Source organism: Stylophora pistillata, chromosome 5 (genome assembly GCF_964205215.1).
Source record: "Stylophora pistillata chromosome 5, jaStyPist1.2, whole genome shotgun sequence".
Lineage (NCBI taxonomy): Eukaryota > Metazoa > Cnidaria > Anthozoa > Scleractinia > Pocilloporidae > Stylophora > Stylophora pistillata.
The window spans coordinates 24,531,081-24,602,876 of record NC_142523.1 but is presented as its reverse complement, the minus strand read 5'-3'; the positions used below and the strand labels follow the sequence as shown (position 1 = coordinate 24,602,876).

Here is a 71,796-nt window from a genome sequence, read left to right as displayed (position 1 = left end):
ATTTCCTCAAAGAAAAGTGATCAGAATCAAATCGTGCCAACCAACGCCTCATGATTGTTGACACTTAGCCCAGCGTAGACTGAGAGTTCTACGTTACGCTTAGCCATTCCTCTGTCAGACCCTTGTGATGTTGCTTTTGGTGTGCCGCAAGGTTCAATTCTTGGACCATTGTAGTTAGTGCTGTTCATCAATGATTTACCTACTGCTATCCGCAAATGTAATACATTATTATACGCCGATGATGCTATTGTTTTTGCAGCCCGCAAGAACATTAAAATCTTGGAGGAAATTTTGAATGCAGAACTAGATGAAGTGAATAAGTGGATTCTCAGTAATTTTCTTTTTATCAACGAAAGAAACACAGAATTTGTAAGTTTTGGAACTGATGCTAAGCTTTCTAAAGCTACTGACGCAGTAGTTGTCAAAATAGGTGATTATGAATTAAATAGAGTTTATGATTTTAAGTATTTAGGCATCGTTCTTGACGATAGTCTTACGTGGAAAGACCATGTTCGTTATGTTATTTCTAAGGTCGGTAAAAGAGCTGGTGCCTTAGGGCGCCTCAGAAGGAATATCACTATACATGCAGCTCTTGAGATGTTTAATTCATTAATTTTGCCCATTTTAGATTATTGCGATTTTGTTTGGACCAGCTGCAATGAAGCAGATATGGAAAGTCTTGAATCTTTGCAAAGGCGGGCCTCGAAAATTATAGTTAAATCTAAATGGGGTACAACATCCACCGACTATCTTAATTTTCAGAGTTTAGAAGATCGCCGTAACGCTCATATTTTAGGTTTAGTGAAGAAGTGTTTAAATAATAATGTACCACAGTTTTTAAAAAAAATTATTTTAAGTTGAATAAGGAAGTCATTTTAAGAGAAACAAGAAGAAGCAATTTTATATACGTACCTTCAGTAAGAACTGAGACCGCCAAGAAAATTTTTTATTATAATGGCTCAGTTGTGTATAATAATTATTTATCAAATAAGAATCAGTTTTAATTGTAATACTGTACTATTTTAACTTAGTTACTCAGTTTCTTATTATTCGTTTTTAAAACTTTTTGTTAGCTTTTAACTTAGGGCTCCTATTGATAACAAATATACCTTTAAGTATTCTGAAGGGACTACCCTAGTTAAATAAAGGTTTACAACAACAATATGTAATAGTTTGAATTATATGGGTTGTCTCAGTTTTTTAAACTTTTAGTCATTTTGGTAACATCAATCATCTCCAATTACCATGTACGTTATCGCATTGGCGTTACGCTGTATTTCTCCGTAAATTTTTCATCGGTCGCGCTCTACAAATGACGAGAATAGGACATATTTCGACATTTCTTCACAATTCTGTACAGAAATATCAACATTCTGTTAACGTTCTGTTAACATTCTTTACCTCTTGAGGTAATTGTTTGTACTGTTCCCAAGAAGTGTTTCATAAATTAGGCTTTCCTCAAAGTGCCAGAGTGTGGCAGTCAAAATCAATTAACAAAATTCTTAACAATTGAGCTAACAAGCAAACAGGGAGCAGGCCGTAAAGTTGATTCGTAATAAACCCGTGATGATAAATCAGATACAATGAATATATGAGGTTTATATATTTTGAGCTGCGGTATTAGGTACGTATATGAACACGGGTTTATTACGAATCAACTTAACGGCCTGCTCCCAGTTTGCTTGTTAGCTCAATTGGTAGAGCGGTGCACTAGTATCGCAAAGGTCAGTGTTTCGAATCCCGTACAGGCCTGATTTTCGCTATTGCATAAATGGCGCTCTCTACTGCGAGGATCGTGCATCATACGTATCTAATACCGCAGTTCAAACTATATGAACTTCATATATTCATTGTATCTGATTTATCATCACGGGTTTATTACGAATCAACTTAACGGCCCGCTCCCAGTTTGCTTGTTAGCTCAATTGGTGGAGCGCTGCACTAATATCGCAGAGGTCAGTGGTTCGAATCCCGTACAGGCCTGATTTTTTTCAGGCCTGATTTTCGCTATTGCATAAATGGCGCTGTCTACTGCGAGGATCGTGCATCATACGTAAAATTCTTAACCTAATTAACAGAAATCATTGATAAGAGTGCAGTGTTAACTCATTTACTCTCTGAATGATTGACACGCGAATTCTTCATATAATTTCAAACCATTCACAAAAGCTCACGAGTAATGAAATTGCAACATACGAAAATGGGTAAACTAGCTATGGGGGTTCAGTTGTGATTAGACATCGACATGGCAGAAAGTAACATATCACAATTATTTGCCTTGAATAGCACTTTTAAGGTGCGTGTGCTCTCTTATTCAAAATGCAGATGTATCTACTCTGTTGAGAAAGGTTTTTTCGACTCTAAATCCTTGTGGCTCCGAACAGCTTCGACTATTTTTCCTGGGTTATGTATACGGAATCAGTTAAAAGCTTGAAAAGATTGTTGTTGGGATCATGGACAGGATTTAGAAGTTAAAGGAAAACTTTTGACCCCTCTCTTTATTGTCTGCTAAAGGATCTCAACATTATGACAGATGACCTGTCTTATACCTCCCCTCAGAACCGTTGAAAATGAGGTTCGAACAAAATGTTATTTTTAGAAATAAAATGTTAAGGGCACCTAAACCCAAAATTTTTTTTCGCTTAACAAAATACGGAAAATCGGCCGCCATCTTGCCCCACGACCGAGTTTAAAGGGGAATGGCTCTAGCGGGTAGTGTGACGTCAAATCGAGAACACGAAAGTCTGCATTTCAAACATTTTCACTTGTTTGAGAAGGTTGTGGTCGATATTGTCCGAAATATGCCGACTAGGTGTGTTTTATGAGGAATGTATGAAGCGCGATACCTTCTTGCAAATTTCGCACGATTATTAAGAGGCTGTCTCTCTTATTTCCACTCGGTCAATTTCGCGTCAAAAATAATTTTGCCTGAAACTCTGTCAACAGAAAGACTTAACTTAAGAAAGAGCTAAATTAGATTTGGTTTGACTGCGTTAGGGGCCCTAATTATTTCCCAGTTCGTATGGACCGTCGCATACGACCATCGCATAGTTTTCCAAGAAAGTTAGAATTCGCACTCAATATATTTGAAAAGGCGAATTTTAATATATTCTGACCACTATAAGTCGCCATCGGCCGATGGCCGTAAATAACCTTTATTTAGACGTTACGTTTTGGGATTTGGGACCAGGTTGATAACTCTATCCTGCACAGCCGTTAAGTTTAGACCTTTATAGGCAAAAGAATGCAAAAATCCTTGTACGTTTTCGATTTTTCAAAAGTTATGACCGTTTGAATCATCACATGTACGGGCATTCACGATTTTTTCACCTACACTAAAGTCAAACTACTGGAGCAGATTTAGTCATAAATACAGCTTACAAGCTTTGCAGCCCGGCTTCATGGCTAACTTCAGTATTTTTCAAATAACCAAATTGCTGGAGTAAAGACTCAATCAATAAGTGCATAATGATTATTAATAGTTATGTGAATATTCACATCAGCATAACTGTTTTGACTCTTGCAGCTTGCTTGTGTTCTGTCGTTCGTTTGTGGAAAGTTTTACCAATCTGGCTTATAATGAAGTAAGACGATTGAAGATGTGATATCGTGAACAAGTTATGCATAGGGCTTGATTTTCATTGGCTCTAATGGTTCGAATCAGGAATCATTTTTGTATTGTCATCGGTTTCTGCGCCACGTTGATATTACTTAAGGGCTATGGGGTGTGCTAGGAGAGTAAATAGGCATTGGTGCGAGAGGGCAGAGATATGTCTATTTCTGCACAGGAAAAGAGCGAAACGAGGAACTAGCAAAAAATATATCTCCTAGCGCGGAACTGAATACTGTAATACATCTAAACATCATTTTAAAAGTTTTATGAAGTCCCTTAATGCGGCTAGAGCTGCATAGAGCTGCAGCTGGGACAATCCATCAAATATTAACTTATGAATGTGTTACTTACAGGTGATATAACTTGGAGTTGTAGTTGAAGACTCCAGGTGGCAGCTCCTTAATTTGGTTATTATTCAAATACCTAAGAAAGGGAGATAGCTTAATTTAAGATCAATCCTTAATTCCAGGCGTTAGTCGATGTCATTGAGTCCTTTTCACCACTTTTTGTCAAAACTGAGTTAGATAAGTTAAACTGGGTATGTGTCATAGTACCATTTGAAGAGTGTTGCGAATTCTCTTTCTTTGGGCTGACTAGCTGCTGAATGAACGAATTGCGAACTGGTATTGATTAGGTCACGTGACTCAGTAGCACATGGCTGTGGTTTAAGTAGTTTCGTGACGGGGACCGTAAATGCTACGCTTGTTGCAGTTTTTGTTTTTTCCTACCGTCATTTGCACAAAAAATGTAAGTATCAGGTTTATAATTTCCTTTCTCTCGATCAGTTATAATTCAAGTTTTTCTTTCGTTCAGCTTTTACTGTAGGCGTAGATAATTCAAGACAACACAAAATGTTACAAATGGTGGAAATATTTTACTTGGAGATTGTCGGGCCCGAGGATGTCAACAATCATGAGAGGATCTTTATTAAAGCGTTTATATTATTCTGCAACTACGCTTCAGAAAATCTCTCGGCAAATTGTCCCCAACACTCTTAATGAACAAATATGTTGCAAATTAGTAAACTCCTAGCATTTTTAACACATTTAAAGTGTTTCATAAAAAACATTCCTTCAGAATAGAAAATAATCGCAAATTTGTTTCAAGATTCTTCATCATGTGGCACGTTGGGAGCGAGGCAAAGTTTAAAGGCTGTTTCGGATTAATGATTAACTGACGCGTTGTCAGCCGATACGCATGCTGAAAATTTTGCATCTGAAGTTTCATAGGCAAAATATTACAAAGGTGTGGGAGCGAAAAATTTCAGTGGATAACACGTCGTTAAATAGCTACAGCTGTAGGCTGAAGTACTAATTGGAACCCAAATCCCAATAGCAAGAATAATAATTTAGGTGCGCGTTGAACGTTTTGTTTCCTTTTTGCGTTTTATTTTTCATTCTCCGTTTTGTGTTCTTTGTTTTTGTTTTCGTTTTTGTTTTTGTTTTTGTTTTTTGTTTTCTGTTTTTGTTTTGTTTTTTTATCGCTTTTGTTATGTTTGTTTTTCCATCAGGAAAAAAATTAAGTTGTGTTTTTTCTCCTTGAATGGCTATCCTTTTTTTTGTGCTGAAGATGTCTGACTGAGCATTCCTTGAACCTTGCAAAATATCTGCACCCCTGATACCTTTTGGTCTGGTGCATTTATTCTAGAGTATTTGACAGTGAAAAACCGATTCCGAGTTATACCGCACGGTGAAAATGATACTTGAAAATGTGGTACAAATGCGATATTTGGATTTTGAAATATCGGTAATTTTTAAAAGCGTTCCGTGATGTCAAAATGAAACGAATCGGTCCCGTTTTAGACTTAAGCCATACCTCAATCCCTCCTATACAAATATGTCAAACTGATACGAGCTTGCTCTCTTTTGTGCTTTTCATGTGCAAAGTTCATTTGCCTCTACTCGAGGCACTGATTTACGCAAGTTTACGGCTACCGACGCTCATTTATCGATTTGTGTCCATTTTCTATCTGAAGGTCAATTTATTTAGTCCTATAACATGAATATACCCAAAGTGAATAACCGATTCTGAATGGTCCAAACGAGTTAATTTTTAGAGCAAAATGACCACATTTTCTAACAGTTTACTGGCGCGAAAACCCACGCGGTGCGTAAGAAGTCGTAATGGAGTTTACGTCAGCGGTCAAAATTAAAGAAACCTTACGCTCTCTGACTTTTTAGATTCTCTCGGTCTTTGCCAGTCTTCAAAAGTGAAACAGTCAAGATGGACAAAGTCCTAGAATCAGCGAGTCTTTTTTTCACGGGATTGCTTATTTCAGCAAATAAGAGACTCGGTAAGGACGGGTGTCAATGAGGCCTTCATAGATTATGGTAGTAAAAGTAGTATATTATGCTAGTAGCATTGCTTTTTTTTTTTTCGCTAAATTATGCTAAAATTATGCTCCTTTTTTCCAAATTATGCCCCTTCTTTTAAAAATTATGCTCATTGAAAAAACTGCAAATAAGCCAAAAAATAATTTTTTTTTAATTAGAAGCCGTTGGTCTACAATGAAACTCAAATAAACTTGTGGTTCATGTTAACGTGCACACTAGTACTAGACCATACTCTCATGTAGCTTATCTTGGAGCTGCCTGATGAGAGGTACTGGGACCAACATGGCCTACAATGTAACTTCCGGTTCTGGTGCACCCCAGACCCGGGCTCAGACCGTTTCAGACGCCGCTCAGTGATTCACAGTGAACTACAAATGCTGCTACCTAGACTAACATTGAAAACATCGAATAAGAAGTGCATGGGAGTAGAGATAAACAATGATCAAATTGTAGCATCAAAAATGATCCCATAATTATCAAAATATGCGATTTATGCTAGCATTGCTACTTAGCAGAAATTATGCCAGTTTGCTCAAATTATGCCAAAAATTATGCTAGCATAATCTATAAAGGCCTAGTGTCAATCAGCCACAATTTCAAAAAAAAAACTACCGACAATGAAGTTGCGGCGATTTAGTCGATTTTTTTCAACCGATTTCTCTTGCGTTCAAGTAAGTAGTTAACTATTATTTCATCTCTCATCTGAGAAAAATAACATTGGTCGATTAGCTTTGAAGGAAGGTTTTTCGATGAATGTGAACAAGGACTCCATACAACTAGCTAAGATAGAACTCTTTGATAAGAGTATTATTCAGACCGTTTTATGAATTCTGAGATTTATTAAAAAAAACAACAAACAAACAAAAACTCTATGTCAGCGTAAAGAGTGGTATGTCACTCGCATCAATCAATTGCAGCAGTTTGGTGTGTCACAAAACAATGAGATTGCCTCATAAGGGTATATATCACGTGCCAATCAGATTGCCGCAGTTTTGGTGTATCACAAACCAGTTAGATTGCCGCATTAGAGTATGAATCACGCACCAACCAGATCAGAATATTGGGTTATGCTTGCGCAAATCAGAATGCCGTCCCTCATGCCAATCATGTTAGGAAATAAGAGTACCACGGTACGTTGCGAAGGAATCAACCCAATTTTCACACACATCAAAAATGACATTAACAAGACTCGTGAACTCCGTGTAAGATTCATGTCCTTTGTGAGAAATTTTTCGCTATGATCGGTCGGGATTAGAAAGGTCGTCACGCCGAAATGTTTCTACCATTTTCAAGTTAAAACCTGTTTTGTGAACCCGCCCGTCAATTACATTGCACGCAACATTTTGGAAGGCTATTTTTGTTAACCCAGATAAAAATTGCGAAAATCATCTGCATAAATCATATTTGATTGTTAATTTTCTTTTTGCCTCGTGGTTGCTTTTTTTGCAAAGATTGAAAAGACTACCAAGTTATATTGAATTGCTTCGTCGACTGCATTAGTAAATATCCGTTTCTTTGCCTCTAAAAACTCTCCATGAACTAAACATTGTACTATCCAGCTACAATTATGTGTTTACTTTTTACTCACCACTATGGACTAGACTTTTTCGGATAAAATGCCATTTTCCAGTAAACATCGTAACTTTTATGACACAGTTTTCTTTTGATTTGTGTAATGGGCTCCTGCTTGTGTCCATTTTTCTCTAATGAAGGTCACTTTATTTATAAAATGAATATACCCAACGTAAACAACTAGTTCTGCACTCGACCGTTTAGTCCAAGGTTCTAGTCAAGAGATAAAAAGATCCGTTTGTTTGTTTGTTTGTTTTATTTTTTTTTTTTCACCTTTTATTTTATTTGGCGAAGTGTCACCTTTTGTTCCGACCCATAACATTACTTTACTCATTTCACCTTCTTACCCCATTCCAGGGAGGTGGTCCATACTGAGGGTGGCGTCCTTTAAAGTGCCTATGACACCAATTACTTTGCATCAAATCGTAAAAATAGAAGCATATAGAGGATGCCTGGTAAGATTTGTGAGTGATTCTGATGCGTCTGTTATTGAGGCGATAAAAGTCTGAAATTGTAGCGAACTTAGGCTCCCCGTATCTCTTTCGCCGCGCGAAAGAGTACCGGTACCCAAATATTCGTGACGTCAAGGTAGTAAGACCAAGTTTATTAAGTCAGAGAAGCAAAGTGTGTGTGGAATCTATTGTTTACGATCTTTTAAGCAAAAAAATGCCCTTTTCATGTGTAGTTTGGGGTTTTTCGAATACCCCTGACTCGAAAAAGAATATTTCGCTGCACGAGATTCCTTTCGAGGGCGATCAAAGGCCAGAGGCTATGAAAAGGAGAAAGAGTTGGATTCAGTTTGTGAGCGCAGTGCGCTAACGGGACACCGACTGTGAACTCACGCATATGTTCAATACCGTGATTGTTTATTTATAGGCCCATCCTGGCTATAAGTCAAGACCCTAAACTTTTAGCTTTCAGAAGCTATTAGATTTTTATGAAAAATAAGCCACAAGTAGACACCGACTTCAAACTCACGCATATGTTCAATACTGCAATTCTTGGCTTTTAAGCCGATCCCGTCCATAAGCCGAGACCAAAACGTTTGTTGAAATATTGTAAAAAAGGTTCACACGAGTTGTTAACTGAGGCGAATAATGAACTTAAAATGTCAGCAAAACGAGCTGTATTCAAGGTATCCTGTATTAAATCAAACACTTCTGAAGTGATTTTCGCCTTTTCGGGCAGAGTAGTCAGGATAAAATGAAATGTTGGGAAGCAAAGCCTCAGCTGATTTCTGTCAGATCGTGTTACTCGTATTCATTCTTTACGGTTAAATTCTGCGGCTAAAGGTGAAAGAATTGCGCGGCGATTCAAAGTGAAACGGGCTTAAGAGGAATTTCCAGAGGAGATGATGGAGAAATCATCTATAACATGCGGGATTTCGAACGCGCTCAACGGCACAGAAGATGATGATATTCACACGGATGAAATTTCCCGAACTAGCGGACGATATGATAGCCTTGAGGCCGACAGTAAAGAAGACGACAAATTAACACTCATTCTTGAGGTTATCACTTAAAAAAACGGCTCCATTCAAATAAAAGTCATAGGGTAACTACAATTTTGCGTCAGACTAGTAATTTGTGTAAGTTGATGATCGCGCAGCTCTTAGCCGAATATGCATTAGATTTACGATATACGAATTTTGTTTTTTAAAGAAATCCTCGGCCGTAAGGCGAAGCCCTAGTCTTGTTAACGTTTGATTCCTTCTCAGTGTATTTTCGTGCAAAAATCGCTCAGCCTCTAGGCAAATAAATATGTTACATTTCAGGCCGGAGGATTTCTCCACCGATCGGCTCTCTCGAATCTTCCATTACAGCCGGCGATTTGAGAGAATTATTGCAGCCTTTGCTCTTTTGACAACAATGGCCCTCTTTAAAATTTAACAAGAACTCGGTGCAACAATGGCCAGAACAACACCTAATATCATTCGCAAAATAAACTAGAAGACTGATTACAGTTTTGTAAATTCCCGCTCGAAATTTTTGAAGACGATGCGCTGATTTCAAAATGTATGTTTCTGCTAGTGTTCAACCATATCAAACAGATTTACAAGTTGTTTGCTTCAAACCTAGGTCTTACATAAGATGCGAGAACCCGGCTTGAGAAGACGACGGTGTCCAACTTAAACTTGCGGTCCCTAAAGTCGGCAAAAATACATGTAACGCACCACTTTCTGTAGATTCGAGACCTTTCAAACGACTTGTTAACATTCTGTCCCTTTTCTAATTTTTTCCATACGCCAATGGCTCGTTTGAATTTAGCCCTTCTATGTTATCCTCCCTGTCCTCCATCTCACCCCTTTTAGTTGCAATTTTGGATTCAATCGCCACGTTTTCCGGAATATAATTTAACTCCGAGTCATCGGAGAAGAAACTTTCGTCAGAAAACAGGAATTATCGGACATAATGGCACGAACCTATCACCAAATAGCTAGGGAAATTACTAACTACAAAGCCCATTTGTTTGCATGATGAGAGCATATGCTTACTACAGTGACGTAACGGCGCCCAGTCCCCTCTTGCTCGGCCATACATTTTATCTACGGATCATAAAGCTTGATAAAAAATTCAGAAAGCGGTAAAATACCTCGAATGTTCTCAAAACATGTTCTAGAGTCATTACATTTTGAAGTAAAATAATAAAAAATGAAGTGTCATAAGCACTTTAAGTTATTTTTTAGTATTTAGAATGACTTGAGCGCCATGTTATCACCTTATGCATCTGATCAAGATTTTTCTCTGCATTTTCCCGCGCCAAGTCAAGGTTTTTCAAACTTCTGAACGATAATATTAACAGAACCCTTCTTTACTTAGTAGGAAATTGCCAGACTCAATTCTAAAAGAAACGTTTCACTGCAAACGCATCTCTTAGAATTTCGAAATAAAACAACAACGGGGAAGCGAAATCAGTGAAACATTCTTCCTTTTCAGGATTGAGTCTGGCAATTTCCAACTGAGTAAAGCCGGGACTAGAGGAGTGCGATGCAAGTTATCCACGCCTGAAATAATTTTATCACATCCATCATCCGGCGCCGCCCGTTTCATCTGTCGCTTGCTTATAAACATACGTTTCAGCTTCGCAAAGGGCTGCTATTGGGAGGCATTTGTCGTAATTTGACCTATTTGGCTGTTTGTTTGTAGTTGTGTTCAGTTAAACTTCATTCTATTTAAACCCAATCCGAATTGACGTATTTACTTGAATTCTCATGTAGAGAAGAAACGTTAGTCAACTCTCTCTCACGATACCGAAGGCCCGCGCTGAACTTCGTCCAAGAGCGAAAGAAAAGAAAAACCTCGTTGGTAAACACAGTTTTTAAATAGAAATGAAGTTCACTGAGAACTGAAATCCGAGAAGACTTCAAATAGGTGACATTTTATGCTTAATTGAAAAGCCATGTGCGAAGAAATACTGAGTTTTTGATCATAATGGTGGCCGTCCGCAAAAAGTTCTGCTTGAACTTTGTTTGGAGAAGAGTATGATAATAAGAACATTTGCTGTCAGATGCGATTATTAAGCAAACGATGCACGATTCCTATATCTGGAGACGGACTGCAAATTCATTGTTCACTCTCAGTAAAACTCAAGAAAAGCACGATGCTCATCGCATGTTATCCAGCACCAGGAAAATACCTATGAATAGTCTGTTTTCCTGAGTGTTTTTCTATAGGTTTCCCGTGCGCGCGAACGCAGCGCTTCCCAAGTGTCTTCCCGCAGAATAACTAAGGATATATGCCATGAAAACATGATGTTTGTGATTGTTTTCCTGCTCCACGAAAACAGTAGTGTATAGCTTGTTTTCCTGAACGTTTAACTATAGTTTTCCCGAGCGCACGAAAGCAGGATTTCAGTTTCCTAGCGTTTTACCGCAGAATTACCAACAGCGAATGCTTTGAAAACATGATGTTTTTTATTGTTTTACTGCTCCAAGAAAACACTAGTGTATGACTTATTTTCCTGAACTTTTTTCTATAGTTTTCCCAAACGCGCGAACGCTGCATTTGCTAAGCGTTTTCTCATGATCACAGAAGTTTTCCAAGAAAGTTAGAATTCGCACTCAATATATTTGAAAAGGCGAATTTTAATATATTCTGACCACTATAAGTCGCCATCGGCCGATGGCCGTAAATAACCTTTATTTAGACGTTACGTTTTGGGATTTGGGACCAGGTTGACAACTCTATCCTACACAGCCGTTAAGTTTAGACCTTTATAGGCAAAAGAATGCAAAAATCCTTGTACGTTTTCGATTTTTCAAAAGTTATGACCGTTTGAATCATCACATGTACGGGCATTCGCAATTTTTTCACCTACACTAAGGTCGAACTACTGGAGCAGATTTAGTCATAAATACAGCTTACAAGCTTTGCAGCCCGGCTTCATGGCTAACTTCAGTATTTTTCAAATAACCAAATTGCTGGAGTAAAGACTCAATCAATAAGTGCATAATGATTATTAATAGTTATGTGAATATTCACATCAGCATAACTGTTTTGACTCTTGCAGCTTGCTTGTGTTCTGTCGTTCGTTTGTGGAAAGTTTTACCAGTCTGGCTTATAATGAAGTAAGACGATTGAAGATGTGATATCGTGAACAAGTTATGCATAGGGCTTGATTTTCATTGGCTCTAATGGTTCGAATCAGGAATCATTTTTGTATTGTCATCGGTTTCTGCGCCACGTTGATATTACTTAAGGGCTATGGGGTGTGCTAGGAGAGTAAATAGGCATTGATGCGAGAGGGCAGAGATATGTCTATTTCTGCACAGGAAAAGAGCGAAACGAGGAACTAGCAAAAAATATATCTCCTAGCGCGGAACTGAATACTGTAATACATCTAAACATCATTTTAAAAGTTTTATGAAGTCCCTTAATGCGGCTAGAGCTGCATAGAACAGAGAACTTGATCGTGATGGAGGGCGGACGTGTGATTCTGAGCTCCCTAGTTATTGGACTTGTACTCCTCTTGTGTCTTGTTCATACCTCGAGGAAAGATAAACATGACTACTCTTTTACCAATGAGTACTTTGGTCTACGTTTCCCGCACTCTACGTCGGTTAAAGTGGCAAACTGGGACTCGAGACTCTGTACAAAATGGCGGGCACACGTGCATGTCACTATTAGAGTGAAACGAGCAAAGGTTACTACAGCCTATTATGCCAATTCAACCTCGACTTTTAGACCTGTTATACAACTGTTACATGATGTTGAACTTAACCCTGGACCAGCAAACAGCTCTATTAGAAACAAGTCTGAAAAGTCAAATGGCAATGTGAAGATTGCACATCTTAACGTTCGCTCGCTTAAATGCCGTAAGCATTTCGTTCTTGTAAAGGAAGCGGTACTGGAAAATAAGTTTGAGATATTTACCGTATCCGAAACATGGCTAAACAGTTCAGTTACGGATTTGGAAATAGAAATTCCTGGCTATGTTATCTACCGTATCGACCGACAGGCGAAGATTGGCGGTGGAATATGTGCTTATGTCTCACGAAATTACAGGACGGAGTACTTGAGCGATATATCTCTTATCACGGCCTCTGGCTTTCACCAACTGTGGCTAAAAATCCACGTCAGGAACATGAAGTCTTTCATTGTCTGTACCACCTATAGACCACCGCACACATCGTTATCTTGTTTCGATTCAGGTCTCACAGAGAACTTTATTTATGCCTCGTCGTTCAATGTTCCAATTTATCTATTGGGAGATTTGAACTGCAGACTTGAGAATAGCAACGATCCTGGAGCTAATGCCCTTGTTAATTTCTGCCGTTCCTTTAACTTGTCAATACTGATCAACACGCCAACACGAGTTACAGAGACTTCCAAATCAATTCTAGATGTTATCCTTGCATCGGACACAAGACAAGTTCAAATGGCTACGGTTACGGAAAGCTCGATTAGCGACCATGACTTGGTTTGTGTCACCTTAAAATTGAAGGGGGCGCGCTCCAAACCCGTCTATATTACAACCAGAAGTTTTAAACACTACAGTCCTGTTGATTTTAGCAACGACGTATCACTTGCACCATGGTCCATAGTTGATGTTTTCGACGATGTCGAGGACAAACTTTATGCACTTGATTCGCTATTTACTGAGATACTCGACCGCCATGCTCCAGTTAAAACTTTTAAAGCACGCTGTAAACCAAATCCATGCGTAACTGACAACATCCGCGGATTGATGAAGACCAGGGATGATTGGCGTAAGAAAGCAAAGAAAACAAATGATCCGCTATGTTGGACTGCCTACAGATATTTCAGACAGGAAGTAAAGAGGGAAATCAGAATTGCTGAACAGGAATTTGTTGCCGAACAAATCCAGAGGAATCCAAATAACACCAATAATATCTGGAAAGCAATTCGCCAGTGCATCCCCAGTAAATCTACATCTCAGCGAACATACAGTAAGAGCGAAAAAGCTGTTGCAGACGAATTTAATCAGTTTTTCGTATCTGTTGGTCAGAGCGCTGTTGACAAAATTACGTCCCTGGCTAATGAATGCAACCTAACACTTAATCAGAATTATTTTGTACCGAGACAATACGCTCTCTCTGACCAGTTCACACTGAGTACCATTGATTATAAACAAATAGAACGTATAATAGCAGCGATGCCTTCAAACAAGGCCCCAGGGATAGACAAATTCCCGATTCGTGTCATCAAGGATTGTCTTAATCCAATTGTTCACCCAATAACGTCTATTGTTAATGCATCCTTTCAAAACTGTGTTTTTCCATCAAAATGGAAAACAGCTGTGGTTACACCAATCCCAAAAGAGGGCGACCAGGAACAGGCAAACAATAATAGACCCATCTCACTTATACCAGTCTTATCAAAGGTTTGCGAAAGGGTAGTACATAATCAGCTCACCTCGTATCTGCAATCGAATGACACCCTATCAAAGAGCCAAAGCGGTAACAAGAGATGGCATTCGTGCGAAACGTCTGTGATTGAAACAACTGACACAATTCTTAACGCCATTGACAAAAAGAAGTTAACGGCAGTTGTTCTATTAGATATGAGCAAAGCCTTCGATAGCGTCAATCACGACACGTTAATTTGAAAATTGCAAGATGTCGGAATTTCCAGTGACGCTCTCCAATGGTTTCGTAGTTACCTAAGCAATAGGACACAAATAGTACGAATCCTTTCAACGCTATCTGAGCCTTTGTCTGTGACCAACGGCATCCCTCAAGGAAGTATCTTAGGCCCACTACTATTTAGCATATATACGAACGATCTTCCATCGATCCCACAGAAATGCAGCACTCAGAGTTATGTAGATGATACGAAACTCATCACTTCCTTCGAACTTAAAGACAACCTGGATGCAATTGCTGATTTGGAAGACGGCTTGTTTAAAATAGGAGAATGGTGTTCCAACAACCAATTGTTACTTAACCCTGGCAAAACCAAGCTGATGATATTTGGCAGCAGGCAGATGCGTGCAAAACTGCAATTTCGCTCCCTTTCCTTTATGGGTGAGGACATCGTCCCCGCAGACACCGCCAAAGACCTTGGTGTGATTTTGGATTCTAATTTAACTTACGATGAACACATAATTAAGACCGCTTCCTCGTGCATGTCCCGCCTCGGCCAAATAAACCGTGTCAAGCATGTTTTCGACAAACGAACACTTTTGATGATTATTAATTCCTTAGTTTTCAGCAGGTTATTTTATTGTTCCAATGTTTGGTCAAATACCTCAAAATGTAATGTTAACAAGTTACAGGCGGTGCAGAACTTCGCATGCCGCATTGTTAGCGGTGCGCGTAAATTTGACCACGTTACACCAATTCGCAAGGAACTATATTGGCTTTCAGTTCAAAGCCAGCTTTACTACCGGAACGCTACTATGACCTTTAGATGCATGACTGGTCAGGCCCCAGAATACCTCTCATCAAAATTCATAAAGCGAGCCGAGGTTAGTCGACGTAGCGCCAGAAATTCGCAGCTTTTGCAAATTCCATTCTTTAGAACAGCTAGCAGTCAGAGAACATTTTTCTATAGAACTGTAAACTTATGGAATTCTTTGGATAATTCCTTTAAACTGTGCAACTCCGTTAATGTTTTTAAAAAACGTTTAAGGACCAAATTACTTAAAGAGTTGTAACTTTACATATGTGTTTGTATGCTTTTGTTTTTCTTTTAGAACATTCAAATTTTAAAACATTTTTAATTGTAAATGGGACTTTTTAATTGTAATAAGAATATTTTTTATAACATTGTCTTTGAAAAGCCTCCTTGGGGAAAGTCAATAAAGTATGTATGTATGTATGTATGTATGTATGTATGTATGTATAGAGCTGCAGCTGGGACAATCCATCAAATATTAACTTATGAATGTGTTACTTACAGGTGATATAACTTGGAGTTGTAGTTGAAGACTCCAGGTGGCAGCTCCTTAATTTGGTTATTATTCAAGTACCTAAGAAAGGGAGATAGCTTAATCTAAGATCAATCCTTAATTCCAGGAGTTAGTCGATGTCATTGAGTCCTTTTCACCACTTTTTGTCAAAACTGAGTTAGATAACTTAAACTGGGTATGTGTCATAGTACCATTTGAAGAGTGTTGCGAATTCTCTTTCTTTGGGCTGACTAGCTGTTGAATGAACGAATTGCGAACTGGTATTGATTAGGTCACGTGACTCAGTAGCACATGGCTATGGTTTAAGTAGTTTCGTGACGGGGACCGTAAATGCTACGCTTGTTGCAGTTTTTGTTTTTTCCTACCGTTATTTGCACAAAAAATGTAAGTATCAGGTTTATAATTTCCTTTCCCTCGATCAGTTATAATTCAAGTTTTTCTTTCGTTCAGTTTTTACTGTAGGCGTAGATAATTCAAGACAACACAAAATGTTACAAATGGTGGAAATATTTTACTTGGAGATTGTCGGGCCCGAGGATGTCAACAATCATGAGAGGATCTTTATTAAAGCGTTTATATTATTCTGCAACTACGCGTCAGAAAATGCTTTGAAAACATGTTTTTTATTGTTTTACTGCTCCAAGAAAACACTAGTGTGTGACTTATTCACCTGAACTTTTTTCTATAGTTTTCCCAAACGCGCGAACGCTGCATTTGCCAAGCGTTTTCTCATGATCACATAATTACCAACGACCGTGACTAGGTGATGAAGACGTGTTGTTCGTCTATTGTTTTCCTGCTTTATAGAAACACTCGCGAACAGCTTACATCATTTTCGTATAAGGTTTTCTGTAGTTTCCTTGAGCGCACGAGCGCTACATTTTCCACACAGAGTTACTAATAGTGAACGAGAAGAAAACACGATGTTCGTCGATTGTTTCCTTGCTCCGAGGAAACGTTAATGAATTGTTCGTTCTCCGGAACGTTTTCCTGCTGTTTTCATACGCGTCGGGACGATGCATTTTTAAAGTGTTTCATCCGAGAAATGCTGACGGTCAACGCCATGAATACAAGATGTTCGTCGATCATGATCATTATTTCCGCCTCTTAATCCTGCTCTATTAAAACGCCAGTGGATATTATGTCTAATATTTAGAATATTGACCATGACTGGGTCATTTGAGGCAACTCAGTGGATTGGGTCTATTCAGGCAGTTGGGTCACTTCCCCTGATTGGGTCGAACAACGATTAACCGAGCGACGGTAAACGCGGGAAAATGTATGCCTTGCACGAACTCACCGTTGCAGAAAACGCCAGAAAGTGCGTGCTTTCTGGTTGACTTTAGCGAACACAACGTTGGAATGCAAAAAAACTGCTGCAGAGTACATTTTACTTTCCAGAAGTTAACCGAACAGCAATGAATGGTAAAACGCCGGAACTGCGTTTGAAGGAAGTTTCTCGAATTGGTCATCGTGGAAAAATGTTGGAAATGCATGCTTTCACTCGAAAACTCTTGTACATTTTCGTTCACCCGGCGAAAACTGGTCGCGAATAGAAGAAAATATGGTACCTTCTATGCGTTACACGAACGGCAAACACAGGAAAACATTACGTTTTTTCGTATTTACACTCATTTAACCTTCCCGGAAAATGCGTGTTTTCAGCCGTTTACTCCGGTAAAGACATTGTTGTTCGGTAAGAAAATGCCAATGAACAAAACGCAAACAAGCTGTTTGCCTTGCGTTAACCGAGGGTTTAATGCCGGAAAATGAATCCTTTACCTGCATTTATCGCGGGGGAAAAGTACCGAATAATGTAACGATTACTGAGATTCACTGTGACGAAAACGCACGGAAGACGTCGGATTTTCCGTATGCAAAACACGGATAAACGTCAGTAAAATGCCGTGTTTTCCGTGAATTCAACCTTCGTTTTCCGAAAGGCGAACGCTAGATGTTTTGTCCTGTGAGTTTCTGCAAGTACATTGATTGCAAAAAAAAATGTCCTTATGTATTACTTGTATGTAGTGGTAGCTATATGGGTTTCTAATTCTGTATCTGTTCTTTTTCAGCGAAACTCTCTGGATATCTTGCGCATAAAATAAGGCATTTTTTGTTTAAAAGCTACCTTCTAATTGCACGCCATTCAGGCTTAGGCTGTTTCAGAGTCACAAGTTGTTTGATAAAAGTGAACAAAGCTACTGGATTGGATAACATTCCTGCACGTTTGCTTAAGGACGGAGCCCCGGTTATTTCGGAGTGTCTGACTCACGCAATCAACCTTTCCTTTTCATCTGGAGTGGTGCCGAACGACTGGAAGACCTCAAGAGTTGTTCCGTTGTTCAAGTCCGGTAACAGAGTAGAAATGGTAAGTATCGTCCCATCTCTATTCTCCCAGTAAATTCTAAAATCGCGGAGAAAGTCGTATATCATCAATTGTTTAATTATTTAAACGCAAACAATCTCTTGTCGTCTTGTCAATCTGGCTTCCGGAAGAATTTCTCCACTGAAACAGCTGTCACCTTTTTTGTGGATGAAATCCATAGAAATATGGATAATGGTCTTCTCACTGGGGCGGTCTTCATTGACCTGATGAAGGCCTTCGATACGCTAGACCACCATATCCTTCTAAACAAGCTACAGAGATATGGCATATGTAACAGAACTCTTCTTTGGTTTTCTAGCTACTTGCTAGGCCGTTCCCAGTGCGTAGAGGTCGACAAAGCTCTCTCCTCGCCCTTGGATATAGCTTCTGGCTTCCCTCAAGGGTCAATTTTGGGGTCCCTGCTCTTTATATTGTACATAAGCGACATGCCTCCTGCATCTGCTTCTCGCAAGCTCTGCTTTATGCAGACGATACAGTGTTGTTTTCTTACCACTAAAACTGCTATTGAGTTAGAAGCAAACCTAAACAACGATGTCAACCGTATTTCTTCGTGGTTAGAAGAAAATAAGCTTTTTTTTAATATGAGCAAGACTGAATATGTGATATATGGCCTACATCAACGGCTTAAGCGGGAGGATAGTGTAAGCTTATCCTGCAATGGATCTTCCTTGACAAAATCCGAGTCTTTCAAATATCTTGGCGTTGTAATTGATCAGCACTTGAGTTTTAAAAACCATATTGAGCGCGTTGTCAATAAGGTCTCAAGGAAATTGGATGTTTTTAGGCGTCTGAGAATTTCTATTCCCATGGCTGCTGCTGAACGCCCTTACAAGACGATGATTTTACCTGTTTTTGATTACTGTGATGTGGCCTGGCATGGCTGTGGTAAAGCTAATTCTGATGTACTCGAGCGCTTACAGCATAGAGCTGCAAAGTTGATTTTACCAAATTCTGGTCTCGATACTAAAGAGCTAAATGCTACTTTGGGTCTAGTACCCTTGATTAATAGACGAAAGCTTCATATTGTCTTGTTAGCTAGAAAATGCCTTGATGGCTCGGTACCGCCTTATCTGAATCACTGTTTTAATTTAAACACTTCTATACACACGTTTGCGACTAGACGCTGTAATGACATTCATCTTCCAAAAGTCAACCTTGAGGTCGCCAAGAAATCTTTTCATTTTACAGGCGCGATGGAATTTAACGGTCTCCCTCACCATATTAAAGCAAAGGAGTCCTTTATTTAATTCTCAAGGGCCACGAAAGACTTTTTCCTCAATTATTGGACGTTTTCGTGTAGATGTATATCTCTTTTTACTGATTTCGGCCATGCAACAGTATTTCTTAGTGCCTTTTACCTTTTAGACTTTTTGTATTTTTTAATTAAGTATTTTAATAACAGGACCCCCATTGATACCAGTGCTTAGTACACTGAAGGGGTTATCCTCTATAAATATTATTATCATTATCATTATTATTATTATTATTATTAGCATTATTATAAGTTAGGCAAATTTATGACATTTCTTTCACATTATTTAAATGCTATCTCATTGTCCTGTAAGTACCTACAAAAATAAGTTTCCCCTCAAATTACGGTCTGTTCTAAGTTAACATTTCAGTTTCAGAGTCAGTTTGTGGTTAATGAAAGTGAGCGTCGAAGGTTAACATAGAACAGAAACCCAATGGTGTTTATAGGGTAGCAATGTTTTTAGCGACATAATACGATTCTTCCTCTGTATTGGCTCTTTGGTCTTTTGTTCTACAGAACTATACCCAATGGCTAATTCTTTGCTTACTGGTTCCATTTTTTAAACTACCCCAGCCCTCTTTTGGCTCGCTATGAACAGCAAAGTCTATTTTAGTATATGTTTGGCTAGTAGAGTAAAGCCAGTCACTTAGCAGGAACATGAGTATTTTACTTACAGTTTAGTTAACTTCCTGTTGTTATTGAAGACTCCAGCTGGTAGCTCTGCTATCTCATTGTCCTGTAAGTACCTACAAAAGGAAGTTTACCCTGAATGTATGGTCTGTACCAAGTTGATATTTCGAATTTAGCCTCAGAGTCAGTTTGTGGTTAAAATAGTGAGTGTCGAAGGTTAACATTGAACAGAAACCCACTGGTGCTTATGAGGTAGCACTTTTTTCTAAGGACATAATCGTTGCCAAAACTATATTGACTCTTGCCATATGTTCACATTCAATTTTGCCAATCGTAACGGTTTTTACTAGTCTTGCTGATGTATGATACGAGTACAAGATGTTGGGAACCAATTTTCCTAGGGCCAGGTTTTTACTCGCCTCACTTTGTATTGCCATCAATGTTCTTTGTGTCAAAAAGGTACTAAAGGGCTGTGATAGGTCATGAAGGGGTAAAGGGGAGAGCAGGTGTCTGGGTTTTGTCTATCTGTGTACTGGGAAAGGGGTACGTTTCCAGCGGTTAGCACTAGATCAAACACTCTCACTAGAAAAGGGCTGGAGAACTTGAGCTGAGGCTATTGGAACTGTACTCCATTTGGAAAGGAAGTAGCCTTTTACTTCTGTTCGTTGTCAAAATGTGAGATTTTCATAAACAACTCGTGGCTGTGCACTTTTTTGGTTATTTATCATCTCACATTCGACTTTCTCTCGCAAAATAATTGTGAACTAGAACTTGGATCATTTTGGTACTATTATTGAAGACTCCAAAAGGTGCTCCCCTTTAGTCTGTGTAAAAAATCCAATTACGAAAACAAAGGCTAGAGTCCAAACTCCACAGAAATATATATTTAACAAACATGTGTTAAAACAACCACAACTTTCAGATCAAATAAAACTTGAGAAGCTTCTTAGAACTCCAAACTGAGGGATAACAGATTACCTCGAACGAAAACTCAAAAACCAAAACAACTCCGTAAAATAAAACAGCAAAGGATACCCGAAAAAAATTCTCCAGGTAAATTTTCAAAGTCAAGGTTAGAGTCCTTTGACCTGATTGGCTAATTTTTAAACTCACGCGCGCTGCGAGTGAATACAGAAAGAATACAAATAGGGGAGAGGATGAGGAAAATTGTAATTTGAAATTTATAAAGCAAGCAATTGGCGGGGAAAATGAAAAAAAAATTACCGAGCTAGTCTTTTAAGTCTTGAATTTTTGACTTACAGATTTATCGACTTGAAGTTGTTTTGAAACTTAGTGGGACTATTAACGATTGAAATCACATTTCAATCGCATTTCGATCGAGCAAGTCCACGTTATTTATCCTTTTGACCATTTTTTTAAACTGGGTTAGATAAACTAAGCTTGGAATGGGTTTAAAATACCTTTTCGAAAGTGTTGTGAGGTCTCCTAATGCTATTGCTTAGCTTTTCCCTTTGAAGAAAGGGGGAAGTTGCGTTTTCCCCCCTGTAAGACGGCTTATCTTCTACTCTGCCAAACATGTCTGACTGCGCAGTTCTTGAAACTTCGGAAAATATCAGTGCGCCTGATACATTTAGAAAAGTACGTTCTAGTGAACTTAATCTCGAGTACTTGACATTAAAAAATGCCAAGTAACTACCAGCGGTTAATACCACTAAAACAGATAACCTGAGTTACACAACATTGTGCATTTGGTGGCTTTGTTAAATATCAAGCAGTACATTTGGCCACCGGAAAGTAGAGCAAATCATTTCTAGCCCTTTTCGCCACGAATAAAAAGGTCCATCTTAGCTAGACAAAATTTGCTCTCGAATTTTGCAAAAAAGACAATTGGCGGGCAAAAGAAAATAATAACCGAGCTAACATCGAAGACTCCGGGTGGTAGTTCTGCTATCTGATTGTCATATAGGGACCTACGTAAAGGATACGCCAAGACTTTAAGGTTTGACCTAAGTTTTTAAACCAATCGGAGAGCCATTGGAGGCACTATTTAAATTTCAAGCATTACAGTTCGCCTTGAGAATGGTAAGTTCCCCAGCCTTTCAAGCCTCATTATTATTTTAGAGATCTATACAAATCTATATATAAATAGTAAATACTTTACTTATAATCTATATATAAATAGTAATACTTTACTATCTATATATAAATAGTAAAGTCGAGAGAGTGCCAAGAATGTAAGGTTTGATCTACGTTTTAAAAACCAATCAGAGTCAACCTGTAATGAAATTACAAGGTGCTCTAGGCTAGTCATGGAACTAGTCATGGAACTAGTCATGTTTAACCCATACGCTCGGCTACTCCCTTTTAATCGCATATTATCGCTTTCGAAGATCCCTGAGCTTAAATACCCTTAGAGCAAGAAATCAAAGAAAGAGCTTAATAACAAAGTTAATGAGAGTACAATGTAAATAACAAGATTTTAAGGTCATTTTCTAAACAATCATCAAGTGTTAACTTATAAATGTTACTTACAATTCAGTCAACTCGGAGTTGCTGTTGAAGACTCCAGCTTGTAGCCTCTTGATTTGATTTCCATTTAATTTCCTAAGAAATGGACAAAAGTGAACCTAAAATCGCTCGTTAATGGGTAATCACGATTCCTAGAGTAAGTCTACGTTATTTGTACGTTTGACCACTTTTTTTTGTTGTTTAAACTGGCTTATACAAACTAAACTGGAATGGGTTTAAAATACGATTTAAAAATTGTTGTGAAGTCACATTATGTTTTTGCTTAGTTTTTCCCTCTGGAGAAAAGTGGTAGTGGCGCTTTTCCTCCTTAGGATGGCTTATCTTCTACTCCGCCGAAGATGTCTGACGGAGCATCTCTTGAAACTTCGGAAAATGTCTGTACATCTATACATTTGGATCCGGTTATGTTCTAGTGCACTTAATCTCGAGTACTTAACATTGAAAAAATACCGAGTAACTTTAAGCGGTTGATACCACTAGCAATGGAAACAACTGAATCAAAGATCGCTCCTTAATGAGTAATCATAATTCCTGGAGTGCGTCTATATTATTTGTCCTTTGGAACATGTGTTTGTTTACATGGGTTTAGATAAACTAAACAGTGAATGGGTTTAAAAAAACATTTAAAAAGTGTTGTGAAGCTCCTTAATGAACAAAATGTAGCAAATTGGTAAATTCATAAGATTTTTAATACACCTAGAATATTTAACAGAAAAACGTTGATGGGCTTCAAGAATAAATTTTTTTTTCTCAGACTTCTTTTCCGCAATTGCTAAATGTTTAGTTCAACTGCAAGTATCATAGCCTAGTAGCACCCTATTAGTGTCTGTGAGAAACGGGTTCGTATCCCATCCAGGCCTAATTTTTTTTCAGGCCTTTTTTCTTCAACTCAAGTCAAATTGCAGCTCACATACAAAGACCATGATTTCTTTGATTTTTAATCCGCAGGTCAAAATAAATTTATTTTATTGCAAATTCATAGCTTAATGTCGTGCAGAAATGATAAACCTTCGTTTCCCTCATTAAAAATATTTCTAGATGATTTATTGAACGCACTCAATTAAATATTTATTTTATCTGTCTTTCACCTCATCAACACATGTATATTTTGCTAGCCAATGTAACGAAAGGTGTTTTCATTTTAATTAGAGGCAGTTGCACTTTGGACTGACCTCTTCAATTGCAATTTTGAGAAGCGGAAAAAGCAGCAATGGGTAAGTCTACCCGGTTTTGAACTCTAAAAGTTACCACAAGGAAGTTTTGTGTTTGAACCTTTAAGGCCTAAAAGTACACTGAACAAAGATAAGTGGGCCGTTTATGTTTTCCAAATTGAAATGCTGCACATGACAAAAAAATTCCTTTTTACTAGAGCTGGATAGTGTGTTCAAAGATTATGACTTTCATCGAGTGCAAAGTTTTGAGGAAAGATTGGAAGGCCTGGACACCTTTTCCCAAAACTTCTGGCTTACAAAGTTCGTCTGAACAAACGAACAAACACTTGTTCAAGTACTGCATTCTTTGGCAAATTGATTTCAACTAAGCTTGCTCATCTGCGTTACTTACTAGGGGATATCGACGTTAGAAATGGTGAGTGACTGAAAAATTCAACATTATACTAGTTTTCGAATATCTGGAAACGGATGGCAATTTCATTGCTCTTTCTCTGGAAAACTCAAGAAAAGCACGATATTCATCGCATATTATCCAGCACCAGGAAAATACCAATGAATAGCCTGTTTTCCTGAATGTTTTTCTTAAGTTTTCCCGTGCACGTGAACGCTGCATTTCCCAAGCATCTTCCCACAGAGTAACTAACTGTAAATGCCATGAAAACACGATGTTTCTGATTGTTTTCGGGCTCCACGAAAACGCTGTATAGCTTGTTTTCCTGAAAGTATTACTATAGCTTTCCCAAGCGCACGAAAACTGGATTTCAGTTTCCAAGCGTTTTACCGCAGAATTACCAACGTTGAATGCCATGAAAGCACAATGTTTGTTGAGAATGAGAGCGATCTTCGCAGCAACGAAACACTACTTAAGCGGTAGTAAAAACGAGACCTGAATTAAACTCAGGCCTGTACGGGACTCGAATCCATGATCTCTGGGATACCGGTGCAGTGCTCTACCAACTGAGCTCACAAGCCAAGTGGGAGCTGGTCATTATGTTGGTTCGTAATAAACCCGTCATTGATGAATCAACATTTGTGAATATATGAAAGTCATATATTTGAACTGCGGTTAGAGAACGATTATGAGAACGATCTTCGTGGTAACCAACGCCTCTTATTAAGTAGTAGTAAAAATAAGGGCTGTAAAACAATTCAGGCCTGTACCGGATAAGAAAAAATTACCTTTACGATACTGGTGCACTGCTCTACCAACTGGGCTAACAAGCCAACCTAAGTAGTGTTCGTTACTGCGAAGATCGCTCTCATACTCGTTCTTTAAATAAATGCCTTTCACATATTCACAAACGCTGATGATGTTTTTTTGATTGTTTTCATGCTCCACTGGAGAACGTTAGTGTTTAGCCTGTTTTCCTGAACATTTTTCTATAGTTTTCCTAAGCACATGGACGCTGCGCTTGCCAAGCCTTTTCTCACACAATAACTAAGGGTGAATGCCATGAAAACATGATGTTTGTCGATTGTTTTCCGGCTCCATGAAAACGCGGGGTCACCCTCGTGGTAAAAACCTGATAAAGTTTTCTTTGTTTCATGAGGGATTGTTTTGCTGTACGTTATTATTTCTAATGTTTTCTTGTCTTTGTTTTACGTAATTCGTGAGCTTCACAGGCTTTAACACCGAGGATGAACCAAAACGCGAGTGTATATTTTGTTTTCCTGAACGTTTTTCTACAGTTTTCCTAAGCGTACGAACTCTGCATTTGCCAAGCATTTTCTCACAGAATTACTAACGACCCTGATTAGGCCATGAAGACGTGTTCTTTGTCTATTGAGCGCTCTATTTTCCAACTGTTTTCATACAGAGATACTAGTGATGAAGGGCATCATTTGCAAATCTGTTTACAAAGATCTGGAAATGGGAAGAAATTCCCACAGATTGGAGCAGAGGAGTGATATTCAAGATCCCAAAGAAAGGGTCTGTAAGTGATTATAACAACTGGCGAGGAATTACCCTTTTGCCTGTGACGAGTAAAATCTTTTGCAAGGTCATTACACAGCGCATCACCCAAGCTGTTGATGACATCCTGCGGAACGAGCAATCTGGATTTCGCATGGGGCGTGGATGTGCGGATCACAAGTTTACATTGCGGAATATACTTGAACAATGTACTGAGTCGAACAGGGAGTTGTTTATAAATTTCATCGACTATGAGAAAGCGTTTGACAGCATTCATATGGCATTCCACAACGTGATGTTAACATCATGAAATGCTTCTACTCTAATTTAACGTATTGCATCGGTCAGGGGGATCTAAGTTTTGAAGTCAAAACCGGTGTACGGCAGGGATGTGTCATGTCATAAAGGCCATTCAATATTGCTATCGATTGGGTCCTTTGTCGAACAATGGAAGAGCAGCGAAGAGACATAAGATGGACCCCTTTTACTACGCTCGAAGACCTCGACCTCGCAGACGATTAGCTTGAAGAAGACAGAGGTCATGTGTGTTAATGTTCCTTCCCCAACAAAGATCAGAGTAAGATGACGGGAAATTCCATACACCAACAAGTTCACATACCTCGGAAGTGTGCTCTGCCAAGATGGAGATACTAGTGTAGATATACAAAGCAGATTGAACAAAGCAAGATATGCCTTTATAAGCTTAAGATCAGTGTAGAGGTCAGCAAGCTACAGCACAAAGACGAAGCTTAGAATTTATCAGAGCTGCGTATTTTCAGCTCTCCTTTACGGCTCGGAATGCTGGCGAATGACAGAACAAGATCTCTCAAGATTAGCATCCTTCCACACAGCTAGCCTCAGGAAGAATCTGAGAATCCTCTGGCCTCAGGAAGTATCAAACGACCAGCTACTGAGGCAAACCAAGTAGGAGGATATTCATACACTTGTCACCAGGAGAAGATGGAGGTGTATCGGACATGTGATGCTGAAGGCCACTAGCAACATAGCCAGAATTGCAATGCGCTGGACACCTGAGGGCAAACGAAGCAGAGGGCGCCCAAAAACAACTTGGCGCAGGACTATAGAGAAAGGAATTAAGGGAGCTCAATTACAGCTGGAGCACCATTGAAAAACTGGTTAAAGATAGGCAGAATTGGAAAGATTTCGTTGCTGCCCTATGTGCCACACAGGCATGATGGGAAGTAAGTAAGCAGTAAGTAAAGGGCAAGAAAACACGATGTTCGTCGATTGTTTTCTTACTTCACGGAAATGCTAATGAAAAGTTCATTTTCCGAAACGTTTCTCTGCTGTTTTGGAACGCGTCGGAACAAGGCATTTTTGAAGTGTCTTATCTGGGAAATGATAACAAGCAACGACCTAAAAACAAGATATGTTCGTCGATATGATCATTATTTCCTGCTCTTAATTCTTTTCTATGAAAACGCCAGTAGATATCTTGTCTAACATCTAGACAATTGACCCAATTAGGTCACTTGAGGCAAGTCAGTCATTTGAGCCGTTTGGATCATTGGAGGAAATTGAGCTTAAATATTGTCTTTTTGGTGGATTAAGTCATTTCAGGCAGTTGGGTCACTCGCACGACGGGTCGAGCAGCGACTAGCCGAGTGGCGGTAAACGCAGGAAAATACATCCTTTGCACGAATTCAACGTTCCAGAAAACACCGGAAAATGAATGCTTTCTGGTTAATTCCAGTGAAAATAACGTTGGAATACGGAAAACGGCTTTGAAGGGCAGAATACATGGTATTTCCCATAGGTTAACCGATCAGCAATACATGTAAACGGTAAAACGCCGGAAAATGCGTTTCAATGAGTTTTCTCCAATTCACCATCGCGGAAAAATGTTGGAAAATGCAGGCTTTTGACCAGAAAACTCATTTGAACCTTCGTTCTCCGGGTGAAAAATAGTTGCGAAGAGAGGAAATCATAATATTTTCTATGCGTTACACGAAAAAAAAAAACCCAGGAAAACATTACGTTTTCCAGTATTTACACAAATAACCTTCCATAAGGTGAACGCTAGTTTGTTTGCCGCGTGAGTTTCTGTAAGTGGATTGATTGCAGGTAAAAAGTCCATATGTATTATTTTTATCTAGCGTTTGCTGTATGGGTCGTTAAAACCCTGTTCTTGTTGTTTTTTTTTTGTTTGAATTTTGGATAAAACTGTGTCATTAATACGGTTCTTCCTCTTTATTGGCTTATTGGTCCTCTGTTGGACGGAAAAATGGCTAATTCTTTGTTTACTGCTTCCATTTTTTAACTATCCCAGACCCCCTTTTGCTTGTTATTAATAACAAAGTCTATTTTAGTACAAATTTGAAAAATGGCGTGCAGCCAGTCACTTAGCGGGAACATGAATATTTTACTTACAGTTCAGTCAACCTCCTGTTGTTACTGAAGACTCCATCTGGTAGTTCTGCTACCTCATTGTCCTGCAAGTGCCTAGAAAGGGATGTTTACCCTGCATTTAAATTACGGTCTCTTTTAAGTTAATATTTTAGCTTCAAAGTCAGTTTGTGGTTAAAATAGTAAGTATCAAAGGTTTTGATAGAACACAAACCCAATGATGTTTATAGGGTGGCAATTTTTTAGCGATATAATCGTTCCCAAAACTACATTGACTCTTGCTACTCGTCTTTATTCAATCTTGCCAATCGTGCAGGTTTTTACCAGTCTTACTGATGTATGATACCAGAACAAGATTTTGCGAACCAATTTTCCTTGGGGCTGGGTTTTTCCTCGTTTTACAGGTTTATTTCATGAAGTTTTGTGGTGCTGTCGATGTTCTTTTTGTCAAAATGATCCTAGAGGGCTGCGATAGGTCATAGAGGGATAAAGGGGAGAGCAGGTGTCTGGGTTTTGTTTATCTGTGTACTGAAAAAGGGGAATTCCAGCGGTTACCACTAGACTAAAGACTCTTACTAGAAAAGGGCTGGAGAACTTGAGTTGAAGGTATTGCAACTCTACTCCGTTCGGAAGGGAAGTAGCTTTTTCCTTTCGTTTGTTGTCAAAATGCAAGATCTTTATTAACAACTCGGGGCAATACACCTCGTTGGTTATTTATCATCTCACATTCGACTTCCTCTCGTAAAATAGTTGTTAACTAACATTTGGATAACTTTGGTGTTGTCATTGGAAACTACAAAAGGTACCTCCATTATCTGTGTAAAAAATGCTGTGACGAAACAGAAGGCTAGAGTCCAAACTCCGCAGAAATATGTATTAAGAAAATGTGTTCAAGTAACTACAACATTAGGATTAAATAAAAATGGAGAAACTTCTTGAATTCCAAACTGAGGGGTAACAAATTTCCTTGAACGAAAATTCAAAAACAATAACCAACTTCATGAGAACAAAGCAACATAGATGCGCGAGAAAAGTTGTCCACGTCAATTTCCAATGTCAAGGTTAAAGCTCTTTGACCTGATTGACTACAGTATTTGGTAAAATCACACGCGCTGCGCGTGAATGCGAAAAAATACAGAAAGAATACAAATGTCTGGTGACCTGTAGGGGACATGCCACTTCTTTTTTATCGCGCGATGAGAACAAAATATCGCGCGATAAACGGAAATTATTAAGCAATAAATGACATATTATCACCCGATAAATGTAGATTATTGCGCGATAAGTGATAAATCATCGCGCAATAATCTTTATTATTAAAAACTGGATCATTGGATAATGTAATTCAAGACTTTTTATTAGCTTAGCGATTATGGCACCCTACTTACACAATCTAAATGGCTAACACCCACCTAATCTAAATTTAGATCAGTGGGTTCAAGCCGTGTCAAATGATCATCTAAGTCTTCCCAGTAGCTTATTAAATATGCATAAACATTTCGACCAATCAAATCCCTCACTCATCGGTGAACAAGCCAAGGTGATCGCTGCGAAATGCGTCGGTTAAAGCCCGTCTGCCTTGATGTGAAGAATATTGGGCGCGATGGAAAGAAAACCACTGTATCGATTCCGCTGAGAGTGGATCTTGGTAAGCAGCCTCATAAGAGTACGGAGGAAAATAGTCAGGACACCAACAGTCTAGTAGAACAAGATGCCCCTCTTGACGATCTCGACAAGCAGGAACTCTCAACTCAACAGCAAAATCGTGTTTTGAGTATCTCTGCTAACTGGGAAAAGGTACGGGAAAAGTTGCTGAACTCGTACATCGAAGAACAGCATCTTCCAGACAAGATTAACTGTGTGAACTGTCAAAAGAGCATCGCTACAACACGATGTGAGTACTGTGGCCCTCGCCAGTACTTCTGTGTTGAATGTGCACGAGCTCTACATGTCAATCGAAACAAGTTTCATGTACTTGAGCAATGGAAGGTGTGTATGAATATTTTGGGGCCGGTTGTCTTCTAGCTACTTTTAGTGTAACATATCTAGTTAAACTGTACTTTTATCTACTTCTTACTTTCTTTATTTTATTAGGATGGGGTATTTTCTCCTTTGTATGCAGACGAGGCAACTGTTAGCTATGGCCATACGTGCAGAACCGCAACAGTAAAGCTGTTCAGACTTCTGGATGCCTCAGGTCAGCTCATTTCATTTATAGTGGTTAGAAAATACTAGAATGGTTTGAAAATGAAGCGTTCTTTTTCAATTTTATCTGTTCCTTTGTCACATTTTCCTGCCACTTGCCTAAAGTCAAGAACGCTGATGATAATGATACGATATTTAAATTCTCTCAATATGTCAGGGCCCATAATTGGCTGTCCAATAATTTCTAAGTATTGGATCGGGTAATGTCCTGAATGATTCCACATGCAATTAAGTTTTGTAATGATATGGCTTGCCATTAAGTCCAAAGAAAAACAATAAACTTGGCTTGCATCTATCTGTAAGAGCCTTCTCTGTCGTGCTGGGAGAATATTGGCCCTTGGACTTTTATGTACAGACCTCGCTGCACTTGGTTTGTACTTTCAAGACCTCGGGCCAATATTCTCCTAGTATGGCCCTCGCGGTTGGTTAAGGTGTCTACATGGCCCTCAACAAAGTAAGAGGTGTTTAAAGCTGTATGTAATGTTTTTTCTTTGTTTGTTTGTTTTGTTTACTTAACTTCATAAGTTGTTCATTTATTTTTTTATGAATGTCAGGAAATCATCACCTCAAATATGTACAAGTGTGTGATTGTGAGCCGCATGCTGTCACACTCTTGAAATGTCAGTTCTGGCCAGGGTCACCAGCAAATCCCACCACAGGTTTCAGCTTCAAACTGATGGAGTTTGTGGAGAAGGTCTTTCTTCATTGTCAAGTGTCCCTGCTAAACATCACAGAAGTGATCACAGAACTCAATCCTCAGCTACAACCAACACATGTAGGTTCGCTTGCAAAGAGTCTTTTTCAGACATATGACCAGACTTTTTTTAATTGATTGATTTTGGTTGGACGGTATGTTTTTTTTAGGTGAGCTCAATTTACAGTATCCTTAATTCAGAATGCTTTGAAGAATTCAGGTATGTGTGGTTATAGGTTGAGAGTATCAAAGCTGCTAATTTGTGGAAGTACAAGGTCTACTAAGGTATTATTGATATTAGAAGTAATAAAATTATTACTACTATTATTATTGTTGTTGTTCTTGTTATATTATTGTTATTATTATTAATTAATATTATTAGTAGTAGTAGTAGTAGTAGTAGTAGTAGTAATAGTAATAGTAATAGTAAAGGCAGTCACAATATGATTTACAAGTGCTTCTTTATATAATTATTTTATTTCTTTATTTATTGTCTAGTTGCCCAGTTTAAATATATAGCTGTCAAACTCATGCTTTGCTTTTGTCGCTTTTGTGTTCATATGATTCAAAGATACATTGACTGTTTGTTTTAAGGTGAATATTCCATTTACATTAATTTACAAGACATATTTCTTGCTGTACATGTACATCTACTGACTTGCTGTAAGAAAAGAATTAGTCCTAATTGACATTTTGTTGTTTTCACGTGAAGGTATTTCATGCATCAGTACAAGCATTGTACAAACTACAATGCAAATTTGTACAATGGAGCTTGGTGTCCTATATGTCCAAGGGTAACTATACAGTGTAATTTGTTCTGAAGAGTAGCTTGCACTTGAGGAATATTATTATGGCATTCATTTTGGGGTACACAAAACACACTCATCTTTACACTAGTGCTATAGTTCTGCAGTATTCATTTTAAGTTGTTGTTGCTGTTCTGTTTTATATCTATTTTTCTCTTTTCCCCTCTCTTTTGAATAGGATGATGGTGTACTCATTGAAAGCATGGATGGGTGCTTTGGATTGTGTAGAAAAAAGGACAAAGGGCATGATTTAGGAACACCCAAACATGGAACACTCCTATTTGCAGACCAGGATGATGTTGACAATTTTGTCAACAGTTATGGCAAAGCTGGAGCAGACATGGAACAGGTCTGTATATAAGGTGATGCAATGCTCAGATGTTAATTTGAGAACTGTATGATTTTCCTTTTGGCCCTTTGAATTCAAGATTTTTTGTTTTTGTCCCTTGTTTATCACAGAACTGCAGTAATTTCCATGCTGGAGAGGTTCTTTCAGCTTTAAGATCAAAAGGCAAAAACAAACTCTTTGATGAGAAAGGTGTCTTTGGGCGAGTATGCAGACATGACTTTCCTAAAGGATTCCTTAACATAAAGCATGGTGAAAGGTATGGAGTATAATTATGTAAATACATTTTACCTAATGTTGTGCTCAATCCTACATGTATTGTCTCTTAGAATTACATGATAGAGCCATGATTATTATGAATTTGTCAAGCTGACAATTAGCACACTTGTATATACAGGAGCATCCTATGATTTTTTACACTGATAGCATCATCATTGTATAACTTTGTTTTAAATTTGAATGTCATATTATAGGAAAAATAAAAAATTTGTCTTAGATTTTGTGTAAAAAGATTTAAGAGAAAAAATTGGTTATTGATTCACCTTTTCAATAATCTTTTCTCTCTACAGAATATCATACTCTGTTTATGAGCTTAAGAGACTTAGAAGTCTTAATGAGAGCACCAGAAGCAGAGTAATCATCATGTATGACATCGCTTGTCTATTAGCACACCATTTGAAGGTAAGTAAATTTTTTGAACATGACTGTGCAGGAGGCTAAATGGTATTTCTAAAGTGGTATTTAATTTTGTAGAACTGTCCAAAGTATTTTCTATTAAATTTGGGATGAAATAAAATAATTTATTACACGACTCGGGAAGTCTATTGCCGGTCAATATTCTCTCAGTATTGGACCAGGCACTTGGGTCCCTTTGAACTTCAGTCGTATAATAAACCTCTTATTAACCAAGCTTGCTCGGGACCGTACTGGAAGAATATCGGCCCTCGTTCTTTTTTGTACAGACCTTGCTGCGCTCGGTCCGTACTGTCAAGACCTCAGGCTGATATTCTCCCAGTACGGCCCTCGTGCTTGGTTAATAAGATATATTTATTGGAACAGTCTGGAATTATGTGAACTGTGGGAATTAAATGAAGATGTAATCGACAGAGTTATGAAATGAATTTTGAGCAGTTGGATCAATCAAATAAGACTTCATTTTTGCAGCTCACGTTAGTCCATTGCCTGTTTCATCACTTCCTCTCGTGGGTACTGGCTGGCTCCCAACAGATGGCAGTTCATAGCTCAGTGGATAGAGCATTGTAATGACAATGTGATGGGCTGAAATCCCAATGGGGCCAGATTCATTTCTTCTTTGTGTTTGGTTAAATTCCCATTCTTGCTTACATTTAAATTGCATGAATATCTGTGAGGATCACATCTTAACTTCAGAATAGTTTGTTACTTCTTACACAATTTTCATTTACATGATTATATTTGTTAGTGTTCATCTCAGGAAAGCCTCTTGGAAGGTGTTGATGTTGCCATACCCATATTCCATTGCTATGGGCACAAGGCATCATGCCAGGTTAGTAATTATATATCAGTTTGACAGTAAATAGCCTGGTGACAATGTGAAGAAATGTGTGGCAATACCACGACATTGGTTAAATACAGTTGTAATTATAATAAACATCCCATGCTTACCAATGGGTGAGCAGTGTGGGATCAGAAATCTGACAGCAGTTTCCAAAATCAAAAGCAAATGATCTCCAAGCGTCAGCTTAGCAAGCGAGGTAAAATATTTAAGCACATGTAAATGTTCCTTTTAAAAGAGTGGCCACCCTACATAAACCTATCAGCTTTGGAAACACCGGCCAGTGAACCTTTACTCGAGGTTTATTTTACCTAAATTGAAAATTATAATTTTTGAGTATATAGCATGCAGTGTAGGTGGTTTTAGTGGTTTTGAGTGTTTGTTTTACTGGAAAGTTGGGAGGAGAATGCAATGCGGGAGGAGGTCTCACGCCTACTGGCTTGGTAAACATATTTTTGCTCTAACTCTCCACTGTTTTCCTAATTCAAGATGGTGCTTTGAAGACTCGATTTGGAAATATCATTCACACTGCTAAAATCTGCCTGCACTGCAGGCTAGTACATGTATTGGCGGACTATCTCATGCAAGGTCCATGCCATATTGATTCTTAGGTTTATCTTCAATGTGATTGTCTGTAGATCCAATACAGTCCAAGAAGGATCAAGGGAACTGGATTGACAGATGGTGAAGGGGTGGAAAGGTTATGGTCCTTTCTGCGCAGGTTTTCCTCTGTCACTAAAGAAATGAGTGCTCACAAGAGGACAGATGTTTTGACTGATGGGCTTCTTCACTATGCCCAACATTTGTATCACAAATTTGGTATGGTTAATTTTATTGAACACATAACTTTCACGTTTCTGTAGGTTTTGCTGAAAAGTAGAAGATATATCAACTATTGACCAGAACTTTAGCTGGACAGCTTTATCTACCCTGTGTTTTCTGTCGTATAAGTTGCAATTCTTCATGTTTTCAATAAGGACGTGTGTTAAGATGTAAGTCGTGGTTGATTACTTTCATAAGCACACATTAAACTGATTCCTTTCAATGTTTACAGGTGTTACTCTAAAAGCAAAGTTTGCTAGGGCAGAAACTCTTCTACATGATGTAAGTGCAAAGCTTGAGGAACTCACTGAAAAACTTCCAGGTATACATTTCAAACTTTTTTTTTTACTCATTGCATTGAAAAACAGCACAATGACTTACATGCATGCGTTTCTGCCCGATTATTGCAATACAATTTGTAATATTTTACCTGTACTAGGTTGTGATGATGATGTGATACAAGAGTGGCAAAAGGAAGAAGTGGAAGCGCTGAAACCAAAAGAACACGGTAGTTTTATTCCTCAGCATTTATTACAAATCAGTAGGGAAAACAGATTTTTTGTATTCACTAATACATTATTAATCTGTCACAGGATTAACACTGCAGTGGGACGAATCATATGTCAGCTTGCTCCTTATGTCCAAAAAACTCAGGTAAATAGTGTGGAAGTACCACCTATCAAATTCATGATTTACATTATAGCGAGTACCTGAGCTTTTCGAAAGTGATTAATGTTGTAAAAGGCGCAATTCCTACCTAACCAATCGTTGTGGTAGACTACGTGAAACTAATCTTTTAGTTGATTCATGGCATTAGCTATAATCCTTTGTGACTTCGGCTTGAATAGAGATGTTTTGTATAGCTTTCTTCAGTCAAACCCAGTCTGGTCAAGTCAGGTAAAAAACTAGTCAGCTCGGGGGTACTTAATAAATATACTTTGGAGCCAACTTTGTTGTTGTTAGTCTTTGCTGCGAGGATAGTCAACAGCCGTAAGTAGATCTCGGCCTTCCTGCAGCCAGCGAGTGCCCCCAGGAAAAACCTTTTCCCAGAAGAAGTTTATCGAGTTGTCCCCCATCCGTCCGTTTAGTTGTGAAGGCAAAAACCCGTTTTCACAATAATATAACAAACGTATTCGTACTTCCCTTTCTTTCCACCTTAGCTGATATAATTACTCAGTATTAAACTGAACATATCTTGTACTTATCTCCACCCACTTAATTTTTTTTTTTTTTTTTTTCAGAAATGAATTGAACTATGTACAAGATGAAGATGAAGGGAAGGTAAAAGATGTTGAAAAGAAAATCAAGCGGTAAGTCATAAAGATGCAAATTTCTTCCTTGCAGCAACGACTGCAATAATCAGGTTCTGCAGAGAAGGAATTAGGGGTGCCAAATTAAAGACAGATAATAATTCTCTCTAACTTGCATTTATCATGTACATAGGAACGAGAAGGCCATAGTAGCCATGGAAAAGAAACATCACATCAAAGAAAGATGGTCCGATTTGTCCCGTGTGTTTGTAACCGTAAAGTCACGCCTCTACGAGAAGAGAAAGAGCGAACTCTTGTTGAAGTTACATTGTATGGCATCCGAAAGATGTTTCTTGGTGGAATTGAAGCGAAAATATGCTGGTAATAAACTGAAGAAATTGCTATGTAAAATATTCAGTAGCATGTGTATTTTGGTGATCATGGTCTGCAGTAATTCCGTCGTTATGTTATTGCGTATGCCAGTTGTATTTAACTGCGAGGCTATGCATTGTACTGCGATTATTTGAGAAGGGGTATGAGGGCTAAATTTTCCCAGTTTCCAAGTCTTACACATTTACATTTTTCCGTCTTATCCATAAAACTGCCACTGCATTGCGTCTTTAGTTATTGTGAACTTTTTAATTTTCAGATGGCCAAGCAATTGCCATAAAGCTCGCAAAGCAGATCGACAAAGTCGTGAAGTCCATCCACAAAACTTTGTCTGAAGTAAATGGGTATCTTCTAAATGATGTACCCCAAATTCTTTATGACGATGCTAAGGATCCAAGGAGCAGCATTTACTCTGAAGTCCAAGAGGAAGGAGACACCGTTCCTGCTCTTGTTAGGAGGCAGATAATTGACCTTTTCTGCTTACACAACAGGTGTCAGGAAGAGCTTGAGCTGTTAAAAGAGGAAATGAATCGCCTCGTCTCTTTTCTCCAAAACGAAATCAGGCTTATAGACGAATCAGTGGAAGCGCTTCTGCCTCTCGCTGATAACCCTCTCCATGCAGGAATGATAGCTTGCCTTAAAAAAAAACGGATGATTCACTGTAATCAAATTTCCTCGCTGCTGCTTTTGTGGGGTGGTATCTTGGATTCCCCTCAACGTATTGATCATGCTGAGGTAGCAAGAACCTATGCTCATTTGAGTGGTATCGACTATCTTCCAAATGACGAGAAATCAAACGAATTGATGATGGAGGAAGATGTGGACGATGAGGCCTTTGTGTTAGAACTATCATCAGACAGCGAATTATCTGATGATGAATAAAGCTCATTTTGTCTCTGGTGCTTGCCAAAACCATACAGAAACAGCCGTTGCTTTGTTTATGTGCGAGCGCTAATAGTGGGTAAACTTCTCGGAAAACCCAATAAATATCAATTTATTTTATTAGCTTCGCCAACCGCCTGGGACATCACAACAGCTTGCGCCAATTATTGCGGGCCCAGTAAACCCACCCATCCCACCCCAGGGGAGGACATCCACTGACACAGTAATCTCGTGCGTGGGAAATTAACGTCTCCTACCCCCAACCCTGCAGGAGACGGGACCTCCATTTATTCGTCCCTATCCGAGAAGACCAGAATATCTAACCATTCCCTGATTTTATAGAAAGGTAGCAAATTCTTCTCAATTATTTGAAGACCTTGCATGTTGGCCCTGGCGGGGCTCGAACCCTCGACCTTCCGCACAATAGTCATGCGCTCTATCCATTGGGCCAACTGGGCGGCTATACATCAGGCATAAAAAAGAGTACCCTGCACTTGATCCAAAGTTGTACACTTGGCCTGAAGTGTCTTGAAAAATCAGAGAAGATTCACAGCCTAAGTCTTCCAGAAACATGATCTGTTGAAGTAGATGAAAAAGTAAAATGTGGCACGAGGATAATTACTCAAAAGGACACAAACATCTGCATGTTCCATTAATTACCACAGAGTATAATTAACAATTATTCGCCGTAGGAGAGGTGAATATCATCAAATAATTCCCGAGACGAAGTAGAGGGGATTATTCCACAATATTCACCGAACCTGAGGTGAATAATTGTTTTAGTATAATTTCAGAGCTGAACAACAGAGAAATTTCTAAAATCATAACATTTTAGTAACATTTACTAACATTTTATTTTAACATTTTATATAAACCTTGCAGAGCGGTTTATATAGCGTCATATAAGGAACCGCTCGACCAATCAGATTGTTGGAAACTCTTTGCTCAGCTCTGAAATTATACTAACAACAATTAGAAATTATTCATCCACTTTTAATAAAGTTTTAAATCATTCTGAATTTTCATGGTTTATGCTGCCTAATTGGAATTTGACTTAGAGATTATTTCTTAAAGTGATTGAAATCTTTACCTCATTTAGAAGATTTTTCCTGTGAGCTGATATCAACTTAGATTTTTGAGCCTCACTAAGCTCTGAAACATCTGGGGCCTTTAAACTTTCTGCTTTTCCTTTGAACTCATCTTTTTCTGCAGATGTCATGTCATGCCACTTCTTGGCAGCTTCTTTGTTCTTTTGAGGCAAAGACAATTTCTTGCACTCATCTAGCAAAAAAAAAAATTAAAGTTTTCATTTCCACAGAATATCAATTGAATTAGTTTGATTATTATGTTGTCAAAGGTTAAAAGAAGCTGAGGATGAAAACCCTTTTGGGTTACAATATAGAGCTCTGTCGGACCCCCACCCTTGCAAGTACCCCTCCTGGGGTTTAGAAACATTTAACAAAACCACAGTCCATTATTGATTTAAATCTGGTATTCTGGCACCAAAATAAAACTAACATCCAGCAGACAAACTTAGGAGAGAAAGCTACAATATTCATTTCTTAGAAACAATTCACTGGTAGAGGTTTATTAATGATACCCATAGACATACAGGCACCCTTGGACTTGGAGGGGGGGACTGTGACCTCCATGCCTGAAAAAATTACACAATTTCCTAATGTGTTAGCATTAAACTGATGCAGAACTGCCTTAAAATTGATTCTACTGTTGCCTGAATTCTAAGCATTTTGCCTGACAAATGCTGAAAAATTCTTTTAAATGGGGGGGGGGGGGGGGGATTTGCAAACCCATCCCCCAGGATTGTAATGCCTCTAATGTAACCCTATAATTATTTTAGCAATGGTCTATAATAGTTACAATGCATGTAAATAATTTGTTATTAGTGTTTGAAAACATTATCAGGCCTCTCACCTGACTTGAAATACCCTGAACAGAACATGTTGTAGGAGTGTGAGCCACGTGAACCCGTCGGAATCTTAATTGGCTTTGGAGCTGCTTGTACTCCAGAACTTATCTTTTCCTTTTGTCTCGCATTTCCAATCCATTTCTATATAAATGTGTCACATTAAAATAAAGTATTTCAAAATGCCTTAAGCTACAATAGCAACCCTTCCCTTTTCGCCCTCTTTCCCTTGCTGGCCCTATAGAGGCCCAGCCAGGGCGAATTCCTACAAGGGACATGGCCAAAAAAGTAGTGATAGCATAATATATGAAAGTCTGAAAAAATTAAGATCTTGTTCACCAAAATTCCGACAACAACAACAAGGTGGAGAAATATAGACAAAATAATGACACCGTAGCTTTTTAAATTCAGACAAGCAACACAGGGAACCTCCTGGCAGGACCTGACCCTATTAATACCCATGCAAGCTGCACGCAGAAGCTCTGAGCTTGTATACTTTACTTGATCAATAGATTGTATTCGATCCAGAACAGAATGATTGGCTGGCAACAAATTCATAAAGGTAGATCTTCTTGGCATGTACATGGATGTCGAATGGATGATAAATGTAACATTCAACCACTCTAGATTGAGGATGTAACCTAAACTTCGAGCCAGGATTCGATCGTTAGCTAACAGGTTACCTACTATTAACACTTTAGGTTACCCTACTTGTCAGCTCCAATTAGCCAAACTTGTGCTCCGGTTAGCCTCAGAGCACTCAGGTTAGCCTAACTAGCTCTTCTGTTGGCCAACAGGGCACTAGGGTTAGCCTACGTTTCACTAAGGTTGCTTACGTTAGCTCTCAATAGGGTAACACAAAATAATTATTCTTTATAATTTATAATAACGAATGAGTAAACGCCTATCTTCTTTTACCGGTATATTCTTGATCATTGATTATACTGCAGACTGCAAGCGTATTTTCGAGCATAAAACGGTACAAAACAATTATTTAAAAAAAAACATGGGAGCTTCCTTTAATTAACGAGGCAAACAATTACCACAACGCCTCATTATGAATAGTACAATCGTACAGTGAACTTCCTTGACCTTGGTGTATGACGGGCAAAATTTTGTTTAAGATTCAATCCTTTAAAATATAAGTTGGTGCAGTACATAGAGTGAGGGAAGTATAATTCTGAAGGACAATATACCACTACATCATTTACATATGTCGGTGCGCTTTGAAGAAAGCAGCAGTCACCACAATGATCGCTATCATTATTCAACGAGATGTAAATAAGTGGCGGGGTATTCCGCATACATCAAACATGGTAGTGTTACAGTCCAACTAATAAATATCTTACCTTTACTTGATCAATAGTCAGCCCAGTTTCCTCGGCTGCCACACCAATCTTTCCCGTATTATCAGAACTGCATGTTTTCATGCCGCCGTCATAATATTCTTGTAGTTTTGACTTTTGTACATCGCTTATTTTATTATATGTTCTTTTGCGAGCTCTACTTGTATCCTTGTCAGTCATAGTGACGAAGAAGCGCCAAAAGTAAACGACAAAGCCGATAATACCTGAACGTCCAAACCAAGTAGAGCTAGCGAATTCGTAACTATTCGGTAAAGGATTTCCCCTTACGCATTCCAAGTGAAGGAATTTGATTGGTCGAAATGTTTATACATATTTAATAAGCTACTGGGAAGACTTAGATGATCATTTGACACGGCTTGAACCCACTGATCTAAATTTAGATTAGGTGGGTGTTAGCCCTTTAGATTGTGTAAGTAGGGTGATTATGGTATATGACTTAATATATCATAATCTACAAATATGGTAAGCGTACGCGTCAGCTTAAAATTAAAAGGGAGCTAAAAAATTTGTCTAATATAAAGATTTGCCTAATATCTTGGGGGCGTTTTTAATAAAACAATTATTCCCCTCGCGCTTGTTGGATATGAGATGATTATAGCCAACTCGGCGCTACGCGCCTCGTTGGCTATCTATCATCTCATATCCAACGCGCGCTCACAGAATAATTGTTAGTTATTGCGCGATAATTCGTTTCGTCTCATTGACTTATTCAAGGCCGGACTTACCAACATAAACAGGCAAAGTTGTGAAAAATTTAAAGGGTGTAACACAAGGTGAGAAAAATATCTTACTTGATCTAATGCCTTTTCTGGGTTATTAAACCCTGATGAAATTTAAAGAGGCCATAACATACTTTCATTACCCAAGTTAAATGGCGACAACTCGCTTCAAGGAAACTTAGTGCGGCTGCTTAGTCCTGTGGTTAAACCAATCAGTGCCGCATTGTTTAGCTAGTCGTCTGTTGAGATTCTTGCCAGAGTTTGTGAAGTAACACCATTGAACACGTAATGTTATAAACCAGTTCTGTATAACGACTTCAATCTTTGTTTTGATGTCTGATGTTATCTCTGCATCAGCTGCTAACAAATTCGTGTTGTGGAACACTTGATAAATATTATTCACTTACAGCCTCTTTAGTCTGACCAATGTAGCAAACGAGTCATCATGCAGCCTCTTGATGTTGTTTTTGTATAAAACTCTATAAGTATTTCAAATTTTTTCAAATCACAATACTCTGCTCCCGTAAATAAGCAAGTAAAGTAACCCAAGAGAAAAAATACGTTAGCCACCTAGATAAGTAGAGAAGGTCTCATTTCTGTAAATATAGCTAGCTAAATGGATTTTTCACTCTACAATCACACAATCCTTTCATGAAATGGGATTGATAACTTTGAAATAAATTCACGATATCAAAACTGTTAACTGGGAACATATGGAATAGGCAAAATAAATCAGACTTGTATCCCGCCTTTTTGCAATTATCTCCAGTTTTATCATGGATAAAACAGAATGTAGGTTAACTTACCTGATTAAATTTACGTGTTGTAACAAATAGTCAATGTTAATCGATAGTATTTCTTTATAATCCTTTTTTTTTTCAGTTGGGAAAAGACAAGGAAGTGATGGGTAAATTGTGTCCTCTTAGACATCTTGTTTTATTTCGGTCGGATAAATAAAACTGCAAATGGGTCTAAAGATTCTAAAAACAAAAAAGTGCAATGAAGTCCCTAACTGAGCAACAGAACTACATGGTTCGAAAAGCCACGAAATAGAAATCGAAGTCTCAATTTGTTTCAGGAGTCTTCTCCGTCTGGAGAAAATCCTTGGAACTTGACTGGAAGCCCCCAGAAGTTTAGTTATCCGTTATCATTTATCCCGGGGAGGGGAGGGGAGGGGGGAAGGGGTAGGCGGAGGATTTTGGTTTTTTCCCTCAAGCCCTGGTCAAACGGCGCATGATAGTCGATGATAATAGTCGATACTGAACTACTCATCGCTATGTGGTTCATTTCTCGAATAGATTTTTGTTTTGGCGGAAATGGCGATACTAGATTTCAGGGCCAGATGTGAGCAAATTAGGCTTAGAAATTAGCAATTTTAAAAAAAACCTTATGCCTTAAATAAAGAGCCAGAAGATATTCACATGCAATCAGCTTATTTCACAACTTTTCCAGGTTTTACACTGTAATTTATATGACATTTGAAAAGAAATCTGATATTGCGCGAGATTTTGAAAGATCCCCCCATTTTTCTTTATGGAAATCACTACCTAGCTTGAAAAAACAATTTACCCTACTACCTTTAGCACAAATTAACCGAAACTTAGAGGTCAAACCCCTTAAAAATGGGTTTTTAACTGATATGACTTTTGTTCTGGGGAAATAAGGCTGTAGTCAATGAGAGAGCGCTTAGACTCGCACATATTTGCGAAATCAAACAAGAGATTTTGCGACTGACCATGACAGACAGATCTATTATTTCCGCCCATGCTAAACGAAAAAGCTCATTGAAAATATAGTGGTCATTCCTGTGGTAGTTGTGGTGGTATACATGGATTAATTTTTTTGTTGTCGTTTTTATCGTTATTTCCGATATGTCAAGACCAAAGGATTCACAGATACCCGTAACATAGGTACAGAAAAGGGGCCAAGCTAAGAGTTCAACACTAACTCACAGATGTTGTAGGAGTCATATATGATTAAATGTGAATGCTGAAAGCTGGCTTAGAAGCAAGGCGAGAAAAGTAACTGCTAATTTGCTGGTTTGTGAGAAAAATCCCATAGCTAAATAGTCTCTCCCCGTTGCTATCTTTTGCATTCCTCATGGCTTTAGATACTTCATCAGTCGGGTCCGCTTGTCTTCCCTGTTCTCTCTCCATTTTGAAAATTGGAATTGAGGTACTGCTTTTGATTATCAGTAACCTTTGTACTACGGGACTATGTCGATTTCAGTGCCCATCCCATCGGAAGAGTGGTGGGCACAGTTGGTAGTGATGGTTTACTACCTTCTAGGACCGTTGGGCATTTACTCGCGCCACAATCCAGATTAGTCGCGTATTCTATCGTGGCCCTGTCAAAAAGCGTTTCATACTCTAGAACACGCTGTGCTTTCCATAGCCCAAGTGTTGAACCATCGATGAATGCCGTATAAACGTCTTGACACATCCCTCTTCTACACATGTAAATAATGGACAATTGTTAGCAACATCAACATCAACGCCTGACTCATCTGAAAACTCATCTACATCATCGGAGTTGCCTTCTATATCAGTTGCGGGGGTTAAGCCACCTATTCGTCTGGGTACTACTGGAACAAAGCTTGTGATAGTCTCTCTGGTCGAGAGCCTGACCTCCATCGTCGGCACTTCCGATTGTTCAGGGACATCGCAGTTTGTCCAGGGAATACTTTTCCCAGGACCAAGGCCGTAGGCTCTCCACGTTCTTATCCCTTCCTGGCCGTAGCAAAAGTTTCTGACAAAACTCACTTTCTCCCACTTGAAACTCTTGATGGATGGAGCATAGGGAGGACTGCACACTTTCACAATTACGCCGCGCACACCCCTGGAAGACTCCACAGCTTCTTTCATCAATGCAGCAATCTCAATGTGGTGTCCAGAGTTCAGATATTTCACCATCTGTGACTTTATAGTGGCTGCCTTGCGATCGCAAGCGCTCTTTTCTCGACTCCCTGTGGCTCAGAAAAGTCAATCCGAGAGATGTGAAGGTCATGACGTTTGGCAATCTGAGGAGCTGTAATTAGAGTCTGCGCACAATGGTAACATCCAGCGTTGTAGCCTCGAATATAGATGGTCTGTAGTTCTGGTATAATAGTCTTGAGTTGAATAAAGACGTCATCAAATATGGCTGACACCGAGCTACTGTCTTGGGCGGTAGCACTCTCAAACACATGAACGAATGTCATCATCTCCATTTCTCCGCTGTTGCATTTAATCGCCACTGCTATATGCCACGATATACCTCTTTTACCAAACCAATCCGACTGGCTTTCCCGGAACTTACGTGGAAGATATTTCATCACCCAGTCAAGTACTAGAAAAATGGGTGGGGCGCTGAGGCTGCTCATGATGTCAAGTCTGCATTCATCCGGATTTATAGACCGCGATAAATGGGCTTTTCAGCATTCAATGCTCTGTTTGGCCTGGGAAATAACAAAAGACAGTTCTTCCTTTTCACTTTCCGAGCATTGAGCCAACTCTAAGCCTTCCTCAATCTCCCTCATTACAGACGAGTTAAGCAACCAGCGGTAACACCTCTCACAATGGGCGTGGCCACAAGTCACAAAATAATTTGGGTCGTCGGGATCATTCAGAGCGTATGCTCTACAGTGGTCAGGGACAGTGGAGCTGAGAATTAATTCACCACTTTCGAAATTCCTCGATCCGCTTTTCTATTTGCTCCATGTTGGAATAAGATTTTTGGCACACAGCACTTGGAAACGTTTTACCGCCAGCCAGGTCCGAGTTGACGGCGGTGGTGTGAGCAGATTGTGTCTAAACTATGCGTCTTGTCCTCGCGGAAAACACCCACTCTAGCATGTACAAGTTCACTTTCCGTTTTTACTCCAGAAAATGACCAGTGAGAACAATGATTCGAAATATCCTTTGAGCAACTGCGTAAAGTAACAATTTCAAGACTCTTGCTTTTATCTCACCTATCAGACGAGCAGTTTGCTCCGGTTATTCTATGAAAGGAGCATGAGAACGCCATTGCTGAGTTGCATAGCGTGCGACAGGCCGTGGGAAGAATTCCCTATAATTGAGTTGGGATCACAACTTGTTTATAAAAAGCAGCCATAACAACAATGATAAATAGTTCATTTCAAAGCTTTTAGATCAAGAGTTGCATAGCCCCTAGTGATCAGTGATGAAATCTTGATTCTTTAAACTATAAATTATCTCCAGCTGGCGGCTGTTCTAAAATAGAAATGGTATCAATTGATTAACCCTTGTACCTTTAAAACAGCATCATTCACTTGAAAAAATACTGTAAATGTGCTGCATAATTATGCACTGTTCACATAAAAATATCATCCAAGTTAGTACTATAACAAGCATTCCATTAGCTGCTGTATTTTCTCAAAAAAGTAATAAATAACAAAACTCCGCCACAACAAAAAGATATATTTTAATCGACTTTGGGGCTTTTGGCTAGAAGGATAGAGCTTTCTGTCACCGTCGGTGACGCAATCTCTTGTTTGATTTCCCGAAAACTTGCAATTTTGAGCACACTTTCACATAGCACAACCTAATTTTCCCAGGAAAAAAAAAAGTATGTCGATATCAGCTAAGATCCCACTTCTTCTGCATTCTAAGCAAAAACATTTTATTTGATTTGTGATAAAAGTAGTAGGGTAAGTTATTTTGTGAAGTTTACTAGTTATTCCCATGGAAAAACAGAGGGCTTCATTTCAGGTCTCACTCAATACCTTATTGTTTTTCAAATGTCATAGGAATTATAAAATGAAACCTGCAGACATTGCAAAATAAGCTGATTGCAAGTGGCTCTCTTCTGGGTTTACAGTTACGGCAAGCCGTCAGCTTCTAAATGGCTAATTTTTTAGTCTAATTTTTCAATTCTTGGCCCTGAAATCGGGTATAATCATTTTCTGCCGAAAGAAAACACCATTTGACAAATCAACCCAAGGGCAATAAATAGTTCAATATGGACTACTAATAGCCAAAGTCTGGGCGATCTTGAAATTTTGAAAATTTGAAATCTACCGCTGAATTCTTGATCAGTTTACGGACGCACACTCTCAAGCGGTAATAAAAATGAGGCCTGAAATAAATTCAGGCCTGTACGGGATTCGAACCCATGATCTCTGCGACACCGGTGCCGTGCTCTACCAACTGAGCTAACAAACCAAGTGGGAGCTGGCCATTATGTTGGCTCGTAATAAACACGTCAATTGATGAATCAGCGTTTGTAAATATATGAAAGTCATATATTTGTACTGCGGTTAAAGAACGAGTATCAGAACGATCTTCGCGGTAACGAACACCACCGTGGTGTTCGTTACCGCGGCTGAAGTGGTAGTGAAAATGAGGGCTGTAAAAACTTCAGGCCTCTACGGGATACGAACCCATGACCTCTGCGATACTGGTGCAGTGCTCTACCAACTAGGCTAAGAAGCCAACTGAGAGCTGATCATTAGGTTGGTTCGTAATATACCCGTGAAATGATGAATCAACGCTTAAGTAGAGTTAATTACTACAAAGATCGCTCTCATACTCGCTCTTTAACCACAGTTCAAATATATGACTTTCATACATTCACAGACGTTGATGATAGTTGTCGATTGTTTTCCGGCTCCACGAGAACGCTGGTGAACATTTTTCTATAGTTTTCTTAAGCACGCGGAAACTGCACTTGCCCAGCGTTTTCTCACAGAATAACTAATAGTGAATGCCACGAAAACATGATGTTTGTCGATTGTTTTCCTGCTCCACGAAAACGCGAGTGTATTGCCTGTTTTCCTGAGTGTTTTTCTGTTGTTTTCCTATGTGTGCAAACGCTGCACTTGCCAAGTGTTTTCTAGCAGAATTACTAACGACTATGATTAGGCCATGAAGACGTGTTCTTCGTCTATTCTTTTCTTGCCCCATTAAAAGGCTCGTGAACAGCTTGCGTTGTTTTCCTGTACGATTTTCTAAAGTTTTCGTGAGCGCACAAGTGCTGCTAACCGTTTTCACACAGAATTACTAATGATGAATGGCAAGAACACACGATGTTCGTTGATTGTTTTCTTGCTTCATAGAAACGCTAATGAATAGTTCGTTTTCCGGAACGTTTTTCTGCTGTTTTCCAACGCGTCTGAGCAATGCATTTTTAAAGTGTTTTTTCTGGAAAGTGATGATGGTCAACGCCCTGAAAATAAGACGTTCGGGAATCGTGATCATTATTTCCTGCTCTTACTCCTGCTCCATGAAAACGCCAGTAGATATCTTGTCTAATCTAGGAGATTGACCCCGATTAGGTCATTTCAGGCAAATCAGTCGTTTGAGCCGTTTAGATCATTTGAGGAAATTGAGCTTATCGGGTCACTTGCACTAATTGGGTCGAACAGCGATTAACCGAGCGCAAAACGGTTGTGAATGGCAGAATACATGGTATTTTCCAAACGTTAACCGAACAGCAATACATGTAGATGGTAAAACGCCGAAAAATGCGTTTCAACAAATTTTCTCGAACTCACCATCGTGGAAAAATGTTGGAAAATGCATGCGTTCGACCACAAAACTCTTTTTAACATTTCGTTCACCGGGTGAAAAATGGTTGCGAACTGAAGAAAACATAACATTTTCTGTACATTACACGAACGGCAAACCCAGGAAAACATTACGTTTTCCTCTATTTATACACATCAACCTTCCCGGAAAATGCGTATTTTCAGCCGTTAATTCAGGTGAATACGTTGTTGTTCACTCGAGAAATGCCAATGAACAAAACGAAAACAAACTGTTTGCCATGGGTTAACCCAGCGGTTAATGCCGGAAAATAAATTGTTTTCGGCGAAGAAAAACTAACGAATAACTAAACGGTTACTGGGATTTACCGATGCGAAAACACACAGAGAACGTCCGGTTTTCCGTTAGCAAAACACAAGTAAACGTTAGTAAAATGCAGCGTTTTCCGTGAATTCAACCTTCGTTTTCCATAAGGTGAACGCTAGTTTGTTTTTCCATGTGTGTTATTTGTATGTAATGCTCGTTGTATGGGTTATTAAGACCCTGCTTTCTTGTTGTTGTTGTTTTTTGTTTTTTTGTTTTATCTTATTTTAGATCAAATTGTGCCATTAATACGGTCCTTCCTCGAGAGGTATTGGCTCTTTAGTCCTCTGTTGGACGGAACAATGGCTAATTCTTTGTTTACTGCTTCCAATTTTTAATTATCCCAGACCCCCTTTTGCTTACTATTGATAAAAAAGTTTATTTTAGTACAAATTTGGCAAAGGGCGTACAGCCAGTCACTTAGCGGGAACATGAATATTTTACTTACAGTTCAGTCAACTTCCTGTTGTTACTGAAGAGTCCAGCTGGTAGCTCTGCTATCTCATTGTCCTGTAAGTACCTACAAAAAGAAGTTTAACTTGAATTTACAGTCTGTTTTAAGTTAATATTTCAGGTTCAGAGTCAGTTTGTGGTTAAAGTAGTGAGTGTCGAATGTTAACATAGAACAGAAACCCAATGGTGTTTATAGGGTAGCAATGTTTTAGCTACATAATCGTTCTCAAAACTATATTGACTCTTGCTACTCGTTTCTATTCAATTTTGCTATTCGCACCGGTTTTTACTGGTCTTACTGATGTATTATACAACAACAAGATGTTGCGAAGCAATTTTCCTTAAGGCTAGGTTTTTACCCGCTTTACAGGCTTATTTCATAAAGGTTTGTGGTGTCGTCAATGTTCTTTGTGTCAAAAAGATACTAAAGGGCTGTGCTAGGTCATATAGGGGTAAAGGGGAGAGCAGGTGTCTGGGTTTTGTCTATCTGTGTACTGGGAAAGGGGGACTCCAGCAGCTAGCACTAGATCAAAAACTCTTACTAGAAAAGTGCTGGAGAACATGAGCTGGAGCTATTGGAACTGTGCTCCATTTGGAAAGGAAGTGGCTTCTTTCTTTCATTCGTTGTCAAAGTGTAAGATTTTTATCAACAACTCCGGGCTATGCACTTTGTTGGTTATTCATCATCTCACATTCGACTTGCTCCCATAAAATAATTGTTAACTAGCATTTAGATAATTTTGGTGCTGTCATTAAACACCCCGAAAGGTACCCCCATTATCTCTGTAAAAAATCGTCTGACGAAGCCAGAGGCTTGGGTCGAAACTCCGCAGAAATATATATTAAACAAACATGTGTTTGAGTAACCACAATATTCTGATTAAATAAAACTTGAGAAACTTCTTAGAATTCCATGCTGAGGGATAACAAATTGCCTTGAACGAAAAATCCAAAACAGTAAACAACTCCATAAAAACAAAACAACCAAACATGGACGAGAAAAATTGTCAGCGTCAATTTTCCGGTGTCAAGGTTAAAGTTCTTCGACCTGATTGACTAATTTGTAAAATTAGAATAACAAAGAATACAAAAAGAAAACAAAAAGAATACAAAAGGGAGGAGGAAAATTGCAATTTAAAATTAAAAAAAAAGACATTTTCTACAATCTGATTGTTACCCAATCCCTACAGGAATATTTTCCTGGAAAGAAGTCGTACATCTGAAGCATTGTTGCCATGACGTAACATTCTCTTGTATTTACAACTTTTTTTCACACTTTTGGAAAGGGAAAAAAACTCGCTGAGGACCTAACAAAGAACAATAAATACTTTACGCAAAAACTTTCCAGGAAAAATGTTATCCTTTCAAGTGAGAATAAATATGAAGTAAGAATCTTCACTTACAGCTTCTGCAGCTCAACCAGTGAAGTAAACACGTCACCAGGTAACTTCACAATCTTGTTATTACGTAACCTCCTACAGAGTCATTCATGTTTTCCACAAATGGAACATTATCAGATGAATAATATATAATTACATCCAAGACATAAAATAGGCCATAAAAAGTCAATATTATTTAGTTGGTCTTAACTGACACTCTCTAAGCCAGCCTAAGCTCAATGAATTCCTTAGTCTCAACACTGAGGACAACCACAAGTATGGTCTGGTGCACTTAATCTCGAGCACTTGACACTGAAAAAAATGCCAACCAACTGTAAATGGTTTATGCCACAAAAACGAGAAGCCCAACTACACCTACCACTGTACGATGGTTCGCTCTATTTGAATATCAAGCAGTACATTTCGCCACTGGAAAGCGCAGCTACTCATTTCTTACCACAAAGTGCATGGTGATATGTAGTCTTTCAACTGCATGCATTTTAATTTAGTGGATCAAACTTTTTATTCCCTGCTTTGGAGAATGATAATTCCCCAGCCTATCAAGCCTGATTATTTTGTTAAAGATCTATGCTTAAATAGTAAAGTTGGTTTCTTTAGAGAGTGCAATGGTTTGTTAATTAGTATGTAAACATCCCTGGCCTCGTTTTGTTTGCCATGAAAAAAGGGTCATTTCAGCCAGCAGAAATTTGTGCTTGAAATTTGCAAATAGCGAAAAGGCAGGCAATTGGCAGGCAGATTAAAAAAAGAATTATCATGCTAATCTTTAAATCCTGGAGTTTAACTTACAGGTTTAACAACTTGAAGTTGGTATGGAGGGCTCCGGGTGGTAGCTCTGCTATCTGATTGTCATGTAAGGACCTACGTCAAGGATGTGCCAAGAATTTAAGGTTTGACCTTAGCTTTAAACCCATCAGAACTCCATTGGAGGCCCTATTTTAATTTCAAGTCTTGGGAATATAAATTTCCCAGCCTTTCAAGCCTGATTATTGTTGTAGAGATCTGTGCTTAAATAGTAAAGTCGAGAGAGTGCTACGAATGTAACATTTGATCTAGATTTTTAAAACTAATCAGAGCCAGCTTGCAATGAAATTACAAGGTGCTCTTGTCATGGAACAGCGACCCAATCAATAAGTAGATTATTATTACTAATATTTATGCGGCTATTCACATCAGCATAACTGTTTTGATTCTTGTGTTCAGTCGGTCGTTTGTGGAAAGTCTTGCCAGTCAAGTTGACAATGAAGCAAGAGGATTGGACAAGTGATGTTGTAAATCAGTAATGACTAAAGCTTGATTTGTACTAGCTCTAATATATTAATTCACAGATTATAGTGACATTGTCATCGCTTTCTATGTCCCGCAGATATTGCTAAAGGGATATGGAGTGTCGTAAGAAAATAAATAGGCACTGGGTTCAGGGGGCTGAGATTTTCGCACCGGAAAAGAGCGAGACCAAGAAGTGGGGAGAAAAGTTACTCCTGGTATCAGACTGAGAAAAGAGTACTGCAGTACGTATACACATTATTTAAAAGGGTTTATAAAGTCCCTCGAAGTTCGGAGAAACAGTTATTGAATCAAATTGTCCAATGGCCCATTATTTACAATTCAGGATATGCATTCATTGTATGCAAAAAGGCCAAATCGATTATTATCTCTCATGATTTCTTATGTTCGTGGAAAAACCCCATAAAAAGGTGTTCCGCTGACCTGTTTGAAATCATATTTCTGCTAAAATATCCTATATATCCTAAACAATCCATCAAATTTTTTACCTCATGAATGTCTTACTTACAGTTCAGTCAACTCGGAGTTGTTATTGAAGACTCCGGCTGGTAGCTTCTTGATTTGATTTCCATTTAAGTACCTAAGAAATGGACAAAACTGAACCCAAGAACGCTCCTTAATGGATAATTATGATTCCTACAGTGAGTCTATGTTATTTACCCTTTTGACCATTTTTTGTTTAAATTGGGCTGGATAAACTAACGAGCTCTCTGCTCAGGGAAGAGAGAAAATTTTCCCTATCCTCGGAGAGGATTGACGGTTTTGTAACAAGGCGCTTCGCCCGGTAAGACAATACCGGGCTCTACTGATCAAGGGTGGTGTGCATCATACGGTAAGCACTAGTCCGTGTGATTTGGTTTTCTGTAGGCACTGCATGGTGTTCAGGCGTCTGTCTGGTTCCTTCGTAACTGACGTGTCAAGAAAGGCGATCTTAGTGTGAGTCTATGTCATTTGTCCTTTTCAAATATTTTCTGTTTAAATTGAGTTATAGATAAACTAAACTAGAAATGGGTTTAAAATACCAGTTAACTGAAAAGTCTCATGAAGTCCCCTTATGTTGTTACTTAGCTTTTCCCTCTGGAGAAAAGGGGAGAGTTGCGTTTTTCCTCCTTAGGATGGCTTATCTTCTGCTCTGCCAAAGATGTCTGACTGGGGCATTTCTTGAAACTACGGAAAATATCTGCACACTTGATACGTTTAGAGAGTTATGGTCTATGATGTCTTGTACGTGATGTTGTAAACCAGTTATGTCTAAGGCTTGATTTGTACTAGCTCTGATAATTTAGGTCATAAATTATAATCACATCGCTATCTGCTTCTGTCTCACGCAGATATTACTATAGGACTATGGAGTGTCCTAAGAAAATAAATGGGCACTGGGGCGAGGGAGGCTGAGATTTATCTATTTTCGTAAGGGACAAGAGCAAAACAAGGAGCTGGGAAAAACAATAACCCCTGGTGTCGGACTGAGAAAAGAGTACTGTAGTACTCTTATAATCATTTAAAACATTTTATGGAGTCCCTCTGAACTCGAAGAAACAATTCTTAAATCATTTTTTCGAATGCCCCATTTTCTTCAGTACAGCATATGCCTACCTTGTATACCGAGAAAACCAAGTGGACTATTTTTTATTGTGATTGCTTTTGTTGGGGGAAAAATTACATGAAAGGTGATCCGCTAACTTGTTTTGAAATGTAGTGGGATTAGTTACGATTGATAAAATACAACACCGTGATTTTAAGATTAAGGTCAATTTGTCTTTCTCAACAATTCTTTCTTTAATTCTTATTGGGACTGATAATATTACCTTGGACTGGGTGATCATATGGGTTGAATAAACTTGATTGGTATAACGGAAATTGTGTTCCTCCAACCCCTTTTTCTTTTTAAAGTAGTGGGATTGATAACAATGGCAATGGGATTTCGAATCCTACCAATCAAGCGTGTAATAGGATCTGTATTAGTCGCTTAAAAATGTGTCGTGAAGCAGACAATAGGTGTTTTTTTTTAACTTGCAACTCTTGCAGTGTGATAGATCGACCAAATAAGTCTCCACGCAGTTTCTTGATTGTGTTATTGATGAAAAAATTTTTTCTAACATGACTTTATTGTTACTAGTCATGGAGATGTGTTCGCAAATGCAAATGAAGTAGATGCCCTAAGAGGGCGGAATTGGTCACCAGTGATGGTTAAGAAATGTTATTCAAGTCACCTGCAACTTATGAAAAAAGATACTCTCCTCTGATTAACTCACACGCTCTAAAAATCATTCCACTCTCTTTTAATCACGTATTATCCCTTTCGAGGACCCCTGAGCTTAAATACTCCTAAATCAAGTTTCCTTCTCGTCAATAAGTTTCTAAATGACTTATTAAACGTACTTAATGGAATAATAAAGACTAGCAAAAACTAACGATAAAAACCGACGTTTCGGTGTCATCATGACGCCATTGTCAAGGAGAAATAAAAAATAAAGTTTGTGGCAAGGTGTAACACTAAATTAGCATAAATATGTTACGAGCTAATTAAACAAATACTTTTGCGCGAGTTGAGTCGCTTTGCACGTTCAGAGTGGGTTTTAAGTCTCTGATGAAAAGCATTTCGTTCACCAAACAATCGAACTTGTTACTACACTTTTTCAGAATGCTAAAACGTTTCAGTAGGTCTTTCGGGACTTCGCTGTGCCGTTCGTGGTAGTGTTTATATATTGAAGATGCCTTTCGTTTATGTCCATCCACGCGTGTGTGTAAGTGTCCGCGTGTATAGCCCACATAACCCGCATCACACAGGTCAAATTGAAATTGATAAACGACGCGTTGTTGGTTGACAATCTGTGGCTTGATTTCTCGTACTTTAAGATCTTGGCCAACTTTGCGGCTAACAAATACTGGCTGGACAGTTGTCTGCACCTTCATGCTAAGATTCTTGAGCTCTTTCTTAACATAATTTGCTGATTCCTGATCTTTGAAAGGTGTGACCACACGAACAATGGATATTGGTTCTTTGGGCGTCTGTGTGGGCTGCGTACCAACAATTCTTGATTGTAAGAAGGTGTTAATGGTAGAATTTACCAGGCGTTCCGGGTATTTAAGCCGTGCGAAAACTTTCTCTAGGCGATCACACTCATCGGAGAAATGGGCCCAGGAGGAAGATAATCGGTGTGCGCGATCCAGCATAGTTTTTCAGCAAGCTCCGTTTGTAGCGATTGTCTACATGGCTTTGGTAGTGTAATAGTAGGCCCGTGTTTGTTGGCTTCGCATATACCTTGGTTTCAATCCGAGGTGCATGGTTGAGTAGTTCGGTGCCAAGGAAAGGAAGCTTGCTGTTCTTCTCCACCTCCATGGTGAATTTGACCGAAGTGCGGGCGCTGTTGAGGGTATGCAAGAAGGTAGTTGCTGTTGCAAGATCAGGCATTACAGTGAGTGTATCATCAACATATCTACGATAATAGGATGGGAGTTTTCTTTGTCGCTCAAGGGTATCTTCGATGGATGACATGAAGACGTTTGCTAATAAGGGCCCGAGAGGGGACCCCATAGCAACGCCATCTGTCTGTTCGTATAGAGCTCCGTTAAATTGAAATAGTTGGCCTCTGGTGGCTACGTTTAGGAGGTCAATAAGATCTGTTCTGGTAAGGGCAAGATTGTGGGTAGTATTGAACCAATTGTTCGAAAAGGCTAAAGGATATATCCTTAATCCTTAATCCTTAATCTAATGTCTTCTCTGGTTTACAAAACCTAAGTTTTTTTTTAGCCTTGATGGAATTTAAAGAGACCGTAGCATACTTTCATTATCAAAATAAAATAGCGCTATTTCGCTTCCGAGTAACTTAGTGCGGCTGCTACTAGCCAGCAATCTCTTTAGCAGAAAAGAACGATTGTTGTGGGCTTCGCCGGGTTAATTGTTTTCTTTCTTTTTTTTTTTTTACCAAGATCTATGAGCGATGTCTAGTTACTTTCTCGAATTTTATCATATTTTTTATCAATTGGTAACATGACTTCTTGCTTCGCGGTTGTCCTATTTTGTTGATCGATCGTATGATTACAGACCGAATTGGACTCCTGACTTGGTCAGATATTAACGCCTGAGTGTATTATGTACAGGCGAGTCTACCCGGAGCTGTCATTTAAAACTCCAGGTGGTAACTCCTTGACTTTGTTTCTATACAAGTAACGAAATTGGCAAAGCTGAAAGGGTAATCATAATTTTAGAGTGTGGTTTATGTTACTGTGTTCTTTTGAGCATCATTTTTCAATTTGGTTAGTAAAAAATTTAACTAGGAATGGCTGGACCTGGAGTTCTTAGGAGTAGAGGTTTTAAATTATCTTTTCGAAGGGCCCAGTTTCTGCAGTTCAGCGATTCCACTAAAAACCTTACAAGAATGAAAGATTACGCCATTATCTTTATTGGGAAGCACTGGATAAGTTATGGTAATTGACTTCTTGAAAAGGGGGAGAGGGATGGCATAACAGTTCAACTCGTTATGTACATTGATAGATATGATACTTGTACACGTACCATTCACGAGTTTTATGGTTGCGTTTGGCAGGGATGTCCTAGATGCTTTCCAGATCGTGGTGAAGGCTGGTGAACATCTCGACCGCACCATAGGAGAACTTTGGGAACTCACCCATGGTAAGAATTCACGAGGTTTGCCACTTTCCCAAAGAATAAAGAGTCAAGAGACGTTTTGCCAATTGTGTCAACACCTGGCTGAAAATTAATCAAGAGGCTAGCCGTTGACCATCGTGGGTGACAATGCGAGAATTCCGATCCAGGCCCGGTATATGCGAGAGTATAAGGAGCGGGAAAAATCAAGTTAGGTTCTGAGCAGATTCAGAAGAACCCTGGTCGTAAAACGGTGGCTTTATTGATTTTAAACTCCTTCTGGGGCAAGTTTGGGGAACGCCTCAACGAATCAACAACCCAACAAATTACAACTCCATACGAACTGTTTCAACCGGTGAACAACCCTCTCTTGAACATACCATGTTTTCGTATTTCGTCTAAAGTATCGGCGATAAAGAAGGAGAAGCAACAAGAGACGGAAACCTAAGAGCATTGTGCAGATCATTTGGTAAATATGACAAGGCCTGAGAGTGTCAGGAGGAGACACTCTCAATCAGAATAGAAATCGGCAGAAAAAAAGGGAAGCGGGAAGCCACGGAAACTTACTGAACTAGGAGGTCGTGCTTATAAGTGTCTGGGACGAAATTAAGCGCCCTCTTGCAGATGAGAGACGCAATTTAGATGTAGTCACGCTTTGTCAGAGAAGCCTCCAGTAAAGAAGTCAAAACTGTGAAACTAGTCAAACAATACGGACTGCGGGTCTTTAACAAGCGGGTAGTGAACAGAGAGAATTTCATTTCGTATCCTTATGGATATGCGCGACTGCCTTTGGACGAAGATGTAGACAAGAGCAATGTAGATACGTTGAGTAATCAGTAAGATAAAGAAACAATGCTTCGATTTTATGTTTTCGGTTTTTTAAAAGAACCGTACATGAGAGATTGGAGTTTTACAGCTCGAATGACGTTCGAGTGTGCTAAGGAACGTGATATTCACGTCGCCATTGGTGGAATACACGTTTGACGATTAAGTATAGTTACATTTTTGAGAATGTTTAATAACGAGGTTTATTAATTATGCGTTGACTGCTCGTTTTACAACCTGAGTGGATTTTTAGCTTGAGTAATTTTCTTTGCTATTTGCTCCATCAAGGTCGTCTTGCCCGCCAAGTTGCTGACAGCTTTCACCACCTTGTCATCAGCAACGCACCTGTTTTATAAACTCTTAGCCTTGGCACAGTCGATGTCATGTTGTTTAGCAATTCAGTCCAGCCTGTTAATATCAGGATCTCCTTGAGTCAATCTCTTTTATAAATTCGTTCCAGGTCCCAGATGTTGGTGCCATTTCTTTACTGAGGGAGAGTAAGGGTGGAATTCTACGCCCAGAACTCAAGAAATATTCTTTGATCTCTTCTACGAAGAGATAGCCGAAAATCGATGTTACTTGTAAAAACGTCTCATTACCCAAAGAATACGTTCCTGAAGAGCATTCTCCGCAGGAGCATAAATAAATGCTGGAAATTGCAAATTCTCCAGTATTCCATTTATGCTTACTGACGTAAGCTCTGCTGCTGAAAGACATCTTCTGCCCTTATAAGACCTATCAGAGCTATTTGCTCAATTGGTAAGAGCGCCGGATTGTGTTGTGCGAGAGGTGAAGGGTTCGAGCCCCGCCCGGATCAATACTCATGGTCATAAAATAACTAAGGGGAATTTGCTACCTTTCTATAATAAGAAATGGTTAGATAATCTAGTCTTCTCGGATAAGGACGAATAAACCGTAGGCCCCGTCTCCTGCAGGGTTAGGGGTAGTAGACGTTAATTTCCTACGCACGAGACTACTGTGTAGTGGATGTCCTCCCCTGGGGAAGGCATCCACCACACACCTGAAAAGCCCTTTTGGGGAGTGGTCAATTTAACTTATGTAACCTATGTAAAAATTTGATAAGGTTGTACTTGTGTGATGATCAGTGATGGAGGTAGAAGTCGTAAACCAAATTAAAACCTTAGACAAGAAAGTCTGCAGAATTGTAGGCCGGACAATTTGCAGGCTCGGATATAAATTTTTCGTCTTTACTTTCTAGACCAGACTTGTTAGCATGTGCAGTTTGTTTCCCAATTCAGGCCTACTCTGGGGTCTTAAGTCCCCGTGACTTTGGGCGACTTTGAGCAATTTAAGGCGACTTAAGGCGATTTAAGCAAAATCGGCAAAAAGAACTTGCAACTTTAGGCGATTTAAGTCGACTTAAGGTGACTTAAGGTAATTCATGATATAAACATTAAAAAAAATGCAATAAAAAAGTGCGGTCACCTTGCTTGTTTACGCGTCAGTGGGCTCTTAAAATGGTGTATTTTTACTGCTTGTGCATTCAAAATTCGAAACAGAATCACCTTTATACATAATTTAGCCTTGGTAACTTGAAACACACAAAATTTTATTTTGAAATTAAAGCTTCTTTTATCAAAATAAGGAGCATTGCTTCTTTTTGGCTGTTTTTGATCGCCGCCTGGTTCTGGGGATTTTGCACTTTTTCGGACAGTTTCGTGGTCAGCTTGAACTCCTCGCCTTAGCCAAAATACACCAAGTACGGAGCTATTTTCCAAAAAAATTCATGTTCTTCTATCAAACTTTTTTCCTTCTTCAAATATGTTCTTTATCAGTCTGTTCATAGCAAATAACAAAAAAACAAAAAAAACAACAACAACAACAAAAAAAAAACCTGGTGTCACCGTGCTTGTCTCCTCACAAACTGCCGTGAAAGGTGGACATGGTTTTGAGATCACAGTCAGGATAGAGAATGTGCACGCTGAGGACTGGGACGAGACAAAAAAAGGCGCCCATCGTCTTGGAAGTATGCACTCGATATTAAGCTTGTTTTCGGTTCTTTTCATGTGTTTGATATCGCCAACACAGAAATTCATACTTGGAAAGCGTGCAAAAATAACAGGTATGAGGTAAGTCAAGATTTGATAAGATTTTGAAGCTAAAAACCTTTAGTTGAAATTTTTTTGTAGCGCTAGCGTTTTGTTAACTCCAGTGAGCTACGGCTCAATATTTTTTCAATTGGGGAAATAAAGGCTTGACAAAGAAACTTGAAGAAAAGACTATTGATTCCTATTCTTTTTGTTTTCTTGTCTGGTTTCTATACACAGCAAAATGGGAATTCTTCACCCATCACTCAAACAGGAGTTTTTAATTAAAAACTATTTAAAGAGGGAGCCTTGCTCGCCATAGCGGTTTTCAGTGAGGCCCTCAAAATTAACAATGTATAAAATAGGTAATCACGTAATTAATAAGTCAAAACTCATGGTGGAAATATGAAATATCGAAAAGTGATATCTACAGTACAATGTAGTATACTCTGAAAAATACAAACTGTACTTTAAAATTTACTTTTTATTCTTCACTGAGAACCACACTTCAATGTCTCACTGATCCTCATTCTGACTACTACATTTTCTGTGCAAAAATTATTTCAAAACACTAATTGCACAAATCACAATCTTAATTTGCATTATTTATAGAGTACAGACATATTTGAGCCAGCACCTGCTTGTTTGAGGAGACTTTAGGTTTGTTGTCAAACCTCTCCATCAGAACTTGCCTCACCCCTTCTTCCTTGTCTCTTTGGCATACCACTTGTAGGTGAGGGAGACCCAAACCTGAGCTTGTACACTTAATGGCCATTGAGGCTAAAATGTACTTCTCTCTAACTAATGGCTGCAGGGTATTAACCAGAAGTTTCTTTTCTTTTAGGAGCTTCTGATAGGATGCCACCCATGAAACTTTGAAGCTGTGCTGTTGTAGCAGTTTGACCTTTAGAACCTTGTTCACTAGCTGGTAGCGTGTTTGCACATCTGCAAGAGCATTGTGAGCTTCATAGGATTTACACAGAAGATCTTGTACAAGGTTTTCTTGGCTATGGGATTTCCTTTCAAGAAGCAATTCCCTGAATGCTGGAAGAGAGTCTGTAAAGCCAGAAACTGTTTTAACTAAGTCCTCCATGACTCCAATTTTCTCTGCTGCTTGCACCAAGAACCTGGCATCAAAGGATTTGCAATTGTGTACAACTAAATTGGAAGGCATTCTTGATTTTCAATTTTCAATTACGGTCTTCAGGCCACATCAGTTGTAATGGCATCAGTGATTGGCTTCCCATCATAAAACAGTATTCCTCTTTGGAGGGTAAGTTTGTTCACAGCAGATGCTTCTGGTGATATTACATTACAAGGCTTCAAATAAATAGAGAAATCTTTACCATCTGTTGCTGGAATTTGTAGGATTTCAGCATCATTACCTGTTTTACGATATTGTAATCCAATTATTACTTGATAAAGATAATTATTACAAAGAAAAATGTTATAAAAAAGCTTACTGCATCTATGCAGGGTATGCCTAAAATAAAATTAGAAGGAGTGATTCTGAATACCTGTACTGCTAATCTGCATCTCACCTATTTTGTTTAAAGTGCACCTAAACCCAAATTTTTTTTTTAGCTTAACAAAAAAGGCTTTTTTTTTGGAGTATTTCTATGCAAATTTTTTTTATTTGCTCAAATCTTCAATTATCAGTGCCCAGTCAAAATACAGAAAATCGGCTGCCATCTTGGCTCACAACCGAGTTTAAAGAGGAATGGTTCTTTAGTGGGTAATGTGACGTTAACTCGAGAACACGAAAGTCTGCATTTCACACATTTTCACTTGTTTGGGAAGGTTGTCGTCGATATTGTCTGAAATATGCCGACTAGGTGTGTTGTATGAGGAATGTATGAAGCGCGATACCCTCTTGCAAATTACGCACGTTGCTATATAGTCCTATGTCCAACACACTTAGTCGGCATATTTTCGGACAATATCGACTACAACCTTCCCAAACAAATGAAAATGTGCGAAATGTAAACTTTCGTGTTCTCGATTTGACGTCACATTACCCGCTAGAACCATTCCTCTTTAAACTCAGTTGTGAGCCAAGATGGTGGCTGATTTTCCTAATTTTTACTGGGCACAGAAAATCGAAGATTTGAGCAAATCAAAAAGTTTTTGCAAAGAAATACTCCAAAAAATCCCCTTATTTCATTAAGCGAAAAACTTTTTTTGGGTTTAGGTGCACTTTAAGAACAAGGCATGATAAAACAAAGGAATCTAGGTGATGCAAATTATCAGGATGAGTATTCAGCAATCTAGCAAAATAGAAAAACAATTCCATCATTAAATATAATTATTCTCTGATGTGCAATTCAGAAATACTTTGCTAAGACAAACATCATTATATTCACTTTGTTACATTTTTACTAAACTCCACCCTGCAAAGCTACTTTCCCCTTCCAGATGTTTCCGAATCAAATATGATTTGATGGTAGTCTTTGGTCAGTGATACTTTCTCAATCTTTGAGGCAGCAGGTGGTACTGGAATTTCCTGAGCAGCATTGTGTCCATCAAAGCCCAATCCACAACTATACTGTTGCCCTTCTCTGTTCTCAAGCTGTTTTGTCTTTTTTAACTGCTTCTCTTTCTTCTCAATTCTTTTCCTCGTGTACTCTCTTGTTAACTGTTTCTCTTTCAAACTTAGAGTTTTTCTTGTCCATTTTCTTTGCAAACTTTAAAGAAATGGAACCTGGAGATAGTTGTGTCTTCATAAAAGCCTAAGAGAAATTCACCACTCTTAGTGAAAACCATATTCTTAGTTATAATATAGTGATGTTTTACTGATTTGTTTTTTTTTTTGTGACTTATGATATGCAAGGTACTGGTAATACAACACTGGACATGGTGGATAATGAGTAATGTTCAAATTATAGATCTCACAAATTGGGAAGTGTACAAAATGCTCATAATATTATATCTGCTCACCTGAGAAACATTAGATTGGCCTAAGTTCTTTTGGCCAACAGCACATGCAACACCAGAAGTCATTGAGATCCATAGTGTCTGGTCTTTGGAGCTTTGCTTCCTATAGTGTTGTTGAGTGCCTCATTTACCTGGTTCGACCCAAGGGGAGCTAGCTTCTTGGTATTTGAAGCATAAATCTAAATTTAAGAAACAAATATTTTTATTCACTAAAATTTGGTATCTCATAAAAGCTTGTGGAACTGAGAAAGAGCTAGGTTGATAGTCCCCTAACACTTATAACTTTATCCCTTGCAGTTATTAATTAGAGTACAGTCATAAGCACTAACACTATTTTCTAAGAGTTGTGTTCCTCTACTACATGTAAAATGGTGGGAATCGGGAATTTGTGAGGAGCGAGCTGTGCCACCATACATGTACACTGTACTTACTTCTAGGATCTTTTCCAGGGACTGCCTCAAGCTCTTGTCCATCAGATCCTTGCCATAGGGAAGGCCTCTGTGTTTGTAGGATGCATTATTTTTTAAGTAGCCACACCAGTTGCCACAGGAAGAATGGTCACCATAAGCATGGGGCACAATAGACTTCAGACCATTTCGCACACCTTCTTCATCATCCTTTCTCTGCTTTAGTGCGTAACCAAAGCATCACTGGAAATACTGTATCACCATATCTGTCAGGCTTTTGTTTTGGGTCTTGATGCTGTATAGTGAGCTACCAAAGGATTTAGGCCAAAGAAGACAAGAGATGACGTATGAGGAGAGGTGTAAAATTCTTAAATGGAACTCTTTAGTACAAAGGAGAGATTTCCTTTCCTTAGTGGAATGCTACAAAACTGTCTTCAATCTAAATGGATTAAATTTCAGTGACTATTCTGAAGTTTGTAAAAGCACTTAAGTCGAGATCTAACCATCCATATAAGCTACGACTCAAACTAGAAAAACTGAACTGCTATAAAAATTCTTTCTTTGTCAGAATTATCAAACCCTAGAATAATCTTCCTATTAATGTATTTAATTTTTGTGACAGTCCTAATGTTAGTGAGTTTAAATCAAAATTGAAGAAACATATGAATATTTATTGAGTCGCCATTTTATATTTATTTATGATATTTAGCTACTTCTTATCTGACTTTTTTATATTTTTATTAAATAGTTCTATAAGATTTTATACATAAATAGAAGACCCTTGATATAGGGTTAACCTCTGGGTTTCCTTTTTCTTAATTACTATGTATTTGTATGTTGTTCTGAAATAAAGTATTGTACAGAAAGGATCTCTCAGTGTGGACTACGTCTGACCATTTTTCAACCTCATGCTCAACATTTTTCCTCACTTTTCTTATGGTGGACGAGTCATCATCCCCAACAAGAACAGATACAACTAAATTTTTTTCTCCACAACTGTTAAGCAGACTAAAACCACAAAAATAGATTTTTCTGCCATAAAAAGTGAGGGCATTCAAACTACACTAAGGCATTATCTTAAAGTATTCTCTTTTCTGCATTTTCAACATACTCATATTATAAAATAAAGGTGCATTTTTATGTTTGCTTTCTTGTCAAATTTTAAACCCTTATTACCAAGAGTGTAAGGTTATGTAAGACTTTCCACTGTTTATGGCTCAAGTGTTACTACTGTAACACTGCTATCATAAGAACAGATTCCACAAGTCTCTCTTTGCAGCAATAAAACTGTGAATTTAATATGTTAGCAACTATTATTATAGTTGTTATTTTATTTTTTTATTTTTACTCGTACATACCTGGTTAGTAATTACCTTTTGACTAGATCAACACAAACATCAGCTTCCATAGCTTTTGACGAGCCTTCCCAGTTGAGCCTGTAGCGATGTATGCGAGGTTTTTTTGACTGTCTGCTGGCAGTTTCACATGTTGCACACCTTAACAAAAGACATTGTGAGTAAAGGTCCTAGCTAACACTTTCAAGAGGAGGCAAATATGGGTGAGGTCATATGTCGAATGATTCTGTACTTTTTTGGTCAAATTGATAAAAAACCATAGCTGTTGCTGTTTTCGACAAGGTGCTAGTAGACAAAATATATGTATATACATTAACTTTTTGACCTTGAACCATAGCAAATCACCTTGCCAGTTTTTAGGCCAACCATGGAGCCAACACCTAGTGGTGAAAGTAAGGATATAATATCTTATTCATATGTTTAATTAACTTTGACTATTGGCTGACACCATAACTGTCAGTAAGCTAAAGAACAATCCAGAGAAAAAAATAGCAGCTTTCTATGAAAATGCATATCCAAATGCGCCCTTTTCAATTCTTTCAGATATAGAATTTGCAGTGTACCTGTCAGGCTGTTGTGGGCTTTTCCCCTTTTTTGCCATCCTATGTCATATGACGCTCCTATCTCCACATTTTTCTTTTCACTATCATCTTTCCACAGGTTTCTTTCGCTTTCTAAACTTTCCAGACATGATTTCTTTGCCAACTTTTCAATTTTGGGCCCTACTTCCCTCTCGCGAGCGTTCAGCGTGGACTCTCCAAGTGATGGTATATTAATGGATGACAACAACTCGTTTACGTGGGTAGGACCTATTCCTGCGTGTAGCATCCCTATAAATATGTCCATTCAACATATCAAGAGATTGGCTAGATGTTAAATGGATGCTGGAAAACAACATTTTTAGCGACGTTAAATGTAAACAAACCTGCAGCGAGCTACGTGTTTACATTAAAAATTGGTCTCCCTCGGGTTGTTCCGGTGCTACGGTGGGTCTTCTTTGTTCGACCTATATTTGTCTCTCCACACATAGTTTGAACAGCATATGTAGAGTAGTGATCCTAGCTCATACACTGTTTCTTTTATGCAGTCGGATAGCCGCAGAGCTGTTCCACGGCTTCACAGCCTCCATCCAAAGCCTCAGCGAGGACATTTAATTCTACAACTCGACGGCCGCGAAGTGGAAATCCACTGCAGATTTTCGGATCACGCACATTCTTTTCATTTCCTCGTTTTTCAAGAGCAGACCAGGAAGCTTTCAGTCGATTGGCGGCATTCTTATTGCGAACAAAAGCTTTCGCTTTGCAAAAGCGGCCCTAGTCCTTTTTCACGCTAGCGGGAAGAACGGCCGCTATCTTGGATGTCGCAATGTTATGCGCAGAAAAGGTTGCGCAGTGCAAAACAAGGGAATCAAATTTGACCTCTTGAACAATTGTTTATAGGTATTGTGGTTGATACTATAACCTTTGACTGGGTGATAATATGGGTTGAATAAATTAGATTAATAAAACTTAAATTTGCCTCTTGAACTCACACGCTCTAACAACCATGCCACTCACTTTCGATCGCATATCATGGTTGTCGAAGGCCCCTGAGCTTAAACACCTCAGACTCAGCTTAAACAAAAATTGCAGCCTTACAAACTCTTTCTGATGCAAGAAATCAAAGAAGGAGCTTAGTACCGAGGTTAATGAGATTGCACTTTTAATAAAGAGATTTTGAGGTCATAAGAAATACCTAAGAAACGGAAATAAATTAAATTTAACATATACTTAACGGGTAATCATGATTCCCAGACTGAGTCTGTGTTATTGTGTCCTTTAGAAAAGAGCTTGAGAACTAGAGCTAAAGTTCTTGGAGGTAGCATTTCCTAAAAAAGGGCAGGTGTTTTATCAGGGTTTCTTGATCACGAGGAAAGTGGAAAATCACGCATATATTTAGTTTATCTTTCTTTTGCTTCGTTAACACATGTACATTTTGTTTGTCAATGTAATGAGAGGTGTTTTCATTTTAATCAGACGCAGTTGCACTTTGCATTGACCTCTTCAATTGCAATTTTGAGAAGCGGAAGAAGCAGCAATGGGTAAGTCTACCCGGTTTTGAACTCTAAAAGTTACCACAAGGAAGGTTTTGTGTTTGAACCTTCGAAGCCTAAAAGTACACAGTACAAAGATAAGTGGGCTGTTCATGTTTTTGAAATTGAAAGGCTGCACGTGACAAAAAAGTTCCTTTCTACTAGAGCTGGATGGTGTGTTCAAAGACTATGATTTTTACCAAGTGAAAAGTCTTGAAGAAAGGTTGGAAGGCCTGGACACCTTTACCTAAAGCTTATGGCTTACAAAGTTCGTCTGAACAAACGAACAAGCACTTGTTCAAGTACTGCATTCTTTGGCAAATTGATTTCCAACCACGCTTGCTCATCTGCGTTGTTTACTGGTGTGATCAAGGTTCGAAATGGTGAATTTAACCTTATACCAACGTTTTCAGATATCTGGAAACGGACGGAAAATTCATTGTTCGCTCTCAGTAAAACTGAAGAAAAGCACGATGGTCATCGCATGTTATTCAGCACCAGGAAAATACCAATGGATAGCTGTTTTCCTTAATGTTTTTCTCAGGTTCTCCCGTGCGCGTGAACGCTGCATTTCCCAAACGTCTTTTCACAGAATAACTAATGGTGAATGCCATGAAAACATGATGTTTGTGATTGTTTTCCTGCTCCACGAAAACGCTAGTATATAGCTTGTTTTCCTAAACGTTTTACAGTAGTTTTCCCGAGCGCACGAAAGCTGGATTTCAGTTTCCAAGCTTTTTACCGCAGAATTACCAACAGTGAATGCCATGAAAACATGATGTTTGTTGACTATGAGAGCGATCTTCGCAGTAACAAACACGACTTAAGAGTGAGTGTCAGCAAGAATAAAACAAAATCAGAAACTAGCGGCAAAAATGTGAAAAGCGAAATTTGCTCAAACTCCGGCTACTAATAGTCCATATTGACCTATTCATCGCTATTTGGTTCATTTCTCGAATAGATTTTTGTTTTGGCCGAAAATGGCGATACAAGATTTTAGGGCCAGATGTGAGGAAATTAGGCTTGGAAATTAGAAATTTTCAAGAAAACGTTATGCCTTAAGAGCCCGAAGATATTCACATGTAATCAGCTTATTTCACAAATTTTCTAGGTTTTGCGCTGTAATTTCTGACATTTGAATAGAAATTTGACGTTGTGCAAGATTTGAAAGATCCCCCCATGTCTCTTTATGGAAATCACTACCTGGCCTGAAAAACAAATTTACCCTACTACCTTTGTCACAAATTAAACGAAACTTAGAGGTCAAACCCCTTTAAAATTGGGCTTTTAACTGATATTACTTTTGTTCTGGGGAAATAAGGCTGTAGTGAATTAGAGAGCGCTTAAACTTGCACATATTCGCGAAATCAAACAAGAGATTTTCCTACCGACCGTGACAGACAGAGCTCTTATTTCCGCCCATGCTCAACGAAAAAGCTCATTGAAAATATTGTGGTAGTTGTGGTGGTATACATGTATCAATTTTTTTGTTGTCGTTTTTATCACTATTCTTGTTTTATCTTTATCTTTAACATGTATATATTAACGTGCTCGTGCGGTTTGCCGGCTGGGAAGTCCATATAGTGAAAAACTGTAAGCTTGTCAACCTCGGGCTTGAAAAGGCTTCCCGAGGTCGCAGGACTCGGGGAGCATTTTCAAGCCCGAGGTTGACTAGTTTATTTTTCCTACGGTAAATTGGCTTTCGAGTGGGTTTCTTTACGCCACTGATAAGATTGCATGTTCGGGAGTTTGTCATATCGGAATAAGTGATCATAGCATGGTGTATGTATATAGAAAACTTGCCCTGAATGGGATGTCTAACGGTCATAATTCTATTACATACAGAAATTTCCGAAATTTCGATCGCCAAAAGTTTCGTTATGATATTCTATCTCAATGTTGGGATAATGTATACGAGTCTTCCAACCCAAACGTGATGTGGCAGTAATGGAAATGTACATTTCTGGCTATCGCTGACAAACATGCCCCACTGAAAACGATGCGCGTTCGTTCACGGATTTCTCCGTGGATTACCTCTGAATTGAAAGACCTTATGCATAATAGAGACATTAAAAATCAAAGCTAGCAAGACAAATGATCCTAACGATTGGGCATTATTTCAGAAACACAGAAATATAGTCAATAAGCAAATACGCTCAGCTAAGCAAGTTAATTACCAAAATAGTTTTAATAAGCAAACCAGCGACTCCCGAAAGACCTGGCAGACTATAAACGAGCTAACTTCTCGAAAATCTGGGAAAACGCCAGTGGCGTCACTAAAAGTGAACGGATTAACGATAACTAATCCATTGGAGCTATCAAACGAATTCAATAACCACTTTGCTAATATTGGTCCAAAACTTGCCAGTGAGATAAATTGTGATAGTGGTAGCTATCAAATATATCTTACCGCAACAGATAAACGGTTTAAGCTCCAACCCACCAATCCAACTAAAGTATTTTCAATTTTAAATAAACTAGACAAGTCAGAGGCAACAGGCCTTGACAAAATATCTGCTAGGTTTATCAGGGAATGTGCCGATCTGATTTGTGTGCCGATATGTGATATTTTCAATCAATCTATTAGCCAAGGGACGTTCCCAGACGACTGGAAATATGCAAGGATTACCCCTCTTTATAAACAGGGTGACCGCGGTGATGCTAACAATTACCGCCCAATATCGGTGATTCCAATAATGGCGAAGGTGTTTGAAAGGATAGTTTATGAACAGTTATATGCCTATTTGGAAGAGCACGATTTTTTTTTATGTCAAAACCAATCAGAGTTTCGTACTAATCATTCAACTGTAACAGCTTTGTTGGAAGCGACAGATTCTTGGGCATATAATATTGATAACGAGAAAATCAATGGAGTCATTTTTTCTAGATTTGAAAAAAGCTTTTGACACTGTTGATCATCAGATCCTTCTATCGAAACTAAACTATTATGGTATACATGCAAAATCTTTCAGATGGTTTCAGTCATATTTGGAAAACCGAACACAAAAATGCTCTGTCAACGGGTCGCTATCCAGTAGCTACTCGTTGACTTGCGGCGTCCCTCAAGGGACCATCCTCGGTCCATTATTGTTCTTATTATATATCAACGATCTTCCAAATTGCTTATCAAATTGTAAACCGAGAATGTATGCCGATGACACGCATCTCACATATGCGGGAAGCAATCTTGAGAACGTTCAGTTTTGTCTAAATGAAGACCTAGAAAACGTCTTCAACTGGCTACAAGCGAACAAACTCACGTTGAACATGACTAAAACCGAATTCATACGAATAGGGTCGAGGCAGAGACTGAATACTCTCACAGCTTCACCAACAATTAGAATGAACAATACTCAAGTTAGCCAGGTTACAGCTACAAAATCGCTTGGTGTAATAATAGACGATAGACACGATTGGCATAGTCACATCGAAAAACTAACGAAAAAGATCGCCTCTGGTATCGGGGCCCTAAAGCGAATTAGGCACCTGATCCCAGCATCAACATTACATCTCATCTACCAAGCTTTAGTAAAACCTCACTTTGATTACTGTGACATTGTTTGGGGTAGCTGTGGGAAAACGCTACGAGACAAACTGCAGAAACTGCAGAATAGAGCAGCCCGTGTGTTGACATTCTCTAACTATGATGCTGATGCAACTGAGCTACTCGAGTTCTTAGGGTGGAAAAATCTTGCACGCCAGCAGGAAATCCATAAAGCCACCATGATGTTTAGATGTCTGCACGGGCTAGCTCCAAGGTATCTATATTCAAAGTTTACGTGGCGTGACTCTCCTTATGACCTCAGGAACTCTGAAAATAAGCTTAATGTTCCACTACCGCGCACTAATTATTACAGAAAAAGCTTTAGCTACAATGGCGCCACATTATGGAACAGTTTACTACGCGATATAAGGAACACAGAGTCTCTGGGGTTATTTAAACGTAAGATCAGTGACATTCTTTAAGTCTAACGCACGGCATTCACGGAAAACAGCTTTAGTGTTATAGTATGTAGTTTTAATTTTAAATATCTTAGCGTATGTGATATGTATTTTTATAGGCTGATGAATTGATCGTGTCTAAATAAAGATTACAATACAATACGATACAATACAATACTGTGTTTTTGAATTGGCTCACGAGCCTTCTACAAACGATTCATAAAAAAAAATTTCGCAACAACTAACTTATATACGAGACACTAAAGTATATGTTACAGAGCAAATACTTCTCAGTTTTACAACAAACTAAGATCGAATGTCTCCAAGGATCAAACGAAATCGTAAATTAGGGGCAAAAATGCGAAAACTCGAAATTGTTCAAACTATCTCTATTAGTCGTCCCAATAATAGTATTCATCCCTAAATAAGGTTCATTTGTCAAATAATTCAGTGTTTCGCCAAATAATGACGAAAATCATTTTGGTGGCCAGATACGATAAAATCGAGCAGCCAGGTAGTAATACCGTGTACCGAATACGGTTATGAGCGCTTGCCACAGCTACAGGTACAGGCTTGTACCAGGTTTGAGAGCAAGGCCACAAATGGCTTTTTCCTTCGAACTGTAATTTCCGATATGTCAAGACCAAAGGATTCACAGATACCCCTTAACATAGGTACAGAAAAGGAGCCCAGCTAAGAGTTCAACACTAACCCACAGATGTTGTAAGAGTCATATATGATTAAATGTGAATGCTGCCTTTAGACAAAACCTTGTCACGAAGTACAGCCTGAAGGTCTATTCCCGGAGTCTCGTTGTCACTATCAGGCTGATCTACCTCGACACTTCGCTTAGAAGCAAAGCGAGAAAAGTAACTGCTAATTTGCTGGTTTGTGAGAAAATTCCCATAGCAAAATAGTCTCTTCCTGTTGCTATCTTTTGCAGTCCTCATGGCTTTAGAGACTTTATCAGTCGGGCCGGCTGTCTTCCCTGTTCTCTCTTCAAATTGAAACTTGGAATTAAGGTACTGCTTTTGATTGTCAGTAACCTTTGTACTACGGGACTGTGTCGATTTCAGTGCCCATCCCATCGGAAGAGTAGTGGGCACAGTTGGTAGTGATGGTTTACTACCTTGTAGCATTTTCAGCATTCCAGCATTCCAGTCTGCATATAGCAAATTTCACAGCAAAGAAACCGCTTTGGTGAAAGTTCACAATGACATTCTGATTAACATGAATAAACGGCACGCGACTCTCCTCGTTCTCTTAGACCTGAGTGCTGCCTTCGACACTGTGGAAACTAGTATTTTGCTTACACGTTTAAGATCAAAGCTGGGTCTCAATGGAACTGCTCTGTCGTTGTTTCGCTCTTATCTAGCCGGAAGATCACAACGAATATCTGTTCAGGGAGCGCTTTCAATTGTCATTCATCTTCGTTACGGCGTTCCCCAGGGATCGTGTCTAGGCCCCGTTTTGTTTATTTTTTTTTTTTTTTTTTTTTTTTTTTTTTTTTAATTTTATTGGCATTCTACTGAGTTACAAAAGTAATAAACGAGAAGTTACACGTACAAAAAAAAAAAATTGCCAAAAGGGAGTAACGAACGGGACGTGAGTACCCATGCAAGGAAACTCCCTACAGAATAAAAAATAAATAAATATTACAAAGTTTTAAGTCAGTGCGAATGAGTTCTATGGCAGGAACAGTCTATAAACACTGACCAGGTACACGGTTGGTCGATATCGAAAACATTTGCTAATAAATTAAAATAGTGATTAGTGACAAAGTTCTTAAAGGATGAAAGAGTACCTAAGGAAGACGGAGGAGCTACTTTACACATAATATTCCACAGTTTTGTAATTCTATTAAAATATGAGGCCTTAAATAAAGATGTTTTACAGGACTGAGTTTTCAGCAGTAATTCCGGATTAAAACAGTTTCTTGTGCGGTTGTGGGGAACAAAATTAACAAAGTTGTTAACGTCAATAGGCGATATTCCGTACAGACAGTTATAAAAAAATATTAAGTCTTTGATCTCTCGGTCATAACAAAGAGGCAACATATTCAACTTAATTAATATATTCAAGCAAAATCTTCGACATTGTTGATCGTCACCTTCCAAAACTTCATTGTTATGCAGATGACTCCCAGCTTTATTTATCGTTCAACCCAAGCTGTGCTGTTCGTCAAGACAAGGGAATTAGATCAATGGAAACCTGTATCTCGGATGTTAAGCAGTGGATGACCACGGACAAACTTATGCTTAATGACGACAAAACTGAATTTATTGTAATAGCATCACGACACTTCCTGAAAAAGCTGCTGTTAATACTATCAGGGTCGAAGACTGCGATGTAGACAAAGTGTCTGTGGTACGGAATTTGGGCGCGTGGTTCGATGATCAATTCACTATGGCCGTACACATTACCAAAATATGCAGTGCTGCTTCCTATCACCTACACAATATTAGACGTATAAGGAAACACCTTTCAATGGACTCAGCTGCGACTCTTATTCACTCCTTTATTAGTAGCCGAATAGACTACTGTAATAGTCTATTATACGGTGTGCCCAAGTGCCATATTG

General features: G+C 38.7%; 5 protein-coding genes across 8 annotated transcripts; 2 read left to right on the top strand and 3 right to left on the bottom strand.

Annotated features, from left to right (window-relative positions):
- Positions 1–12,393: 12,393 nt before the first annotated feature.
- Positions 12,394–14,586, top strand: LOC148730963 (uncharacterized). The gene has a single exon (XM_088761873.1). The coding sequence runs from the start codon at positions 12,394–12,396 to the stop codon at positions 14,584–14,586; it is 2,193 nt and encodes a 730-aa protein (XP_088617999.1).
- Positions 14,587–29,476: 14,890 nt separating this feature from the next.
- On the top strand, positions 29,477–37,070 carry LOC111338913 (uncharacterized). Of its 4 annotated transcripts, none has more exons than XM_088759714.1 (16): positions 29,477–29,897; positions 30,195–30,297; positions 30,860–31,080; positions 31,170–31,219; positions 31,712–31,793; positions 31,984–32,154; positions 32,265–32,410; positions 32,721–32,832; positions 33,593–33,676; positions 34,324–34,504; positions 34,740–34,829; positions 34,947–35,015; positions 35,101–35,161; positions 35,749–35,817; positions 35,951–36,138; positions 36,407–37,070. In XM_088759714.1, the coding sequence occupies exons 1-16, from the start codon at positions 29,655–29,657 to the stop codon at positions 37,027–37,029; spliced, it is 2,493 nt and encodes an 830-aa protein (XP_088615840.1). In that variant the 5' UTR covers positions 29,477–29,654; the 3' UTR covers positions 37,030–37,070. The 4 variants fall into 4 exon arrangements, with proteins under 4 accessions (XP_088615840.1, XP_088615838.1, XP_088615837.1 ...); XM_088759712.1 differs by having other exon boundaries at positions 29,477–30,089; positions 33,605–33,676; XM_088759711.1 differs by having other exon boundaries at positions 29,477–30,089.
- A 319-nt stretch (positions 37,071–37,389) lies between these two features.
- On the bottom strand, positions 37,390–40,737 carry LOC148730962 (uncharacterized). The gene is made up of 4 exons (XM_088761872.1): positions 40,303–40,737; positions 38,962–39,097; positions 38,120–38,310; positions 37,390–37,605 (listed from the first exon to the last, which is right to left on the bottom strand). Exons 1-4 carry the CDS (start codon positions 40,477–40,479, stop codon positions 37,390–37,392), a joined length of 720 nt encoding a protein of 239 aa, XP_088617998.1. The 5' UTR covers positions 40,480–40,737.
- A 12,682-nt stretch (positions 40,738–53,419) lies between these two features.
- Positions 53,420–54,382, bottom strand: LOC148730961 (uncharacterized). Its single transcript, XM_088762160.1, has one exon. It carries the CDS (start codon positions 54,199–54,201, stop codon positions 53,551–53,553), a length of 651 nt encoding a protein of 216 aa, XP_088618286.1. The 5' UTR covers positions 54,202–54,382; the 3' UTR covers positions 53,420–53,550.
- Positions 54,383–58,902: 4,520 nt separating this feature from the next.
- LOC111344368 (uncharacterized) lies at positions 58,903–60,059 on the bottom strand. The gene has a single exon (XM_022951595.2). The coding sequence runs from the start codon at positions 59,678–59,680 to the stop codon at positions 59,099–59,101; it is 582 nt and encodes a 193-aa protein (XP_022807330.2). The 5' UTR covers positions 59,681–60,059; the 3' UTR covers positions 58,903–59,098.
- Between the last annotated feature and the right edge of the window lie 11,737 nt (positions 60,060–71,796).

Bases quoted from the DNA above. Each gene is read 5' to 3' on its own strand.
- LOC148730962 (XM_088761872.1), bottom strand. From the start codon at position 40,479: ATGACTGACAAGGATACAAGTAGAGCTCGCAAAAGAACATATAATAAA. The intron at 39,098-40,302 runs GTAAGATATTTA...ACATTTATATAG, and splicing joins TGACTATTGATCAAGTAAAG to AAATGGATTGGAAATGCGAG. The intron at 38,311-38,961 runs GTGAGAGGCCTG...TTTTTTTGCTAG, and splicing joins TTCAGGGTATTTCAAGTCAG to ATGAGTGCAAGAAATTGTCT.
- LOC148730963 (XM_088761873.1), top strand. From the start codon at position 12,394: ATGCGGCTAGAGCTGCATAGAACAGAGAACTTGATCGTGATGGAGGGC.
- LOC111344368 (XM_022951595.2), bottom strand. From the start codon at position 59,680: ATGCCTTCCAATTTAGTTGTACACAATTGCAAATCCTTTGATGCCAGG.
- LOC148730961 (XM_088762160.1), bottom strand. From the start codon at position 54,201: ATGCTGGATCGCGCACACCGATTATCTTCCTCCTGGGCCCATTTCTCC.
- LOC111338913 (XM_088759711.1), top strand. From the start codon at position 29,655: ATGCGTCGGTTAAAGCCCGTCTGCCTTGATGTGAAGAATATTGGGCGC. The intron at 34,505-34,739 runs GTATGGTTAATT...CAATGTTTACAG, and splicing joins ACATTTGTATCACAAATTTG to GTGTTACTCTAAAAGCAAAG. The intron at 36,139-36,406 runs GTAATAAACTGA...TTTAATTTTCAG, and splicing joins ATTGAAGCGAAAATATGCTG to ATGGCCAAGCAATTGCCATA.